The sequence below is a fragment of the Myodes glareolus genome, chromosome 12, assembly GCF_982192425.1.
Source record: "Myodes glareolus chromosome 12, mMyoGla1.1, whole genome shotgun sequence".
In the NCBI taxonomy this organism is placed as follows: domain Eukaryota; kingdom Metazoa; phylum Chordata; class Mammalia; order Rodentia; family Cricetidae; genus Myodes; species Myodes glareolus.
This window is the reverse complement of record NC_142037.1, coordinates 67,057,545-67,129,633: the sequence shown is the minus strand read 5'-3', so window position 1 is coordinate 67,129,633 and position 72,089 is coordinate 67,057,545. Positions and strand designations below refer to the sequence as shown.

Here is a 72,089-nt window from a genome sequence, read left to right as displayed (position 1 = left end):
TTACAATGGTGTTTTCCTTTCAGGCTGTGGTAGCCACTTCTATCCCAATCCCAAAGTACATGTATAGTTTTAAGTGTATTAAAATACATGATGTATTTTAATGGAAAATCCATGTAAGTGCTAAAGTCAAAAATGAGAACTTATGCTGGTAACTGGGGAGATTTTTCTGCTACTTAAATGGTCAAAGAAACTCAATTAAAAACAATGAAGACAGGGCTCCCTCAATAATCATAACTTGTCCTATGCCATAAACTTGTTTAAACATTATATACATGGATATAATACATATTAATATGTGGCACACGTGCGCGCACACACACATACACACACACACACACACATATATATATATATATATATATATATATATATATTTGTAACATTTATGAACCTACTTAAGGCACTGAATTATTAGAAAGGCCTCTTGACTACTCCCCCATTTAAATCTGAAAAACTGTGATACAAAAGGGTAAATAATTTACATTAGGACAAATAATTAAAAAGTAATGGAACCAGGATTTAATCTCTTATTTTCAGGATCCAGAACTTTGCATTGGCTCACTTAGTCACAATGCTTCTCACGAAAGAGTGAGATCTTTCATTTGAAAACAGGTTGCAAGGCCTGGTGGTCCACCCCTCCACTCTCTGCGCCTCTCTCAGCAGAGCAGTTCTGTGTTTTACAGAATCTCCAGCGCTCGCCCTTTAGACACCAATAGTGATTTCCAAGCTAACCAAACTGCCTCACTTAGTTCTCCATCTCCAGTCCTTTAGACATCTTTCAGTTCCAAGTGGTACGAAATCAATAAGATGTATGTGGCCAGAAAGCTTAAAAAACGATTGGTACCATCATCTCAGGAGGACAAGTGGTGATGTGAGGACCCAGAGGAGAAAAGAGAAGGAATGTGTGTGTGTGCGCGCGCGTGTGTGTGTGCGCGTGTGTTCTGAGGTACTCCTAATCCTAGGAGAGATCTGTACTTCTGTAACTTGAAACAGTAGACACACCTGATCTCGGGGAGAGCAGTGTTTTCTGGAGCTGCTGATGAGTAGAGGGACAAAACCTAGAGACCTCCACAGCTGGTTTGGATTGGGTTTTGTGGTCCTGCACAAAAGAATCCTAAGCTATACTTGGAAAACGCAGGTAAATGGCTTGAAATTCCACCCATTTTGGTGTTGAAAGGGATAGACTAAAAGAATCGGAAGTATTGTCACTGAAACCAGAAAACAATAATTCAGAAAAATCTTCCGAAGGTAGTAGGAAACCCATTGAACCAATGAAAGCGTTTCAGTAAAGCAGTATGTCGCTGAATGAAAATGTGGTATACTACCAACTCCACAATTAAATTTACAAACAAAAAGATTACATAAAGAAGGAAGACCCCAGTGCCATAAATGCCATAAAGAGGAGATTCTTGGGAACATGGACAATTTAAAGAAATATATGCACCACAATGGAGGACATAGGACTTTTCTAGATGAGCATGGTGTCACTTTCCCATAATCAGTACTCCACATGCTGAGACAATAGGAGGTTCAAGGTTAGGACCCCTGTGGTACATAGCAACACCTTGTCTCAGAGGAAGAGGAACAGGAGGAGTCTTTTCCTAAATTAAATGAAAATATTAAACATAAAATATAAGACATCTGAGTTCATAAAATATTTTCCTGTAGATGCTGGAAATGGCATGGTCAAAGAGGAACATTTATTCAATGCTAGTGGAAGTGAAAATCAATACAGCCATTATGGATATTAGTTAGGGGTTCCAAAAAAACTAAAAATTGAGCGTGACCCATCTATAACATTTTTGATCATATACCTAAGGAACTTCACATCTCAGCTCAGATATATTTGTAGATCCATCCTTATTGCTGGATATTCCCAATAGCAAGGAAACACAACCAGGGTAAGTGTCCCCCAAGAGACTAATGGATAATAAAAATGTGGTACATATATAAAATGAAATACTATTCAACTGTGAAGAAAAATGAAGCTGTGAAGTTTGTAGGAAAATGGACACACCTGGGAAATAAAATATGAAGTGAGGTGACCCAAACTCAGAAATAAAATAAACCACACACATGTTCTTCCTTCCTAGGGGATCTTCACCTATAATATATGTGTAAGCAGGCTTAAGTGAGAGTGAAATCTAAAGTTTGGAGAAGAGACCAGCAGAGAGTAACATAAGGGATAGCAAGGGTGGAGCACAAGAAAAAGGATGCGAGAAAGAGGGAGGATAGGAAGCCTCTTTTTCTAGTTTCAGCTCTGCCATTTCTTTTTCCCTATAGTAGATACGTGAATTCAACATTCTTTGTACTGAGGCAGCAAGAACCATGTTTTTCATCCAAAATAACCCGAATGTGTTGTTCCCTTGTGGCAGTGATTGTGAAGGTCAGGCTTTCTTCTGAAATCCATTGACCGTCAGAGCAGTCGGAGACAGGCTTGACGAGTCACTAAGCACAACTGTTGCACTTACCCAGTTGGAAAACATAATTTTTTAAGAACATTATTTTGGGGAAAAGTTTTTATAACGTTAGACATGCCCCCTTTACTTCTGTTTTAAACTATACCAAATCATTCTATTAGAGGATAAATATGCAAAATGTATTGCTATACATAAAATAAGTGTGTTTTTAAACTTATTATAGAAGATAAGCATTGTCAACATTCATAGAATACGCAAGAATGAGCCCTAATATAAATACCAATACCAGTTCATAGAGCAAAAACTCCTGTGTGTGTGCTATCAATAAGGGAGAGAGTTATAAAGACAGTGGGGTTATAGGAATCGTCTCTACTTTCCACTCAATTTTCCTCTGCACCTAGGAATGCTCTAAAAATTATGTCAATTTCAAATACGACCGAAATGGGGCCTTTCAGGCTTTCAGGAGGTACAGATGCTGGCCATATGTGAACCTGACCATCTGAACTTGATCTTTGTAGCCCACTGTCGATAACGGACATGGAGCGCTAACTCCCCGAAGTTGTCCTCCGTCCTTCGTATGTACCACACGGCTCACATGAGTCCGAACACCAAAACAGTAAACATTGAAAAGAACCTTACTAGAAACTTGACAAAAACGAACATAAGATGCTATTCAAAAGTCCTTGGACAGCAGAAATTTTAAAATGCCAGCTGGCAGGATGGTCCAGTGGGTGGAGGAGCTTGCACACAGGCCTGATGTCCTGAGTTCAGCCTCTTAATCCCACAAGGTGGCAGGAGAGAACCAGCTTCTAAGAGTTGTCAGCTGACCTTCCTAGCACTCCAGAACATGTGTGTCTGCACACACACACACACACACACACACACACACACACACACACACACACATACACACACACTGAAGAAATGCATTTATTAGAGTATTGATATACTAAGAACCTATAATTTTATTTTTGGTAATGGATGTAAAATAATTTAAGATGTAGTTACAAGGCATGCCTAATGAAACTCACTACTATATTGGTCAATACAAACAACAAACACCCAAAGGAAAGCACAGCTTGTCTATCGACCTTCTAGACTAGAGGAACTGCAACGCTGCATAAAGTCCAGTGTGCCTGTAATATTTAGTAACTTTAAATGCTCATGAAGAAAATCACACAAAAAGATGTATCTTATATATGTGCCTTATTTCCATCTTAACCCTTTATAATGTTTATAATAGCCTTTTGAAAGCTAAATGAATATTCATCTATATATTAACAATATCACTGAGCAATGAGAACTTGGTTATTTTTATTTACATTTTTATCTGCTGAGTGTTCTACAAAAGTCCACTTTTATCACATCTAGAACTGTAAGGCAAAACAGTAATATTTTAATATTTTCAATGAATAATATTACTCAAGGTTAATTCAATGTCTGAAAAGCCAATATATTCCACATTAATGGTATATTTGTATCAATTTATAAAGAAAAATACTTAACAAAATCCAACATTTCATTATGATAAAAATCATTATGGAGTCATCAGTAGATGAAGATATATCTAACTGATAGAAGGAGTTTTCAAAGGCACACTTGGATGACCCATAGTTCAAGAACAAAGCGACTTAAGATCTCTGTTTGCCAAAAGAGAAAGGGTGTTTGTGGCTCAGGAACTGAGGACAACAGCAGACCTGGAAACATTTTGGAAGTGTAGAACTGCAGACTGTACCCTAGAGTCAAGGAATCAGCATCCGTTGTTTAACAAGGTCCCAGGTTCTGTCACACATTCAATTTTTAAAAGGCCATCTGCAAAACAAACAAGACTTGGGACTAGATGATTATGGGTTGGTTACAGGCTCCTCTTCCAACACTGTGTTTTTAGACAGGTCATTCAATCTCTGGAGTTAATCTCTTGATTCTCAGATCCCTCATCTATAAACTTGAGAACGTTCCACCTTCCCTGCCATCAGAATAAAGTACCTGGTAAGACCATGTTCCAAAATGTGCTAATGTTAGTTTTGTTTTTCTAACAATCCTTATACATGTGTGTATGTATGTATGTATGTATATATATATATATATATATATATATATATATATATATGCCATGTTTATAACAGCATCATTCCCTAGTGTATATCAAGGAAACTGCATATGTATAATGAGAAAGCCAACATTCCTTTAACTAGCTTGAGAAAAAAGTGAAAACAAGAGCTTATATCTCCTAAATATTGATTAGACTACCACACTCTGTGTTTGACTTGGGGGATCTTACCACAAAGTTAATAGTCATCTCCAACCCAGAGTTATTTCCTACACTGTTGGGTTAAACACTCCTTGTTATATGTAACAGTCACAGGTAGATGGGCATTAGTCTGTACGTCTATAGATGTAGTATTACTACCGTGTCTGAAGGTCAGATTGAGAGCTAGGTAGGATAACCCCTCCTCCAATACACTACATTTGTCATTTCAAACTTGGAGAGAAGAAAGTTAGCTGTTTCAATCTTGTAGATTGATTTGAAAAAGAAATTCTAAAAAGTAGCTCATCAGAGTGAAAAATGCAAAGTGACCAGAAGAGGGGACCTGACCCAGCACTTGACTTCCGCTCTAAGTAGCCATGAGGGAGGTGGAAAAATGAATTCCATCATTCATATTGGTCAACAGCCAAGAATTAATGAAGGTAAGGAGTCAAAATGGGACTTCTTACTCTTAGATCCAATATTTCAGAAGCCTCATTGTCACTGTGTGCTCTTTCATCTGATTGATCACCTTCCTGCTGCTATTTTAGCCACTGGCCCCTTTTGTCTTTAATGAGGATGGGGAACATTTGGCTACCAGTCATGTTCTCTCCCGTGTCCTTATTCTATCATCCCTCACCTTTCTTTCCCCATTGGTCTTGTTAAATTTTCTTATGAACAAATCATTTTTTTGTGTGTGTTGCCTTTCTCTCAAACAAGAGTGAAAGTAAATTTTTTTCTGTTCATAATTTCCCCAAACTCTTTCCATTCTATCCTTGTTGAGACTGGGTTTTTCTTTGCCATCTGAAAATGATCTCTTTAGAAATAGTAGTATATCTCTCATTTGCATCTCAAACCTCATATCTGACAACACAGAGAAAGAGGCTTCCATAGAGCTTGATATCAGATTCTAACCTAGGTTATTGGGTATCAGGGTCCTTCCTCCATCACTATTCAGTACTGCTGTACTGCCTAGGACCACACCTAAAGCCACTCTTACCAGAGGCCATCTACAGTAAAAGGTAAAACATAATGGCACCGTAATGATTTCATAAAACCGTAGACATTTTCATGGAAACAAGATTTTTTTTTCTAACATATCTTCCTTAGTTTTTCTGGTTTTAAATATCTTTTCTGCTGTTGGGCATATACATACAGTCTTTTCCTGAAATGATCATTCTTTGCAGGACTAACAACCATGAGTCAGTCTCTTTATCTATGCTACATTTATTTTTTTATTTATATTCCTTTGGGAAACCTCATAACAGAAGAGACTGGGTAAGATGAATGTACCCATTCCACACAATAAAGAAACCTCTGGTGCATAAAAGTAGAGTTTTCTTTTTTTCTATCTTACTGACTCCCCTACCAAAACTTAGCCAAAACAAAAGTGTCTTGACATCAGCTAAGAAATCCCTCCCTATGTATAGTGCATGTGCGACATTTGTCTGTCTGTCTCTCTGTGTATAAGTGTGTGTGTCTGTCTCTGTCCCTGTCTCTGTCTCTCCACCCCCGTGGGTCTCTCTGATTCTCTCTCTCTCTCTCTCTCTCTCTCTCTCTCCCTCCCTCCCTCCCTCCCTCCCTCCCTTTGTCTTTCTCCATAGATTCTTATCCCTCAGCTTCCTTCTCCATTGAGAATGATAAATTGGAGCACAGAATTTTTGTGGCCAGAATTCCTCCCTTTCTTGATTCATTCTGGACATTGACCAGAGTAACCTGCTGGGAGACCCCAATAAAAAGACACTGTGACAAACACTTTGCCTTTCCCTTCATTTATAATTGAGGTGGAGCTTGTCAATAAAGCTTTCCAAAGGCCATTCACCACAATACTCTCAGACAAGTATTTACATTCTTTCCCCCTCTATCAAAAGCAAGACCGTTTTGTTACTTTAAAAAAAAAAAAGGAAGAAGAATAGTAGTAGCAGGCAATTGGAAGCAGACCTCAGCCTCCCTATCCTGATAAGATTTAAAAGGTACACCATAACAAAATACATGGAGGACAATGAAAAGTTGTTTCACGCCTTCCTCCTACTTTAGCTCTTGCGATTTAGTTCAAAGCGGTTTCGAAAATGGGGTCCTGAAGTGATTTTTTTTTCTCCTGCTGTGGCTATTCTGTTGTGGATTCTGTGAATTCTTTTTCCATTTCTTTCTTTTTTATTTTCTTCCTTTCTGTTTAGTGTTCGTTTGCTTTAAATAACAAATGACGCAAGAGATTACTTGAATTGAATCCAGTGCTTTTTCTTTTCCTTTTTGTCCTCCGACATTTATTGTTCTTCTTTGGTTATTAGTATTGTGTTCACTCTTATAAAAACGAGCCTTTGTGGACGCCTGCAAAGACATAGAAAGTCTGGTAGCAACGATAATCAGCTTGTTGCTTTCCTTCCTTGTGTCGCTCACAGTCGCCAGGTGCGTGCACACCCGACAAAGGCGGAATGTGGCTCTTCTCCTTCTTTGCAATGTTTACTTCATTTTACTTCAAAGCATATGCAAATAAAGATTAATTTTACCTAGACTACGTAGATCATTTTTTAATTAACAGAGTTCATTGTGCTTAGAGAATATAGTGATTAAATAGGACAGCAAAATAGCTAATCCATCATAAAATTTATAAGTTCCTCACCTCGAAAATTTTCAACTTAAGATGCTTTTATTCATTTGAACAATTGAGACGTGCAATAAAAGACAAGGAGGCAGCAAATGGGAGCTAGAGCCGTCTTTGCATTAGCATCAGTCAGATAAGAGAAAACAATCTAACCTATTTTTAATTACATTCAAGGTACTCCTCCTATTAATCTGGAAATTAACCATGCAAAATGAATTCCACTGGTGAAATACTATGTTCTGTGTGTTAGAAAAAAAGAAATAAAATCTCCACAGATATAATGCACTATATGATGCACCCTTCTTACAAAGCCTTGCATGGTGGCTTCCCAGGAAACCAAACTACAGATGTACAAGCTAAGATACAGATGTGGGTATTTCAGATAACTAAATCCAGTTTTCATTCCTAATGAGGCCATTCATTTTCAGACTTTTATGCAGAATACTGGGTTCCTCTAAATTGAACTGAAAAATCTGGATCTCCCAAGCATAAACACTGGTGCTGTTTGAAGATTAGCTCTTATTTAATCAAATTAGATATTTAAATCTATATAATATGTGATCTCCGTAGACTAGTAAAAAACAAACCACCAGGTAACCTTGTCCTCTGGTATCTCTCCAGGGGTTCTGCTGAATCATCGCCTTGCACACTGTGTGCCAACTCTGGAACAAGCACACGCATATATTTCCTCTCCAAACGCATCGCTTCTGCCAGGAAACTAACAGATGCACCCACAAATGTTGCAAGGCTGCCTATTAAACCTGGAACTCATTGACTCTCTATTGCATTTCTCCAGCACAAGTGCATTTGGAGCAAAGAAAGAAATTAAAACGAAGTCAGGTGTCATTCAAGAAAATTACAGTCCCACAGAGGATGGCGTGGAGTCACAGCTTTGAGCTGTCATGCTGTGCCTTTCACAGCTGCCTACAGCTTCCGTCATTAATAATCAGTAAATAAGATCTGCAGGTGGGCCTGGAAGGCACCCCGAGCCAAGAAGATGGTAGTTAGGGCTTCTGTCCCTAAGATGGGTGGCCAGGCTCATTTGCACAACCCAGCTTATGCTTCCACACAAAAGTGCAACCCTACTTAGCATTGCTTCAGGGAGGCCGCTTCAATACCGGGAATGCTAATTACTGTAACCAACTGGCAACGATGCATCCAAAATTAAATGGCCTGTGACTGAGCAGATGAACAATTTTTATGGCCCAAAGATCAGGGAACGGGGGTAGTTTGTTAAATTAACTGACAGCCTCTTCGGTCTAAGTAGGTGAGGTGAGGTCGTCGGAAAGCTGTGTTCTCGTGCAGTTACATCACAGTGTCTCTCCTGTGTAAGCACAGTTCCCCCTGCAGTTTTATGTGGGAGTATGGCTACATTTAGTACATAAAATTCACCAAGTTCCCTGGCTCCGTTTATAAATGACCAGGAGAAGTCATTCTAAGTCCCCCTGGGATTGATCCTGGATATAAAGGTCTGCTCTTTCAGAAATCCACCTGAAACTAATTCACAGAGTTGCATAGGAGACTTTGGAGTGAATTTGCAGAAGAACTCTGCATGAACAAAAGCTTTTAACTTCTAATTCCCAACATCGATCACACTTAGAAGCTGAACCGTTTCCCCCGCGCATCAAAAGTCACTGTTACTACTAGCTCGTTCTCAACGTTTATGTATATATAAACATTTCTCTGTGAAGCAATATATAGACAGGTTCATGGCTTGTAAAATGTTCAAGGTCAGCAAACTCTTTGTCATATCACAACTTAAACTGAGATTTCTCAGCTTTAACATTAGGCTATTTTGGATAAATAGGGTCCAAAATGGGACTGTCCTGTGTCTCCAACCTCTACTCACCAGAGGCCAGTAGCAACCCCAACCCCTTTGTCTTATAATCCCCCAAAGTGTCTCTAGGCACTGCCAATTCAATGTTGAGAAACAAAACCGCTGCTCAGTTAAGAATCACATTTATTGAATGCCTATGACATAATAGCAAAGTCTGTGTGAGATTCAGAGACTAAAAGGGACAAATGTGAGATGATGCTTGGCATGGTAAGGTGAGGCTGCACCCCCAAACAATGGACAAAAGCAGTTAAGTTCCCAAAGAAAACGTCAGGAAAGTGAAGAGTGGTAGCAGCTAGGCACCGCCTGGTATTTAAGTCCATCTTTGGAAAGGCAATGAGATGATAATGGGAGTTGAGAGAGAATCAGGATAGAGGCACGAAGATGGGGGGACGGCAATGTATGTCTGGCATAGCTGGAAAGTTCTGTTCGGTTTGGATGGTTTTACGTTTAAGTAGTAGGTGAAGATGTCTTCCTTGCCTGCCTTTTACCTCCTGAGTAATGGTAGTCTCTCTTTAAGTTGTGTGCTTACATTCTGGTTACCAGAAACAATTATTGCAATGTTTTCATCTCGTTTAAAAAAAAAAAACAATTTAAAGCCATTCTTTATGACGTTTTGTAGCTGTGCGATCATTTCAAACGTCTAGGAAATGACTTCTGCCCTCTGCTTTCACTCCTAACTTCAATAAAATGACATTCACTTTTCTCAGTCCCACAGAGCAGGCAGTAAATAATGCCTCTGACCACAGATGCCCTGCACCCCTTAGGGACCCCATTGCCTACAGCCCTCAGGCTTAGGTGCATTTCTGCCTAGAGCAGGTAATAATCCAACCCAGCTAGTTAGCATCTTGCAAGTTAACCCCTTCTTTCCCAAAGGTAGGAGTTTGTGTTTCCCTGATATTTTTAATACAAGCATATAAACTTGATAATAAAAGCCATGAGAGGTTGAATACAAACTCTGTCCTCCTGCGACCCCTTAGCTCCAAAGTAGAAGTCAGCAGCCATATTACAAAACTGGAAAAAAGATTCAAGAAAGACATTTCTACCTGTGGTTCTCAAATGTGTGTCTCCATAGGGATAAGATGGAGTTCTGCAGCTAGAAATTCAGTAAGTGTGCCGTGGGAAATATCTATTTTGTGTAGGTGGTTCTGACATAGGAATCAAGTCAGAGCTACAGTTTTCAAAATAGCATAAAATTTCATTCTTAAAGGATATTTCCAGCATATTTCTGATAATTCAGCTAGTCTTGACTTTCTGTTTCAATCAAGGAATGAAATGATGAGTCCACAAGCAAACTGTTGCTTCTGAGGCTTCGCGCGAGGGGTGAACAGACCTGAAGCATTCAACCACGTGAGCACAACCTGAAATGTGACCATAACCATGTGGCGCTGATTCAAATCTCCCCTGGCTTCTCCATTAAGTCACCTTGTTGCAAGGGATATGAGGACTTTATGAAGAGCCTTGTTGGGGCTGGGGAGATGACTCAGTCAGTAAGGCTGAGCAAGCAAGAGGAACTAAGTTCAGATCCCCAGCTGCCATGCGATAAACCACTGAGGACACCACTTCAGAAGTTCATTTAAACTCCAATTTATAAACTAAAGGCTACCACCTGTAGGAGAGCTGCTGGGTGCATTACCGTCAGATTTAAGATCCAAGAAGCTGACAATGGAGCCTATTAGTCTTTTCTTTTAAGATTTACTTTCAGTTTTAATTATATATGTGTAAGCATGTCTGTGTATGTATCCATAATAAGGAAGTGCTGAGGGACACAGGAAGAACTCCGCAGAGCTGGAGCTCTTGGCTATTGAGAGATGCCTGACACTGATGCTGGGAACCGAATTCAGAATCTCTGTAGGAGCAGTAGGGGCTCCTAACCTCTAAGTCCGGGCCTCCTCATCTTTAGGAACTGAGGAGAACTCTGCTTCCATTTTACCCTTGCTGGGAAAGTCATTTACAATTAGTTTGCAAGCAGAGACAAAGCCTGTGTAATTATGTCTCTCTTAGGCCCAACGTGCTAGGGCCAACACCCCTGCGCTTAGCCTGGAACATTGAATATCACTTTCCAGATACTGAGCATGTCTGTGACTACAGCAGCATGCCAGCTGGAGCTACCCGCCGCAGCTGTTGCCCAGCTGTTTACAAGGGCTCTGCATTGCTTCAGGCGGAGCTTATGAGGTCTGTCCAACCACACAGTCTGCTTTCTTTTATTTATCCTCTGCTACTCTAATGATGATTGCTCAAGCCTCAGTGCTGTAGAAAGACGCTAAAAGCCTGGTATTCTCTGTAGAGTTGAGTCATGTTTTTGCAGGTCCCGCAGGGGTGGTATTTTTCAAGGCCAGAACTTGCCCTGAGATTAGGTTACACAGTCCATGAGGTATATTTGCCCAATATCTTGTCATCTTGGGTTGCTCTTAGAGATCCCTGAGGCTTGAAGTTCACATGGGGGGACACTGCTGTTTATACACGTTGCGATTCAAAGAGCATCTCTCTTTTTAGTCGTAAAATGAAAAGGGACCTCATGGGAATGAGTGCCGTGGCCCCACTCACCTTCAACCTTACTCCCCTCTACTAAGAGCTCGCTCTGTCTATTCATCTAAGCTTCGACCAGGTCATCCTTATGCCAGGAGATCTTCTACTGCTCCTGCCTGTGGAGATCTACCTCTCTTACACTCACACATCACCACATTGAGTACTTAGCTATGTTCTGTGAGCTCACTACATACATACATAACAATTGACTTTCTCATCCCATGGCTTTATGTCAGAGTCTCCATAAGGTATGTCTTTGGATACTGATACTTCCTTACTTAGAAACTTTCATTGGCTCCATGAAGCTTGTAAAGCAAAGTGCAGAGTGAAGAACCTTCACAGCTGGCCTTGGCCCATCTCACCAGCTTCTCTATGTCTGACCTTCACCCAGTGTGCGCTCCAATTAAAGTGAACCATAGAGTGCTTCTTAACACTTAATTATTTCCATAATTCAGAATAAGCTATCGATTCCATCTAGAAGAGCATGCCCTCTCCTGTATATGTCTACAGAAGACCAGTTCAAGTGTTTTTTTATGGATTTTATTTTATTCACATTTAAAATAACCTTCCCACTTCCCATTCCACATATTTTAATGTCTCTGAAGACTCTTAGCCAATGCTATTTCTTTTCAGGAGTCAGCTGTGTATACCATTCCTTGCCCCTGCAGTACTTAAAATATCCTAGGAGTAAGATTGGGCCCATATTCAATGTATCTTTCTTCAACTGTCTAGAATACAGGAAAACCTTAATAAAGTTCTTTCAAGGTCAGGGTTTCTTCTAAACAGACATAGCTGGACCAGAATTTGAATGAAGGGAAAATTTTGAGTCTTTGCCCTAATGTTTGTTAGTTCTGCATTCGAGGGCAAGTCACTTAGCCTTACTTTCCTTAAATGCAAAAGAAGGGCACTTTCATCACCTTTCCAACCTGCTTACATGACCATGATGGTGGACTAACCAGATAATGTGTTGAAAGTGTTTTGATAATTACAGTCGTCTACAAAGCAATTAGAACCCTCGCATACCTGCAGATACACTTGTTTCTACACAACTAAACAAGTACAGCTCAAACTTTCAGGTCCATAGAACCATCATAGAGTCAGTTCCGTGTGCTCACACGGTATCTGCACAGCAACAGAAGCTTGTGAACTTGCCCCACATATTATTGTCAGTCACAACATCTGACTCCAGTCTGGTGGCCTGTCCACTAAACCATTTATAGGAGACACCAGACATTATAAACATAATGTTTTCATGTCATAGATCCATATTTGCTGAAACAGATTCTTTTGCATTTGGCCTGAAGGTTCCAGAGAATTTAGATTTGCTTGGCTAACTTAGGAAACACTTCTGAAGCATACTCGTTCTCAGATCACTGTGCCTGCCCATCACAGGTCACACAGTATTAACACCACAACATACCTCTCTGAGCACTCACCAAAATGCCGTCTAAAATGTTGACAATTTTGTGTCTGTTTTGATCATTGTCATGTTACAAACTCGTGTCAGTGGTTGACACAAAACACATTTTAAATACATTTGTTGAACAAATAAGTTCCCCTTTTCAAACATATGCAGTATTAAACTATTAGTTACAGAAAGGTTGCTGTGTAGATAACAATAAGATAAAAGAGCCAAGATAATTAATGTTTTCTTTTTAGTTAAGTTCTCTGTAATGACTGAGGAAGCACAATTAATAAAATCTCAGGGTCAGAAATTGGGGTTCAACCTGATGATCCGAAAGCAAAACAACCAGCCACTGGCTCTTATCTCAAATCTCAGTCTGAAATTATGATCCTGCCTCCTGGAATCACAGAAGGAGACTGCATATCTGAGAGCTGTCCCCCCCCCCCCCCCGCCAACCCCTGTCTTAAATTCTTCTCTAGGGCTGAGATTAAAGGCATGCACCACTGGGATTAAAGGTGTGTGTCATTGTGGCTACTGGGATTAAAGGTGTGTCTTACCATAGTCTGATCTATAAAACTGATTAGTGGGACTGTTTTACTCTCAGATCTTTGGGCAGTCTTTATTTATTAAAATACAAGTGAAATGCCACTACAAACTGACATTCAGAAAATAGAATTCAGTAAAAGTGTCATTGTTACTTCTGAAAACAAATCTGGAATAATTCTTCAAATTAGGAGGAAGAGAAGCCTCTAGGATAGGCTCTCTAACCTGAACACCAATCTTGGTTGCAATGGATTATAGCTTTAGAGAGAATATGAAAGAGCATCCTGGGAAACATCAATTTCCACATACATCCCTACAAAATAAGCATTATTGATGAATTTTCAAACATTGATGATGCATACATCAACACCTTGTGCAGATTTATCTTGTAAACCAAAGAAATATTTTTCTAACAGGATGCCTGAAATTTTTAATACAGAGTCAAACAAACTAATAAAGCAAAATGTGATTTAGATAATATTTAGATAATGTTCCTTTGATTTTGAAGAAGTATTTTACTAAATACAATATTTACATACACAGCAGAAAGACAGGTAAGGAATCAAATGTAGTAGATAAGCACATTTTCAGAGTGTTCACACGTAGCAAATTAAAGCACAGTTAAACGTTTAGGTCAAATAAAAACAGCAAAGAATAGCACACAGGGATAACTGATATTTAAAAATACATATACTATAATAAACAATAGTACTGATCTTGACATAGTTAATACATGCTTAGGCATCCCAGAAAGATTCTGGAAATACTTCAGAGGCACAGAATTGGATCATTCTAACTGTAGCACTGGCAGGCAATCTTGGCAGTCTGAGCTTTCCACTTACTCAGATTCTGGACCACATGTATTTGTTATGTAGACCTATGTGGGCAGGAATTAGGAAGTGCGTATCTACAAGCATAGCATGTGTATGGTGTGAACACAGAAAGTACATGTCACTCTTCCCTTGCTTTGCTTTCCTAAAACATTACTTCCATTATTTCCCTAAAAACATAACATATGCCAAATAAATTCTTTCAACATTTTAAAGAAAGATTGTAAGCAGTTGAAACTTTAATTTTTAATTTTTTTCCATTTAGCACAGTTTTTTAATGTGTAAGCATGTTTTGCCTACAGATATATGTGTTCATATATATATGTATATATATGTGTGTCTATATATATATATGTATACACACACACAATCACATACATGCATACAATGTCCACAGAGGCCAGAAGAGAGTGTCAGATCCCCAGAACTGTAGCTACAGATGACTGTCAGCCACCATGTGGGTGCTGGAAGTTGAACTCGGGTCTTCGGCAAGAGTGTGCTTAACTCCAGAGCCATCTCTCCAGCCCCAGCTCAGGCTTTGAATCTTAGAGACTTCCACTTTTGTACCTTCAAAATTTTATGTTTATCCCAATAAATAGTGTTATCCTTTATGGCTAGCCATTCCACAGTGACACATAGTGCATGGGTTTTGTTTCCCAAAACAACTGAGTAAAGCAGAAGAACACATTAACTTATTCAGTCCTTACAACTGTTGACCTAACAGGCTGGGAAATGTTCATTTGCCAGCAAATAAGGATTCACACTAAAGCCGGAAACCTGAATCTTCATCATTATCATCATCACCATGATTTTTAGCTAAACTGACCAAAATTGATCGTATTTCTGTGCGGAACAATTGGTGTATTTTCATATAAACATTCTAGAATTATTAAACCAAGGTAATTTAATAAGTGTATAATCTACAATATATTTTCCTGTATGAACCTTTTAAATTCAGTCTTAACAATTTTGAAGCACATATGACATTATTATTATTAATAATCATCATGCTATATAAGACTTCATCAGTAAAAAACTCAGAGTTATCCTTCTTAGGTGCTTGAAAATTCGCACCTTTTGGCTGGCATCGTTTCTCATTTCTCCCCACCTCCATTCCTTGTAGATGGAAGCTTCTGTCCCACCAGGACCCTATGTGTCTCTGGGGTTTTATTAATTGTGTTACAGTTACTCACCCACTCAGCATGTTTGACCTATTTAGGTGTCCCATGGTAAGTGAGATCATACGACACAATACCAACTACTCAGTGAACTTATTTAGTAATTGCCTATGTTCTTGCCCCACTCCCATTATTTAAACTGAAATTCCTAGAGTAGTCCCAATTCTCTTTCCCTTTACATGTCACAAGGCCCCCTCTTGGCAAGTCAGTTTCTCTGCCCATGCAGTCCTTCCTGTTGGTTCGGAGAGGCCGTTCCTTGTTTGCTACAGTATATTCTGACAATCCTTCTTAGAGACGGGAAAATTTGCCCAATCCCTAGCCTGAAACGGATATTCTCATGAATATGTAAGCCAAAGTGAGTGTTCCCTAAGGTGCTGGCTGTCATGGCTATATTACCCTATTATCATACTTCCTTTGATGAATTTGTTGTTTATTATTTGTTTTCTGGGGATGGACTCAAAGTTTTGTGAACGCCAGTCAAATATTCTACCATTGAGCTATATATCTCTAGACCTCGATCAACTGATTCAAGATTGTTGAAGACAAATGTTATGCCATCTTGGCAGCTGACTATTGGACAAACACAAATAAGAGAACTCACTAAGAGCACTTAATGTCTTTCTGATATTGGGACTCCTCTGAAGCTTAGTTTTCTGAACATAAGATAGGGTCTTGGGCAGTTAGTCTTCAGAGTAGCTGAAAGAAACACATACTATACACTCTGGAACTCACTGTTACCTTTGCAGCTCTGCAGGAGTTACATTTCTAAGAAAAGAGTTAACATCAAAGTCAAACATTTTTGTTCCCCAAATGTTTATCCAAAGCCATGCTGTTCGCTTTCTTTTGCTTCAAAGTAAATGGTTACTCAAAAATAACAGTTTGGATATAAAGTTTCCCTTCAAGAGCTCATGTGTTAAAGATTCAGTTCCAATGCAATGCTTGTGTGGGGGGTCTTTTAGGTAGTCACTGTATCATGAGGCCTCTGGTTGAATCAAGAGATTAATCTATCCATGGCATTAAACCTAGTGGCTGTGCTCCTAGGTTTTTATCAACATAACACAAATTAGGTATGGTGGTTTGGATGAGAATGGCCCCCAAAGGCTCGTATGGTTGAATGTTTAGTCTGCAGTTAGTGGAACGATTTGGAAGGATTTAGGAATATATCCTTATTGAAGTAGGTGCAACCTTGTTGGAGTAGGTATGCCACTGGCAGTGGACTTTGCGTTTTAAAAAGTCTATGTCATCTGGCTACTCCTCCAGCACAATGCCAGTCTGCCCACTACCATGATCCCAGCCATGATAGTCATGCTGGCCTGTTCAACTTATTTTTGATAGCAGTGTTCCCCATAATATTCTGGAAAATCCTGCAACCTCCTCAACCTTGGCGATTCTTGTTACAATAGCCCCAGATGTGATATTTCCTTCATTTATCTCCTACCGTTCAACAAACACTTGTGAAGCAACATTTAGCCTTAGGTGGAAATAAAATATTCTCTTAAAAATGACATAATTTAAAACAATCACCCAATTTGCAACATTTTAAAATATTTAATATTATAGCCTGCTATGTCACAATGGCCAGGGGCAAACCAACAATATGAGCATCCAGAAGAGAAACTACTGAAGCTGTAGCTACTTTAGGATGGAATCCACATGCTAGACTTGGTTGTCAGATTCATCAAATGCCTCATTTCTAGTACAGTGAATGGCACATTATTGATGACCAATAAATACCTTTTCGGTGACTAAATGAAGCCAGGAATCTTGCTTGTTTGATTCACAGTTTTACACCCAGCCCTCAGACAAGTGCCTAGCAATAACAATATTTAAATATTGGTGGGATGAACAAATGAATAACTACTTTCACTTAGTTATTCTGCAACCACTGTTGCTGTGTCTGCGTCTGAACTTGATGTACACGTTATATTGTCACCCAAGAAGTCAGGCTTTATATTGCTTCAAGCCAATGCAGATAACTTTTGCAACCGAGTGTAAAGTCCATGAATTTTATCTGAATGAGCTTTCCTTCATACTTCTAATAAACATTCACCGAATGAACAAAGGCATGAATGAAGACTTGCAACGAAAGTGGACAACGTATATCAACGTATCCATAAATAAAACGCAAGATACTGTGGAAGAACACCCCAATTCCTCTGTTGCAGTAAGAAACACTTTTCTTTCTGCCTTCAACTTGGGATATTTTAGCTCATAGTACCTACATGAGGATGTTACCTTATAGAATGCCTATGCAACTGGACCAGTACCTCTGATTAATTTTTAATATAATTTTTATGAGCTTTCTTAGTTTTAAGCACAATCCAGGTGGGGTGTGTAAATTTAAAACAGACCAAAAATGGTCTTTCAGAAATGGAAACTAAATTTAATCTGAAATCAATATTTATGAAGTTCTGATTAATTGACTGATAATCCAATGATTACAAACCATCTGAAACATCTACTCAAATTTATTAGGTTTAACCAAAAAAATTAAAAAATAATCTAAACTGGGTCAATGAGAGAATAATGCATTTCTAATCAATTTTTAATAGCACTTAAGATTTTATTTTTTTAAACTTGCTTTTAAATTATTTATCATTAAAATGAGTCTGATTTAAACAAGGGGTAAAAGGTGTTCCAGGGCTATTTGATGGTTTTCATAGCAAAGAAATTCAATTATGACTGACTTTTTATTACTGGACTACTTTATTAATAATAATACATCTTGCACTTGCATAAAGGCATTGAGCCAACAACCTCAGCGAGTCCTCAAGTGTGAGCTAAAAGTTAGCTCTAATTCTTCCATTATCTGTTGTGTTGCCATTTCCAAGCCTCAATTTCTTCATCTGCGAGAGACTAGGCCTTCATAATAACCTCTAAGAGCCTTTCGGCTTCTACAGGCTTGTAATTCTAAGGATTTGGGGGCCTTAATTTATTTCCCAGTACCATTTGTCGCTGGACTGCTCTGGTCACAGGGTCCCTTGGAAGATTCTAAGAATATATTGTGTAGGTCAGCAAGACGTCTCAGCAGCAAAGCCGCTTGGCATCAGGCATGATGACTCCCATTCCATCCACAGAACCCACGTGGAAGAAGGAAAGAGAGAAAAAGCAGAAAAAGGCTGCTCTCTGACCTCACACACACTTGAACATGTACAAATAAATATTTTTATTTATTTTTTTTAGAATTTTTTTAAAGAATATATTGAACCACACAGTTCAGTTAGCTATAACAGAGTCTTTTTCCATTGGCAATTCCTGTAAGATTGTTGGATATATTAAGATTGGTTGTCTGAAAACCTTAGACTGTCCCTCTCTATTCTTATAACGCAACACTGAAATTTTTTCTGCATTAAATTCTTCTGTCTGGAAAAAAAGAATATATTGAACCAAAAAAAAATCTATCTTAATTAAAAATAAAGAAAGAAGGAGAAATTGAAAATAAGTATTCCGTGAGACGTGGAATCTTGTCTTTGGAGACAGCGTCTTTTAGCAATCTGTGCCAACCTATCTAAAATATAATTTGTCAAAAATGGGAAATGCTCTTTGCAGAGTAGAGAGAAGAGAGTGGCCTGGAACCCTATGGACCCAGAGAGTCCTAGTCAACCACTGTCCATAGCGATATGGCGCTATTATGTTGATGTAGATTTGTGCCTACGTGTGTGTGTGTGTGTGTGTGTGTGTGTATATGCATGCTGGGTACAAAGCATTAAGTGAACAAAGCTGCTCCGAGACAACATTAGGCAATTTGTTCTTATTCACACAGCAACATACACATTAAAGTGCTTGTGAGGGCATATCCTAGAGTGTTAAGAGTGTCAGAGAGGTGCATTGAAAATGTCGGTGAACTTTCACTTACTATGGTGTGCATCTTAAATTGTTTAATTTTCTTAAAATGAACCTTAGTATTTTTATAATTCTGAATATATATTCATATATGTGTGTGTGTATAAATATAGGGTTTTTTTTATAAGTGCCCAGAAAAACATTGTTTAAAATGAAATGGCTTGGACTTAGAAAAAGGCTGCTTATTGGTAAAAGATACATTATTATTATAGAATAATCATCTAGTACCATACACTTGAAGAATTAAATGTTGTTCTTAAACTCAAGAAACATTGAGACTAGACTTGGTTGTGCATGCCTTTAGTCTTAGCACTTAGGAAGTTGAGGCAGGGGGATCTCTATGAGTTTCAGGCTAGTCCAGTGTACTGAGTGAAAGTCAGTTAAGGTTACATAGTAAGATGTTCTCTAAACAAAAAAAAAAAAACAAAGGAAAAAATAACAAACAAAACATCATAATTTGTTAAGGTAGTAAACATTTAATCTACTACAATAGAATTAAGCCAGTACAGGCATAGCTATATGGAGATAACTGTGACAATAATAGCAAAATAGGAAGAGATGTTGGAAATAGCTAGATTTTGTTACTCTAATTAAAACAGCCTTTATTTGTACAATTTATCTTTGAGACTAGGTATTGACATGAATCATCAAAATAAGTGGCTTTCAACTTGTTGATCTCCACCCCTTTGAGCTCAAATGACCCTTTCATAGGGGTCACCTAAACCATCAGAAAACACAGATATTTATATTATGATTCATAATATAAATAAGTGTAGCAAACTTACACTTATGAAATAGCAACCAATCTTTATGGATGGAGAACACCACAACATGAGGTATTAAAGGGTCACAGCATTAGGAAGGTGGAGAACCACTGATCAAAATAATCTATAAGGTGTGCACTAGCCAGGTACGAAGTGGAACTCTTTTGGAATGGAAGTGTCTTTTACACTGCTGTCCCTTGCTGTAGTATTCTCAGGGATAGGTGTCACTGGCAGGTCATCCTCACTCCTCTGTCCCACTCAGAAGTTGTAGAAGGAGACCCTGAAACGTGAGACTTTCTCATTCTAATCCCGGGCTTCAGCCAAGAAACATACATTTTTCTAGGCTTGTGAATTCTAGACTTGGAATAAATATGACTTTGCTTTCAAAAAACCATAAGGTTTTAGAAGCAGATTATTCTCATGCTAGGCATTCTGAAGAAGTGCCCACTATGCAGGAAGTCAGTATGGCTCGTTTGCCCAGTTCTCCAGTTCCAAGCTGACCATAGACATTGAGCTGATTGGGACATACTCACTGCCAGGAGCGAGCAAGTTTTGAACTGGACTTGGGCTTCTCCAGTTGCCAACTTTTCCAGTCATATGGCTGCCTGGTTATTTTAGAGCCATGATGATTGGCCTCCACCTTCATTTCACACAACACACACAGAAAAAGGCACAAAGGTGTAAATGTTTAACAGGCTGCCTGAGGCCATGACCTAGGAAGTTGTCCAAGGCAGGGATGTCTTCTTCAGTCTCTTTTGCAAAAAGATCAGCAAAAGGCATTTCACTTGTTTCTAAATTTTCAACGCACACAGAACATTTGTTTCCATCTTTTGCCACATTAGCTCTTTCTCATTTGCGCCACGTTGCAGTTAAATCCCAAATCTCACAAGTAAGATTCACTTGGGAACATTTAGATTTTCTTTTCTTTGTGGATGTTGGGGATGCTAATTTGTAACCTCGCAAATTATCTCGTGGAGTTCTACAGCACAAGCGGTACCCTTCATATCCTACTCGTACCTAAAATGAAGTCGCTAAAATGCCTTGTGCGAAATTACGCCTTGCCTTGCACTGTTTGAAGTTTCCTCACTTAGAGTGAATCAGAGCCCTGGCTAGAATCCATAAGCTTCCTGACTAGGAAAGCACAGAAGGGCTAGTGAAAGTTTGTCTCTTCAAGGAAATCTGAGATTGGATTTACCCAGGTCTTTCTGGATAGTTCTGGATGAAGATAACCATTGCTTTCAAGTCAGTTATCTGTGCCTTCTGGAAGCGTGCTGTAAGAATAAGGACGGAACTGAGAGGGAAGAGTTTTTTTGAAAATATTAAATAAATAGGTTACGTCTTTTCTCGGTATTGAGTGCTCCGTTTTATCAAGACTTGTAGCTTAACTCCCCACCCCTATTCGACTCTTTGAGGAAAGTTGTGGAGATTGAAACACTATAGCTTTCTCTATTTCCTGCACAAATTAATTACACTTTCCTTTAAATTTTCAAGAGCCTCGAAACCTCTAGTAAACCGTCTTCCTTCCCATTCCCGGAAATTTTTTTTTAAGCTCCTGACCCAGGCACCTATTTTAAATCTGTCCTTAATAATAGTTATTATTCAGTAAGGGAAGGAAAAAACAACGGGGCGACTGCGCCTCTCAGAAGCGCGTTTCCGTCCCCTCGCCCGGCTCGCTATGGCCCTGCCAGGCCGCCGTAGCCGGCCTCGCGCGTTCCCAGCGTGGCGAAGAGCTGCTGTCGGCGGGACTTCCGTGTTGGCGGGATTCTGAACGCTGCCATGGCTCAGACCGTGCAGAACGTTACATTGTCCCTCACTCTGCCCATCACGTGCCACATTTGCTTGGGGAAGGTAATGGGTACGGCTAAGGAGACGGGGTTGAGGACCCGATGGCCGCGGGAGGCGAACGAGGCCCGCTGCTGGGCGGGGACGGGGACGGGGCGTGAGGCGCCGGGATGCGAGGGAAGGCTGACCTGCGAGCTGCTCGGCGGCGGGAGGCCGGTCCTAGGGGACGCGGGGGGACGCGGATCGCTGGGCTCCACTGGCGCCTCTCGGAGCCCGGGGCTGGGCGGCCTGGGCGGCCTCAGCCGGCCTGCGAAGAGTGGGTTGGAGTCTCGGCGCCGCAGCCTCCATCCTCCTCTGCAGCCGGTGCAGCGAACAGCGCTCTGAACAGCAGGCTCACCCGAGGGAGTCCCCGATCTCCCGTCCGTCACCCAGTGTGATTGTTCTGGGAGCCACGGTTCATTTTTAAAGGCCTTCCCCTTTTCTATCCTCGTCTGGAGGGTGGCTTTTGCCTGGTGTTCAGATGGCACCTGGCCCCCACTCCTTTCTGTGCTGTTGAGAATGAGAAGCGTGGTCCTAACTGCCGAGATTGGGATCAGTCACAAGACGCAAGGGATGCTCGTGGGTTCGTGAAAGTACGTGGAGAAAGTAGTTTGGTATTAGAAACGGAGTTTTGAATGTTCTCATGCCTTCGTATTTCCTTTCGTTTCCGTTTGTGCTTTCGTTTCGGTTCTTTTTTCTTTCTTTTTTTTTTTTTTAAGCGTACCTTTACCGCGTGGTTCAAGAACGGCAAAGAACTAGAACCCCCATTCTTTTCCATCCTGCACTGCTTTTTTTGTAGGTAGTGTGTGCAGGAGAATGTGGGCTGCAGTTTACAGTCTCAGGCTTAACAGGGAGAAAAGAAATGAGTGCCAGCCAATAAGATGGCTTGTCTTTAGGTGTTGGAGCTTCAGCGTAGATTTGCCGATTCAATAAATAAAAGCAAGTTAGGATTGAAAGCAACTGCTGACCCTAGACAGAGTCAGAGAAAATGGCCAGTAAAAGAGCACATGGACTGTGAGAAAGAATGGCTTGCTTGATCTCTTTGGCAAGCTGAAGGATGAATGGCTTGATCTGGCCAGCTGATAAATCTGAACTTTATTTCTTCATACCCATAGATTCCATCAGTGCCAGCTCTTGCTTCTTTCAAACATACATCTTTTTTTTTCCTTATTCTTTTTTTACTTCTAGATTATCGTTTATTAACCTTGCTCCAGGGTGGAAGAGCTTTTTAATATTTGAATTGAGTACAACTCAGGCTTTGTCAGTTACAATCTATACTGTTGTTTCCTTATGTCTGCTTCCACAGCTGAATATGTATTTAATTTTACCAACCCCATTAACTTGTTGGAAGGATTTGTGTGGTCCTCAGTGGAGTGGAGATAGATTTTTGGTCCCCAGGAACATTTATGAATATGTAATTTCTTTTGATTACTCCCAGGGGTAAGCCAATGGCATCTGATTGGTGGATTCAAGAGCTGCTGCTAGCTAAATTTCCTATGATATACAACACAAAAATTCTTCAGTTTAGAAAAAGGTTGATGGTGCCCCAAATGAGAAGCCCCTACCTGAACCAATACATAATTCCTAGTCAGTAAGCCCCAGATAGTAGGGCTTTAAACATGACTTTAAACATGAGTTTAAAACTTTAAACATGACTCCTCCCTAATACATTTGCTGTTATAAGAAGAGAATTTAGGGGGCAGACAGGGGGAGAAATAAAAATTATGAAAAAAAAAAAGAGGATTTGAGGTCAGGCCGTGGTGGTGCATGCCTTTAATCCCAGCACTCATTAAGCAGAGGCAGGTGAATCTCTGAGTTTGAGGCCAGCCAGGTCTACAAGAGCTAGTTCCAGGACAGGCTCCAAAGCTACACAGAGAAATGTTTTCAAAAAAAAAAAAAAAAAGGATTTGGTCATACAAATACAAGAGATAAAATGATATAATAGAAGCACAAGCTGAGTGTAGTGGCACATGCTTACATGCTTTTAATCTGACTAGGAAGGCAGAGACAGATAGATCCTGAATTGAATACCAGCCTGGTCTACAGTTCGAGGACAGCCAGGGCTACACAGAGAACTCCTGTATTTAAAAAAGAAAGAAAGAAAGAAAAAACACAGAAAGGACGGAGACAGATTATAGAGTTAATCTTTGCACCAAAGCCTGCCCCTTTCTGTTCATTCAGTGTCCAGAGCACACTATTACACTTTACTCTTTCTCTTCCTATTCTACACCAACATTATCTTAAGATGCTTCATCCTGCAGCATGCATGCTCTGAAGAGTTGAGGATTTCATGATCCAGCCTTTTAGTTTTTATTGCCAGAGATCTCATATGAGAGGAAACTGATTGTGAAGACTAATGACCTAGGCGAATTATGAATGGTTTCTGTATCTTAGAACTTTAAACTTTTTCCTGTTTGGGTATTTTGTATAGTGGGATCCGGGTAGAGGAACATGGGTTGACAAAAACTGAAGGAGTATTAAATTCTTTGCATTTTACTACTTGAGCACAGTCAAATAAAAACATTTACTTTTAAGCTAGTATTTATATTAGTTACTTGTTGATGCTGTGATAAAAACACCAGAAACAAAAGTGACAACAGTATATATCTCTCTCTTGGTGAACCACTTCCTGTATGTAGTTCTCCGTGGCAGATGTCTTATGGCTTGGACATCTCCAGTATCTTGGGTTCTTCACCCACAATGGATTCTTGGGGCTTCTAGCCCTCTCAACTTCTCTGCTGTGTGTTCCCTGGCCTCAGTGGCTCTCAGAAACCATAGAGGAAGAATTCACGACTCTCACTCTTACATCATTTGTGCTTCCAAAGGCAGTGCTACTTAGAAGACACCACCAAGTTTAGCTGCCATCTTTGGATGGACCCTTCACCTTGTTAGCAACAACTTTTGTATGTTTTTCTATGAGCAAGCCACCCCTTAGGCTTTCTCCCTTGCTATGTTGGAAGCTTGGCCTCATACAGTCCTGCCCTCAGAGGTTAAGGCCTCCCGTTAGTGGCGATCTCTGCAACAGTTGCAGCCTCACTTTCAGCAAGAGCCTTGACTGGAACTTTTTTCTTATTTTTTAAAAATTTTTATTACTATTATTATTTTTGTAATCCTGCCTGGCCACTTTCCCCTCCCTCCTCTCTTCCCAGTCTCTAGCCCCATCCACTCCTCCATTCCTATTCAGAAAAGGGCAGACCTTCCCTGGGTACCAACAAAGCATGGCATAAAAAGTTGCAGTAAGCCTAGGCACCTCTCCTTGTATTAAGGCTGGACAAGGCAATCCAAGTATGAAAAATGGGATCCTAAAAGCCAGCAAGAGAGTCAGAGACAGCCCCTGCTCCCACTGTTAGGAGTCCCACAAGAAGACAAAGCTTGTTCCTTTTCATTGTAGAATTGTATAAGTTATTAGTAGTAACCATACCACAGACTCATTGTTATGCTATCTTGAAATTTCCTCTGTCAAGGAATGTAGTATGAGGGCCAGCTTGTTGGGGTTTCCGTCCCGCCCGGTACCCCAACAGCCGGCAAATCCCAAAGAGAAATTACACACAGGACTCCATAAGGTTATAAACTGAATGGCGCATTAGGTCAGGCTTCTTGTTAACTCTTATAACTTATATTAACCCATTATTCTCATCTATGTTAGCCATAATGGCTCAGTACCTTTTCCAGTGTGACAGCTTACATGTTGCTTCTTCAGTGATCTGCCCAGGAATGCTGAGGAACTTCTCTGCTTCCCAGAATTCTCCTGTTCTCATTGCATCACTTCTACTTCCTGTCTGGTTTTCCCGCCTATACTGCCTGCCTGGCCAATCAGCGTTTTATTAAAATATGATTGACAGAAACAGACAATTCTCCTGCATCATTTCCCTCCTTTTTTTTTTTAAACAAAGAAAAATACCCATAGTTCATTTGTTGGGAATGTGGCCGTAGTATTTCAGGCTACTTCCTGCTGGTTGGGGGCGCTGATGATCTTATGGGGACCTAAAGAAAACTTAGAGTTATAATTCAAGTCCTGACTGGAGTATCCTGTGAGTCTCGATCATCTCAGGCAACAGTCTTGGATCAGTTCTGGATGTAGACCTCTGTCATCTGGGCCATCTGTTCCTATCGGAGATTTTTCAGGTGGCCTCCCTTGGTCAAAGGTGATTATTCTTAACTCTGAATAAATCCAGAGTCTCTCGTTTTCTGTGGAAACAAAAGCAAAATCTCTTCTCCAAAGTAACATACCTTTTGACTTCAGTTTTGAAGCCAAGGTATTTTCAAAATTCCTATCTTGGGTTAGTTCAGCAGCATTTATAAACAAAAGTCTTTTAGCAGTTGTTGCTCCTTCCTCAGCAATCAAACAATTTAAAGAGAGCATAAAAGCATACAGTATGAAGATTCTCTGTGCATTTTCCATCTTTATGTGGCTTTATTTTAACCTCTATTTCTTTTATTTTTACTTTTACTCTTTGAGACAGGATCTTTGTATATCTTTGTCCTGGAATAACACTGTAGACCAGGCTGTCTTTGAACTCACAGAGATCCTCCTGTCTCTGCCTCCCCAGTGCTGGGATTAAAGGTGTATGCTACCACACCTTGAACTCACAGAGATCTGTCTCTGCCTCCCAGGCATTGGGATTAAAGGCGTGTACTACCACACCTTGAGGTCACAGAGGTCAATCTACCTCTACCCCTTGAAGTCACAGAGGTCAATATGCCTCTGCCTCCCAGGCATTGGGATTAAAGGTGTGTACCACCACACCCAACTACTCTCTTTCTTTCCTTTTAACTTTAAGAACTTTAACTTTTAGCCTGCATATACACACTGTAAACCATTTAGAGGTTTTCTTCCTCTTTGAATCTCTCTTTACTGTATATTTTTCTTTTTCTGACCACATGAGCCATTAATTTACTAAGCAATATGGAGAGCCGTGGCTTTGACAGCTAGATCCAGCTCATTCCTTAGCATTTCAGCCTCAAGGCTGAGGTACCAGCCAGAGCTGTGTTCACTGCCACAACTCTATGGCGTTTCAAAGTCCTTGCCAGCAAGCAAGCTGCAGCATTCTGCTCACAGACCACACTCAGTCGGACTGCCTGCCTGAAAGAGTCAGAGTTTGCTCTGGCAGGACAGTCCAGAAAGCCGGCATTTTAAAACAGCGCAGCTTTTTTCCTGCTACGGCTGAAAACCGAAAAGCATGCGTTCGGCTTTTGATCAACACCGTAAGTGTTTCGTGGCAGGACCTCTTAAAGGAGCTACAAAGTTTTGCAGTTAAAGCTGAGTCAGGAAGCCTCTCTTAGATGAGAGCGCTTGCTTGCCTCTAGCAAACAGAGTAGAACCAAGAAATTGCTGCCACCAAGAAAACATGCTTTACTCTATTCTTTCTCAAACTTTCTCACGCTTTATGTGGATTCAGTTATCCACGTTGGCACCATATGTAGTATGAGGGCCAGCTTGTTGGGGTTTCCGTCCCGCCCGGTACCCCAACAGCCGGCAAATCCCAAAGAGAAATTACACACAGGACTCCATAAGGTTATAAACTGAATGGCGCATTAGGTCAGGCTTCTTGTTAACTCTTATAACTTATATTAACCCATTATTCTCATCTATGTTAGCCATAATGGCTCAGTACCTTTTCCAGTGTGACAGCTTACATGTTGCTTCTTCAGTGATCTGCCCAGGAATGCTGAGGAACTTCTCTGCTTCCCAGAATTCTCCTGTTCTCATTGCATCACTTCTACTTCCTGTCTGGTTTTCCCACCTATACTGCCTGCCTGGCCAATCAGCGTTTTATTAAAATATGATTGACAGAAACAGACAATTCTCCTGCATCAAAGGAAATTCTTTTTTAATTTTCTTGGGCAGGTTCTTAGGGCATGGGAGGAAGACAGCTATAGCTTTGCCAAGATATCACAGAGATGCTCATAGCCCAGCTACTAGTAGTGGCCTTGTTCTCTGAAATCTTTCAGCCAGCCCTCCCCAGCCCTCCCCTCACATTACTGTCATCACTAATATCTTCTAGGCTCATATTAGGGAGGCCCTTGAATCTTTGCTTATAGCATTCTACTATTTTAAAAGCCCAAGTTCCAGTCTTCTATATTTTTTCCAAAAGAGAAAAAAGTCAGGTTCTTCACAGCAATACCCTGTGTCTCCTGGTACCAACTTCGTATCACTTTTTGCTGCTGTGCTAATGCACCATGAACAAAAATGACCTGTGCAAGAAAGAGTTTATTTGGACTTAGAGTTCCAGAAGGAGAGTCCATAGTGGCAGAAGAGGCATGACAGCAGGTGGCCTGATTAGGATGCTAAGAGATCACATACTCAACAACAAACAGGAAGCAAAGAGAGTGAACAGTAAGTGGGGCAAGACTAAACTCTCAGAACCAGCCTCCAGTGATAGATTCCCTCTACCCCTTCAAAGTTCCATAACCTCCCTAAACACAGTGCCAATACCCAGGGATCAGGTGTCAAGTTACATGAACCTTGGGGGGCATTTCTCTGTCAGACCACCACGGCATCCCAAATTTTATATATGCATGCATGTTTGTACATGTGTGTGTATAATTATATTTCTCCATTTTCCTGTTGACTCTTTTCTCCCCAAATAGCCCCTCCTGCTTTTGTGCCACATGTATTATATAATCTCGCTTCCCTATTAAGATCTTTCTCCCTCTTTTCATGGTCCCTTTTCTATTTTCATGACCTAGACAGACATAAATTTAAGTCTGGATATCACACATGAATAAACACATTTGATATTTGATGTTTACTTCTTTCTCCTAGCATAGATGGAACTGGACAGTTCCATCCATTTTCTTACAGGACCTGACTTCATTTTTGTACATGTATCCTATTTATTCGTTCATCTGTTGATGGACATCTGAATTGGTTCCATATTTTAACTCTTATGATTATTATTGCAGCAATAAATGTGGATGTGCAAGTATCTGTGTAGTGTGTTGATTTACAATCCTTCCATATGTACTCAGAAATGATATATCTGTATCACAAGTAGTTCTAATATTAGTTTTTTGAGGAGCCTACACAGGTACTTCTCTAGTGTCTTTTTCAGTTTATGTTTGCACCAGCAGTATATAAGTGTGTAAGGGTTATCCCTAGCATTTGTTGTATTTGTTCTCTTAGTGAATGCCGTTCTGATAATGATGGATTCTTGGGCCCATTTTGATTTTCATTTTCTTGTTGGCTGAGAACATAGAACACTTTCAAATATATATTGGCCATTTTTTTATTTAAGAACTGTCATGTCAGTTCATTAACTCCTTCACTGATCGGATAATTTGGCTTTTGGTGTTTTGTTTTTACAATTCTTTATGTATGTGTGATTAATGTCTATCTGATGTATAGCTGGCAAAGGTATTTTCCCCTTCTGTACTGACCCTTCACTTTGTTGTCGTTGCTGTTCAGAGGCTTCTCTTCTCTATTTGTCAAGATTTTGGATTATTTCCTGTGCTATAGGTTGTAGTAGGAGGCCGCTATTCATTTCCAGCTGCCCAGAATCGAAATGATAACACAGAAACCATGTTGTTTGCAATACTGTTTGACCAATCACTTAAGTGTATTTCTGACTAACTCCTATCTTAACTCCCATCTCCACTAATCTGTGTATTGCCACAAGGCTGTGGCTTACCGGGTAAGGTTCCAGTGTCTGTCTCTGTCGGAGCTACATGACTTCTCCTGACTCCGCCTTCTTTCTCCCAGCATTCATCCTAGCTTTCTCCACCTATTTCTGTTCTGCCCTTCCATAGGCTCAAAGTAATTCTTTATTAACCAACGGTATTCACAGCATACAGAGGGGAATCCCACATCAATAGATCTTTTCAGAAAGTCTTCCTTTGTGCTTATATTTTAAATATATTTCTTATGTTTTCCTCCAGCATTTTCAAATTTTCAGGTCTTTGATCCACTTTCAATTGTTGCTGCATGCAAGAGTAGAGTTATGGATCTAGTATTCATCTACATGTGAATATCCAGTTTCCCCAGCACTAGTGTATGTTTTTGACACCATTGTTGAAATTAGGCGACTGATTAGGAGGTGTGGTCTTGTTACTGTGGGTGGGCTTTCAGAAGCCCCTGTCATGCTTCCTGCCATGTTGTTTCTGAACTGACCCTCTGAAACTGAAGAAGTCTCCATTTAAATACTTGCTTTTTAAAGTTGCCTTGATTGTGGTGTTTCATCTCAGCAGTAGGATAGTAACTAAGTTGGCAAAGATTTAAGAGCATATTTTTCTAAACATTAAAGTTATGTTATCCTAGAGAATAATTATGAATAAGGTATTTCACACATTAAAAAGAAAAAGAAAATTAGGTGGCTATACCTGTCTGGGTCCTCTATTCTGTCCCAGTGGCTTACATGTGTGTTTCTGTGACAATACATATAGTTGGTGTTACTATGGCTCTGTGGTGTAATTGAAGTCAGATATTGTGATACTTCAGCCTTGTTTTTTCTATTTAGGGTTGCTTTAAGTGCTTAATGTCTTTTGTACTTTCATGTGAATTTAGAGATTTAAGAAAATGATGTGGATATATGTGCAGGACTGTGAAAATGTGAATCCCCTGGGGTTGGAGTTACAACTTCGAGCTACTTGATATGGGTGCTGGGAACTGAACTCTGACCTTTTGCAAGAATACTATGTTTGCTTAACTGCTAAACTATCTCTGTAGCCCCAGTAGTTAATTTTAGTTCTTTGAAGAATATTGATAATTTGATAGAGATTGTATTGACTCTTTAAATTTTATTTCGGCAATTACCATTTTCAGTGTTTTGTCTATCCATGAACATAGGAGAACTATCCATCTTCTAGTGTTATGTAAAATTTATTTCATAGGTGTTTTTATTGTAATCTTTCACCTGCATAGTTAGATTTACTCCTAGTATTTTACTTTTGAAGCTACTATGAATACAAGTTTTTTTCCTGATTTCTTTCCTGGTAAAGTTCATTAGTGGTATATAGAAGTGCTACTGATTGGCATATGTTGATTTCATGTCCTTCTACATGGATGAAAGTGTTTATCCTATCTAAGAGTCTTCTAGTGGAGAAGGAAGGTCTTTTCAGTATAGGAGCACATTATCTGCCAATAGGGATGCATTCAGCTTTTCTTTTCCTAGTTGGAACCCCTTTCATATCTTTCTCATCCTGCTGCTCTGGCTGAGACCTTTAAGTAGTATATTAAGAGTGGGAAGATTGGGCACTTCTGTCTCAGTCATGATTTTGGAAGAAATGTTTTTTAGTTTTTTCTTGTGTAATACATGTTGCCTATAAGTTTGTTGTATGTACTTATGATCTTGAAATATGTTCCTTTTATTCCTAGGTAGTTTGTGACATTTATTGTGAAGAGATAGTGAACTTTATCAAATTTTTTTCCAGTCTGTTGATATGTTCATATGATTTATGTCCTTAACTTGATTTTGTAAATTTATTTTATATATTGATCCATTTTTGCCTTGCTGGGCTAAAGTCAACTTGATCATGATGTATGATTTTAATGTGTTCTTTAAATTTTTTCTAAATTTTATGTGTATGAATGTTTTGCTTGTATATTCACTGTGTGTGTACTTTGTGCATACAGAGGTCTGGTTCCCTAGAACTAGAGTTACAGACAGCTATAATGGTCCATCATGTACAGCATTGGTTCTCAACCTTCCTAATGCTAAGGCCCTTTAATAGAGTGCCTCATGTTGTGGTGACCCCATCTAGAAAATTATTTCCTTGCTACTTCATAACAGCAGTTTTGTTACTGGTTGTAAATGAAAACTGCTCATTGGTTTCACAGCTGCCCAGACCCAAATAATCACACAGAAACTGTATTAATTACAATATCGTTTGATCTGCTAGCTTAGGCTTCTTATTAACTAACTCTTACATCTTAACCCATTTCTATTAATCTGTGTATTGGCACGAGGCTGTGGCTTACTGGTAAGGATCCTTCTGTCACCTTCGGCAGCGACACAGCATCTCTCTGACTCCATCTACTCTCTCTCTCTCTCTCTCTCTAGATATCTCTATCTCTGTATCTCTATCTCTTCCAGTGTGGCTATATTCTGCCCTGCCATAGACCAAAGCTGCTTTATTCATTAATCAATAAAAGCAACACATATACAGAAGAACATCTCACATCATCTCCCTTTTCTGCCTAATTAAAAAGGAAGGTTTTAACTTTAGCATTGTAAAATTACATATGCAAAACAGGTTCAAGCAAGAATTGCAGTTACAATATTTAGTCTATTTGTTTCTGGCAAAATTAAAGAAAATATATAATCATCTATTTTATCTTTGTGGGTCTAAAGTTTTTTATCTAATTTATCTTTTATCAGAACTAAGGAAAACTATAACTATTTGTTTTCAACACCAAAGACCCCAGAAGGATATAATGTTACCTAAGTAAACAGGAAGTACATTGTAAGCAAATTCCAAAGTTCTAGAATTGACAGAGACATCTTGCTGCCTGGACAGTCACCCAAAGTTCTTTTATAATATTGGGGCATCCATCTTAAGCCTTCAGGCCCTTAGTATCTACCAGATTTTTCCATGAAGCAGGAAATTTGAAGATCTGTTCTACCTTGTAATGGCAAAGTTCATCAATTGCTTGTGTGTCGTGCATAATGTCTGGCAGACTCTTTCATGAATTAGGAACCCTGAAGGACTGTCTCACCTTCTTTAGGCAAGATTAGCAGTCATTTTTCTGTGGAACCTCCATGTCCAGTTTATATAGCATACCATCAAGCAGTTCAGGTAAGAGCAGTTTCTTGCCCAAATGGCTAGCAAACTCCATAAGGAGCCTCTCCAATGCTCATCTTCCTCTTGAAGTAATTGGTGCTCCCAGAAGCAGATGTGTCTCACTATCAAAAAGTCTAATTCTTAAAATCTTTTAAATGTTATATTCTGTAGGTCTTTAAAAGATTTGAAGACTATCTAGCCATTCGAAATCTAGAAAACCTAACTATCATGACTACAAGTTTGACTATTATAAATGACTACTTATTAATCTGAGATTTTTAACTATACATTATATTTTTAAAGATATTTTTTGTTGCTTTATAAATAACACCATTCAAAATTTCTACCTCCTCCCCTCCTTCCATTTCACTCCCACTCTCCCACTCTCCTATTCCCCTTCCCCTCTCCCCCTCCAGTCCTAAGAGAAGTCAGGGTACCCTGCCCTGTGGGAAGTCCAAGGCCCTCCCCTCTCCATCCAAGCTTAGGAAGGTATGCATCCAAACAGACTAGGATCTCAAAAAGCCAGTACATGCAGTAGAATCAAATCCCAGTGTCATTATCATTGGTTTCTCATTCAGCCCATTGTCAGCCACGTTCAGAGAGTCCGGTTTGATTACATGCTCGTTCAGTCCCAGTCCAGCTGGCCTTGGTGATCTCCCATTAGATCAGTCCCACCGTCTCAGTGGGTGGACGCACCACTCGCAGTTCTGACCTCCTTGCTTATGTTCTCCCTCCTTCTGCTCTTCATTTGGACCTTGGGAGCTCAGTCCAGTGCTCCAATGTGGTTCTCTGTCTCTATCTCCATCCATTGCCGGATGTAGGTTCTATGGCGATATTCAAGATATTCATCAGTGTGGCTATGGGACAAGGCCAGTTCAGGCACCCTCTCCTCTACTGCCCATGGACCTAGCTGGGGACATCCCCTTGGACATCTGGGAATCCCTCTAGAGCCAAATCTTTTACCAACCCAAAAATGGATCCCTTAATTAAGATATCTTCTTCCCTGCTCCCATATCTGCCCTTCCTCCATCTCAATGATCTGTATAAACATAATACTTTAAATAAGAATAGAAATATACATATAACAAAATTGATCTTAAATTTATATCAATAAATTAAAGTCCATACCAATGTATTCTTCATTTCTATATTGTATCTCCCTTTAAATAAAAGCAAACATTTATAAACAATTATTTTGGGAATTTGACCATTGTTTTCTTCAAACTGCTTCCTGCTGTTTGTTGGGTGACGTATTTTTAGGGTTCACAGAGACCATTTTGGAAGAGGGGGAGTTCTTGTTCCATCAAACAACATTAGCCTAGAAAGAATCCACAGGTCCTCATCTTCTGTAGAAACAAAAACAACCTCTTTTCCAAAGTAACATATCCTTAGACCCAAATTTTGAAGTCAGTATACCTTTATGTTGGTTTAGCTTAGCAGTCCCCCAAATCAAATATCTCTCTGCAGTCAAAAGTTCAAAGAAAACACAATAATACACATAATTCAGACTCTCTGTGTGTTTTTTTTTATCTTTGTGGCTTATGTTTCTTTACTCCTCTAATTTGTTACTGACTGTGCTCTTTTATATTACTTTTATTGTCTCCTTAAAGAATTTGTTTTATTTTTAAAACTATTTCTTTTATAACTGCCTATACTCTTTTTCTCTCTCTCTGAAGCCTATGTACATTTTTTAAACACACTGTGTCTCATTTAGAGGTCTTTTGTGTCTGAATCTGTCCTATTGCATATCTGAAATCTTTTTCTGATTAGGAGTGTTTTGTTTTTAATTGCTAAGCAGATGTGACTAGGACCAACTCCGTGGCCCTGCCTGTTTGCTCTGACCAGTCCAACATGGCAGAAGTATGTTCACTGCCTCTGTGAGTCGTGCACACCCCCCAGCTCCAGGGAAGCAGTGGGTCTATGTTACCATTATGCAATTTGTAACATGCTGTTACAGATCCCATTTAAGTGCAGGACCTCCCAAAAGAGCCAGAGTTCATTCTATCAGCACCAGCATGCACTAGGAAGTTTTTTTTTTAATGAAGTAATGCAGTTTTTTGCTGCTAACACTGAGTCAGGAAGCCCTCTCTTAAAGAAGCCATGCCTTTGCTTGCCACCAGCAAACAGAACAAATCTGAAAAATAGTACAGCTACCAAGAAGTCATGCTTAACTCTGTTCTTGTGTCTGGAATTCCTTCCCAAGCTCCCTCAGGTTTTTTGGCTCACTTTGGCTTCACTTTGTAAACTGAGACTGCTCGTTCGTTTCCCAACTTCTCAGACCTGAATAATCACACAGAAACTATATTATTATAATACTGTTTGGCCTATTAGCTCAGAGTTCTTATTAACTAACTCTTAAATCTTAAATTAACCCCTTTTTAGTAATCTGTGTATCAGCACGGGGTTGTGTCTTACTGTTAAGGATCTGGTGTCTGTCTCCTTCAGTAGCCACATGGTGTCTCTCTGACTCTGCCTACTCTTTCTATATAATCTCTTCCAGCCTGACTATATTCTGCCCTGCCATAGGTCAAAGCAGCTTTATTTGTTAACCAATAAAAGCAATACATATACAGAAGGACATCCCACGTCAACTGTTATGAATTGTAATGTAAATATCTGATATGCAGGATATCTATATGTGACCCCTTTTACCCACAGGTTGAGAAACACTGATGTAGATGTTGTGACCTGGGTCTTCTGCAAGAGTTACTGTGGTCCTGAGTAAGATTTACAACAATTTTTGGTGAAAAGTTTTCTGTTTGTGTTTGTCGGTGACATTGTCCTACAGCCTGTCTTTCTTTTCTTTTTCTTTTTTTCCTGTGTATTTTATCTGGTTTGCGTATCATGGTAATGCTAGCGTTGTAGAATTAGTTTGGTGAGTATCCTTCCCTTCCTATCTTGTGTAATTTGAAGAGTTGCTGTATTTCAGTTTAAGGAGTATTGTTGATTTACAGTTTGCAGAATATTGCCATTGCAGAGTTTGAGGAGTATTATTTGTTATCTCTTTCTCAAACATTTGGCAGAAATGTCAGTGAATCCATCACTTTTGAGTCTTTCATAAAGTGAAAAGCTTTTGATTACTGCTTCAGTGTCATTACTTGATATGGATCTGCTTACGTTGTTTATGTCATCTTGATTTAATAAAATTAGTACCGTTATACATTTCTTACATAATACAGATTATGCAGGTTTGGGAGATATAAGTTTCAAAGTACTTCTCAATGAACCCCTGGATTTCATTGGAATCTGTTATAATGTTTTCTATTCAGCTCTGATTTCATTAAGTTGGGTCATTCTCAATTGGATATTTTGGCTAGGAGTTTGTCAATTGCATTTATCTTCTCAAAAACCACCTCTTTGTTTGATTCCATGTATTGTTCTTTAGTCTCCATTTCATCAATTATTTTTTGCTCTAATCTTTATTATTTCTAGCTACTTTGTCTTGTTCTTATTTTACAACCTCAGTGTGTATCAGTATGTTATTTATGTAAGATATCTTTTTCTAATATATAGTATATTTTTCGACTATGTACGATATAATATTTCCACAGATGTAAACTATGGTCCTAGGAGTGACTTAATTGTATCACAAAGTTCTAGGAAGTTATTTTTTTTAACTTTCTTCTACGATTTTTTAATAGTTTCTTTGATTTTTCAATGACCCACTGGTCATCAAGAATGTATTGTTCAATCTTCAAGTGTTTGTGTAGTTTCTGTCGCTTCTCTTGTCTTCATTTTAGCTTATAGTTGCCTGACGATATCCACAAGATTATTTCTGTTCTTTCATGTTTAAGGTTTGTCCTGCGACTTAGAATGTCATCTATTTTAGGGATGGTTACACAAACTGTAGAGAAGATGTGTATACCGTTTCTATTAGATAGAATATTCTTTATATATTTGTTGATTCTATTTGATTGATGATATAGTTTAACTCTGAAGTATCTTTACTTTAGTGCACATATATTTAAAATGGTTACTTCTTCTTGATCAGTTATTCCCTTTTGTTGTATAGCAGTTTCTTCCAACTGAGAATAATTTTGGAGTTTAATACCTCCGAACTTGGATCCACCTGTTGGCCTTTCACTTCTGTAGATTCAAAAAGCTTTGTGTTCCAGCCAAAAACTCCAGACATCCACATCCATCCAGTAGGAAGTTCAGTACTTAGGGGATTTGGAAAGAACAAATCCTTTGCCTATAGAGTGTTATGACTGCTCCCTTACTTCCCCCAGATTGCATTTGGGAGACACCCTCAGATTGAACATTGCCCACCTCAGAGAAGGGCATATAATCCGAGGAAATGGGAGGACCTGCCCAGCTGATGGACTGTGAAACTCAGTGGATCTGCCAACCACCCTTAGCTTTAACTCTTTCTTCCAGGGGCTCTAGCTTACCTTTTAGATATGATTTCTGCTTCCTCTCCCCTTGCTGGGGATTCCTATGGGGGAAGCTGTATTGCGTTGGCCTTGCTTCTTTTCTGTGCATTGCTCATTCGTTTCTTACAGTCTGCTGTTACATCATCACTTTTGTGCACATCTCAAGCCCTTTCTTTCTTTTTGGAATAGAATCTATTCTGGCACTGATTTTCCTTCTTAGTGTCACAAGTGGGCTGTTCTAGTCCACCACCTTAGCTGGAGAACGTTAAGGTAAAGTTATATTGCCACCTAGAAATACCTTTAGTGTATGACCAAATACATAGAAAATTCTGATTGCTTTTAAATTCTTTTTCACTGGTTGCTTTTACATAGTTTCTTACAAGGTGGAGTGTCTTGATGCTCCTTATATAATGTGTATGGTTCTGTCTTCAATATTTTCTTCCATAAGTTTTAGAGGTATGCAGGCAGGGTGCTGGAGAAGTAATTGAGAGCTACGTCCTGATCTGTGTGTGTGTGTGTGTGTGTGTGTGTGTGTGTGTGTGTGTGTGTGTGTGTGGTGGTGGGGGGTGACTGGGCCTCTCTTGGGCTTTTGCAACCTTAAAGTCCAACAAGGCCACACCTCCTAATCCTTTCAAACAGTTCCACTTCCTGGTAACTAAGCATTAAAATATATGAACCTATGGGAGCCATTTTTATTCGAACCACCATAATGACCATTCTAAACTAGCTACTGGTCTAAGGAAATAACTTCCTTCATAACTGGACTTGCTGATCTTGGGTATAAGGCACTTTTAGAACAACGGCAGGTATTTTTAAGGGAAGGAGTGACTCTAGGGTGAATATGGCGTTGTCTTCTAGTATTTGGAAGTCTAGAGCGCTTAAGAGTTTTTACAAACAGAAGGATAAAATTGAAACGTTCATGAACATACTATGACCTGAATTTCCAATCATGTGAAGAGAGGAGAGAAGAAAGAGAAAAGAGAAAGAAAGGGAGTTATGTGGTGAGATAGGAAACAGGAGACTAGGGAGAGGGCCAGAGTTGGTCTTTTTATTGACCAGCTCCTGTGGGAACTAATCTGTTACCAAAACAACTTACCTGCTCCCGAACTCATAATCACCTCTCTTAAAGGCAATTATATTGGGGAATGAAGTCATGACAAACCACATCAATAACAAAGCAGATCTTTTTGTAATATTTAGTAGGTAGTTGTTGATACTTAATATTGTAGTGGAATGCACTCAAGAATTCAAGCATCAGATTGATGGTCCTGCTATTCTGTGATTCTAATAGAAAATAGGCTGAGGAATAAGGTCCCAGAGTTAGCGAATTGAAAGCTTTTTCTCTTTTGACCATGAATGTTCGATGCATAATAAACGTCTTAGAGTGAAGTTGCATGATCTCTCTGAGGGGCGCTGTCAGCTGGCATCTTTGTCATATGAGAAACAGTGTGGTCAAAAGAAGCATGTTTTACCATCCTGTGTTCTCTCCATCCCCCCTGCTCGGCTGTACTTGAAAGGAACAATTTGTTTACTCTAAACATATCACATTAGGAATCCAGTTATAAAAGTTTCTCTGTACTAAACGTAATGTTTCTTTTTTTCAAAGGTTCGTCAACCTGTTGTATGTACCAACAACCATGTGTTTTGTTCCATTTGCATTGACTTGTGGTTGAAGAATAACAGCCAGTGTCCGGCTTGCAGAGTTCCTATCACTCCAGAAAATCCTTGCAAGGAGATTATTGGTGAGGGTTTATTTTTTTGTGTGCGTAAGATAGATTTAAGACAATTTATAAACAGTTTTTAGGGAATAGTGATATGAAGCCTTCATTGTTACAGATCAACATCATATTGGGTTTATTGGTAATTTTATATAGTATGTGTAGTACAAAGAACCCTCAAGCCAAATGCAGCTTACATTAGAGACTGCATGTGGACAGAAATATTAATGGTTTAAAGGCACAGGTGCTAAGAAGGAAAAATAAAAGGGCTAGAGAGTGTTGGGAAGAAGGTGAGTAACTCTGAGAAAGGCGTGATGGGGTGGGTGATGTTTAGGTTTTGAGCAAGGGTATGCCTCAAAGTATGCTTTACGAATATTGGCTGAGTGGTGGTATGTAGCCTGTATAGAGGTGAGACAAAATTTAGTCAGATTGGAGACCCTGGTCCTCTTGAGGACAATGTGAAGCTCATTTCAGTGTTTACTAAAGAAAAGGAAAGATTTACCCCTAAAGTAAAAATAAAACAGCAGTAGTCTCTTCGAATCTCCTAGCTCCTGTTTGACACTCCCCTGGCCCCTCCTAATGTGGCACTAATTTTCTTTTTTTAACCTTAATTAGTTTCACATTATCTTTGCCTAAACCAGAGTCTCCAATCTGCATATCCAAATTTTGTTTCTGGGAAGTTATATTGAAGCTCGCTTAATAAAAACTCAGAGACAGATATTGGGGTTCAATCTGAAGACCAGAAAGGCAAAGCAGCTAGCCACTGTCTCTTTCCTCGACCTCAGTCTGAAAATGGTGATCCTGCCTCCAGGAATCCTCAGAATGAGACTGAGACTCAGAACTGTCTCCTTCAGTCCTATACTCCTCTCTAGTTCTGAGATTAAGGGCATGCATCATTACCGCCTGGTTTCTGTGGCTACTGGGATTAAAAGTGTGTCATTGCTGCCTGGCTTGTAAGGCTGGCCAGTGTGGCTGTTTTATTTTGCTGATCATCAAGCAAGCTTTATTTATTAAAATACAAATGAAATACCACTACATTATATAATGCAATATGAAAAAAATGGTTCGTTTTCATTTTGCCCAAACTCAACAAAAATAAGGATGTTTTTCCCTCCAGGAGGAACAGGTGAAGGTGAACCTATGCTGAGCCCTATGGTCAGGAAGCACCTTCGGAGAACGAGACTCGAGCTCCTCCACAAAGAGTATGAGGTATCTAACACTGCTTTAACACAACTCCTGCAGTGGACTTAAGGGAAACTGATCTGAGCCCCACATGTCTGAGATGTGCATCCTATGAAGCTTTGTTCTTTGTATTTTCCCTTGGGCCTTTTTTGCTGGGGCGGGGGTGGGGGGCGCTGTTTGTCTTTGGAGACTCTTGTAACCCTCGAGATGACACACATTCACCTTTGTGCCTAGTCTGAAACCTTGAGTACCAATCTAAACATGTGTGATAAGTTTTAAATTATCTTTTCTGTTTTAAATAGAGGAATACTTTTATTTAAGTAAAGGACAAATGACTAAGATTTCATAGAATAGGAAGAAATGGAAACATTTTCCTTTTTTCTTTTCCTTCTTTAAAATTATTTTTTTTTAATTTGAGATTTTTATTTTATGTATATAAATGTTTTGTTTGCATGTATTCCTATGCACCACTTGAGTGCTAGGTGTCTGAGGCCAGAAGAAGGGGTTGGATCACCTAGGACTGCCAGGTGTGTGCTGGGAATCAAGCCCAGGTCCTGGAGAAGAGCTTCTGAGTCAGCTCTCTCTCTAGCCTCTTCGTTTTTAAGTGTGTGTGTTTGTGTGTGTGCGTGTGTGTGTATGTGTTTACTAATTTTTACCTCTTCGGTTTATTTTATATTTGCTCCTTTAGAAGAAAACATCAGTGATTAGATTAAAGAAGCTCGCTTAGAGAACTCAATTTGTTACTGTCTGTAGAATCACTGACGATTATAAACATGCAGAATTCTAGTCCACAAGTAAATTTTATGTTTAAGTAAACTGATATGTTAGCATCAGTGTGAAGTGTTATTTCTAATCTTCATCTAAAGGTGAATGAGCAGACTGGTTTACCATGTAGTTGGAATTTTTACAAACGAATTCAATATACTTTTGATAGTAGACATTTTATCTTCATTAAAAGAGGAATGGAAATTTTATAATATATACATATATATGTATGCATGTATATATTATATTTGATCTAGTTTTATATCTCCCCCGTTTCCTTATAAAACTGTTCTGATATTTAAAGGGTCCATGTATGTATGAAAGTTTGAGTGTAATATTCAAGAACACATTGATTGGCTCTGGCTTAGCATATACAAGCAGTAGTTCATACCTGATCGTTGAATTCCGTACTCTTTCAGGATGAAATAGATTGTTTGCAGAAAGAAGTAGAAGAACTTAAAAGTAAAAATCTGAGCTTGGAGTCACAGATCAAGACTATTCTGGACCCTTTGACATTGGTGCAGGGCAGCCAGAACGAAGACAAACACCCAGCAACAGATAGTCAAAGTAAAACTGACCCAGAAACGGTAGTGGAATGGAAGAAAAAACTCAGAACAGCTAATGAAATCTATGAAAAAGTAAAAGATGATGTGGATAAGTTAAAAGAGGTAAGTTGTAGTTGTGTGAAAGTCTGTGGTGGTTGTTTCTGAAGTTCTACAATATTTTACGTATTTTCACAAGTATAAATAGCTATATCCTTGACTCTCCATAGCTAATGTGTGAGAGCAGGACTAAAGCCTGAATGAGGTTTCCATGCAGTAGGAAAATGTCGTCTCATTAGCTGTTTTTAGCTGCCAAGAAGTATCAGGTGGTTCCATTTGTGACTATAACTGGAGACGCTGTAGTGCTTGTCTATGGGTGTGCTTCTGGAAGAGTTGCATCCGTTGAAAGGATGCGCTTCTGTACCCCTTTGTGGTTTGCCTTAAGTTTTTAAGCTTACAGCTGTGACTGCTTTGTGGACATTGAAACAAGCATATCCCATCTCCCAGCTTAGCAAAGAAACAGTTATTGGCTTCTTTTTGAGGCAAGATCTCACTATATAGTCAAAGATTGCCAGAATTTGCTATGTAGCCCAGGCTGGCCTCACGTTAACCTCCCTCCTGCTTCAGACTCCTAGTGTTAGGATTGCTGGTGTGTCTCACTGTACCCAGCTGAACAAAGGATTTTAACCAAGTCTCTCTTAGCACTGCCTTTCTCTGATGTTGATAGCTGAATGTAAGTACATTCTGGAATTAGTTTATTGACTTAAGTCCAGAGAAAGCCGTGAGCTCCTGCTTTAGACCACTTAGGCCGGAGAGTAATGTGACACGTGGGCTGTCTGTCCATCCAACAAGATACAGAGAACATTAGTTGAGAGTGGGGAAGCAAACGGGATTTTTTAGTCTAGAAAGGAGATAAAGATGCATGCCATTCACACTAGCACAGTGACAGGTATTGTATTGCTTTCAGGAACAGAGACCAGCCTTTCGCTTGACTTCAGGATTATCTGCCCTGCCATACAACAGTGCTAAATGGTGTGATTTTATAGCACTCGTTTCTACAGCTGCCCTTTTAACCTATCAGCATTCCCTTAAAATGCTGTTCTTGTTCTGAATTATTGTGTCCTGAGCCACGAAATGGTTAATGGACTCCGTATGGTATTTTCTAGAAGAACCACTGCATGTTAGCTCTCATATCTTCAGCGAGGTTAAGTAGGAGAAAAACATTTTCAACTCAGTGTAAACCATTCTCCATATACAAAACAAATGCTGTGTGATTCATAAAAGGCCAGTGTGAAAGGCATATAGAGACTGCTTTCAGAAAGAAGAACTTCATCCATACCTCCCTGCGTCTTTATGAGGGAAGCGTGCAGTTCCCTAGTGTGCTGCAGCCAGCCTTAGTGTATGAACATGTTACCTTAGCAACACTAACATGTTACCAGAATTAGTAAATGAACATATTGTCACAATTACTGTGTTATCAGAATTATTTGGGATATTTACTAAGCCTGTTTGGGGTACCCAGTGGTAATATTAGGTAATAAATTACAAATGAGTAAGAAACATGGACTACAGAGACAAAGAGCAAATGTGAAGTACAAATAATGATCTCAGTCAGATGCTGAAAAAGAAACGATTCGGTAGAGTATGACTTGGTGTGAGCAAATGTACGTCTGATACTGCCTGGATTCCATGAGTTTGGAAATGAGACGTTGTCACTCCCAGTCAGAGTTGAGAATGCATAATAATCAGAACCTTTGATAGCCCCTGGTACTATAAGTAGGCAGAACTCTACTGTTTATAACCTTTAGGTTCTTTTAATAGTTAAGAGCATCCAACCTGTAACAAGAAGTATTAGAAAGCCATGGGACTGGTGAGGGATCTTGAAACATACTCTGATCCCAGTATTAGTGGGTGGGGTAGGGAAGGAAGTCAGGTGAGTTCTAATTTAAGCTTCCTGTCATCATCAAAAAATATTCACTAAGTGCCTCCCTTTATGGTTCTGTGCTTGAAAGCTTAATTCATTGTTGGTGTATGAGGAAGTAAATGGCTTTCCTGTATCTTCAGGAGGTAATGATGGTTGTGTCTATCAGTCACTTAAAGAATTAACCCTCCACCATCCTGGTTTGTGTGCATCCCTGAAGAAGGTGAGCAAGTGCTCAGAGCCTAAAATGAACTTGGTAATGTTTGAGTAAGGGGATAGGCTCAAGTGAGTATTCTCCACCTCCCTTGCTTGTTATCGTTGAGGTATAATTGTATTAAGGTACGTAGGTAAGTAATATACTCTGGAAGTTAGTCAGAAACTCTGGCCAGTGTTTTTATTATATGTTTTCAAATTTCTTAGGTTTCCCTTTCTTTTTCCCTGACAGTAATTCTATGATTTGTTAAATATGAGCATCCACAGCATTTTCTTGATTGGGTTAATAAGTTTGGTGACTAACCTATAGAATTTAATCTTCTCAGTGGTACACAAATACAGTAACAAAAATTTAAATAAAATGGTTTTTAAGAAAATTCTGAAGTCTAAGAGTGTAGTTGTTTGTTTGTTTGTTTGTTTTATTCATTTGACTCTTTTGGTCTTTGGTCTTTTCTGGGAGTCCGCCACCCAGCTCCCAAATAAATCACACATGGAGGCTTATTCTTAGTTATGAATGCAGGGCCTTACCTTGGCGTGTTTCTATCCAGCTTTTCTTATCTTAAATTAGCCCACCTAGCTTTTGCCTTTGGGCCTTTTCTTTTCTTTCTTTCACTTTTATTCTGTGGCTGGCTGCCTGGCCCCAGGTGTCCTCCTCTCCTATTCCTTCTTCTCCTTCTATTTATTCTCTCTGTCTGCATACCCACCTATTCTTGCTCCTGCCTCGCTATTGGCCTTTCAGCTCTTTTATTAGGCCGTCAGGTGTTTTAGACAGGCAAAGAATCACAGCTTCACAGAGTTAAACAAATGCAGCATGAAAGAGTGCAACGTATCTTTGCATCATTAAACAAATGTTCCACAGCATAACACATCTTATGTATTAAATGTAACACATCTTAGATTAATATTCTACAACATAAGAGCATGAACTTTTATTTTATTTTATTTTTCTTAAGCTGTTGTGATACTGAGCTTCTTGCTTCCCTCTTTTCTTTTGTGTCAGTCTGTGCATTCCAGATGAGCTACTACATGATTTTAGTAATTTTTAGGTATTAAACAAACCAAGAAAAAAAAGTCATTCTTAAAGAACTTTTTTCTTCCATGTGTATGTCAAGGTACGGTGGAATTTACTAGGAAATATTGCCCAAATTTTAAGGATATCAGAAGTTGAATGACATAATAAGAAAGACCTGCTAAAGAAAGAAAGTTAGTAGCTTACCTGGGTTAGATTTATCACTAGAGAAGTGTTAAATAGTAACAAAGAAACTAGTCTCATGTTATAAGAATTAACTCTTTAGCATTAGCTTATAAATACTTGGGTATGATGTAATCTTGTCTTGTATAGAGCATTCAGTTATGGTAAAATGAAAAAAATAAACATGTTTACCATTAGCATGGTCCCTTAGTAGCTTTGAGCTAGCTAACACAACTTCATTTCCCTGAGTATAGGATTTAGAAAGTGCTCAGGGAATGTATATTTTTAAATACCTAGTTGTATTTGCAGTTTCATGTTATTCCCACTGGTGATTTTACGTTTCTGAGGACTGTGTCTAGTATTCAGGTTGCTAAGAATACAGATGGCTCATATCATCATTTTTACAAGGTACTTTTGTGTTGGCTTATGTTTAATTTTTTTTAACTCTCCTTTCAGGCAAATAAAAAATTGAAGTTGGAAAATGGTGGCCTGCTGAGGGAGAATTTACGACTGAAGGCTGAAGTTGACAACAGATCTCCCCAGAAGTAGGTATCTCACAGAGCAAAGTCTCTGCTTGTCAGTGCTTTTAGCTGACTCTGTAATGACTTGCGGTTTTCGTTTGACTCATCATGTAGAAAAGTTGATTCTGAGTGTCAAGTTCAAGTCTTAGCTTTAGTTGAGGCTAACTAAGAGGAAAGGATTCCATTCTGAACTCCTTTCCTTCTTTGATGTATAAGAATATTGTTTTATGTTCCCTAAGACAAATGAAGCTTTACTTGGTTTTACATCTAACTATTTAATACTACTAATGAGTATTAATCTTAAAACAGCCACCTTTAGGTATTTTCTGAATATATAATCTTGATAACGGTTAATTGTCCATGTAAGGCACTCTCTACCTGAATCAATAAGATGTGGCATAGATGATAAATGAGAGGTGGAGGCACAGAAGGATTAGCTCCCTTGTTATCTAAATCTGCTCAGTAGTAAGAGGTAGCAGTAGCATTTGAACTCAAGGTGTACCACCTCAGATTCTGAGCACTTCGCAGTTGCAGGAAATAAAGTAGGGTGTTCTCTACTAAATCTTGAACTACAAATTTGAAACTGTAATGAAGTGAATTGATTCTTCCTTTATGATGGTGGAGATTTCACCCTGTTAAAAGTTCTAAGTTTTGACTTGCTTAGCATTTTGATTTGTCTACCTAAAGTGGTAAGGAAGAACTAGGAGTTAAGGGGGGAAGATGGAAAGGAGATGAGAGAAGTTTTGGAGTCCTCACTCCCCAACCCACCCATCCACAGGAGGAAACAGGCAGATGAAAAGGCAGTATGGATGCCAAAGTATGCAGTCTTTTTGCAGGATGGATGTCAGAATGCCACCATTTCTTTGCTTCTGACCACTAGACTTTATTTTCTTATTGTAAGAAGACAAAAGTAAATGATGGACGCATATCCTACCAGAGAAGAAATAGCTCTTGTTGAATGCAATATGGTTTAGGAAATGGTGGAAGTAAATCCTGATTACACAAAGGGGAGATTACCAACCAGTGCTAACAAAGGTAGAACTTTTACTCTTAGATGTTCCCTTCTCCCGTGCTCTCTAGCCCTGCTTTTCCTTCTTGTCAGATAATGTCCTACTGACAAATTAGTGAAATAACCTGAGAAAGTGTTGCTTTTATGTGGGCTAGAATCCCTGTTATTGGCAGCTCGCCCTGCCAGTCACAGTAATGCTTGTCCATTAGTCGCTTCCCACAGCGTGCTGAATGGAATGAAAGCTATTTTGTTTGTAGCTTTTATTTCTTGAAAAGTTGCCCACCAGATTTCAAGTTTAATGCCAGCCACAAAGATGTATGCTTTTAAATATCTATAACTTCTACCAAGTAAATAACTGGAGAATCTCACCTGAGGAAATCTGGCCTCTGTCCGCTTGCAAACAAGCAGCCCCACATCTGAATCTAGCCTCCCTGTAACATTTGCCATCTCTAACGTACATGCTTTTTTCTCTCCAAGGGAAGGGAATAGTTTCATTTGGACAGTGATTTGAGCTGACCCCTATTTCAGATCAATTTGCAAAGCCTTGAGATACTAAATACATTGTATGTGATTTGTAGCCTTGTTTACTCTATATCAGTAAACCCTGGTGGGATTCAGAGACAAGCTGATTACAACTGAAAATACCCAGATAAAATACCCAGATATGGTTCATGGCAGAGTTCTTACGTTTATGTAGAAAAGAATATGAAATTCTAAGAATTTAAAAGTAAATACAAACATACGAAAGTCACCCATGCATTCCTTTCTCTGCATTGACTAATTATTTTCCTTCTTTCTAGTTGTCAAGTGTAAAGGAATACTTCTTAAACAGTAACATGGTAATATTCTCTGATACAGCCCTCAGTTTGAGCAGACTATTCTCTAAGTCACTCAGAAGAGTGCACTTTAGACACCCAAGTAGAAAAGAATTAGGAAGGTGTATTAGTCACCTCAGGTTTCCAGAACAAAATACATACACAGTTTGACTTAAATAATACATTTATTTTTTTCACAGGGCCTGAAGGCTGAGAACAAGGTTTGGCAGGTTCGTTTCTCATATGGTTCTTTGACTTACTGACAGCAATCTTCTTATTATGGCTTCAAATAGTAAAGAGAGGAGGGTGCAAGGTTTTGATTTTGTTTTGTTTAATCTCTATTCTTGTTCTAAGAACACTATTCTATAGGCTTAGGCTTCACCCTTGTGTCCTAATTTAATGTTAATTACCTCTTGAAGACCTTGTTTCCAAATATATGTGTACTGAGACAAAGGTCTTCACATAGTCTGTGACTGACTTTCCGTATGGAACGCAAGGGGAACTTGAGGATTTATATTGGTTTCAAATGAAATTAAAGTCTGAGTTATCATTTGCTTTTCTTGTTTATTTTTCTGTTCTGTCCTTGATCCTCTGTGATATCTGATCTTGAAGTGCACTGGACATTTCCATCCTTGACTTGAACATCACAGTCCTCTTGAGCATGTGGATGCTCTCACAAGCACATTCTCCCAGGGCTCAATCACCCACACTGGCGTGTAAGAAAACCTTTGTTTCTAAGTAGGTGTTCAGAAAACGGAGTCTTTTTTCCTCCTTAGCAGTTCCCTTCTGAGTGCATTGTGCTGGGAGAGCAGCTGTTTGCTATGTAATGGGTGGTGGGCACCTTTGACCCGTCAGTCGCGTATCCCAGGAAGCTTAACTCTATAGCCGAACAAGCAATAGTTAATGTTTTCTTTTTATTTAACATTAGAGGAGTGGCTTTGAACTATGGAGAATATATATTCTGCCACACCCTGCCATTGACTAGGCTCTTCTGCTGACACATCTATTAACAGTCCTGACTTTGCCTTCTTGGCTCATAGCACAGCTAAATTTATGTGTTGTATAATTGTTTCATGACTTTCTTCTGTTTGAACAAAAGCTACAGTTTTATATTTTTATTTATCACATTTATAGAATTTTAACTGGTGTCCTGGTTTTAATACATGTTGGTTGAGTAAATGGAAAGAAACACATAGCCCTGAGACTACTAAGTATCATGGTTATTTAAGAAAATGTTTATCTTATACTTTTGGGGAAGTTATAACAAAATGCCCATATACTGTATGGTTTACAAATCTTCCCCTTTGACCTGTTCATTCCAGCATCTTTTTTCCCTCCAGATTCTGCTCTGACAATCACAGTGATTCCTGGTATTTGACCCCAGCCTGATCTGGTGACTGATTCTGTTCTGCCCTTTGGTTTTCCCAGAAGGAGAACTTGTAGACTGTCAGGGGAAGCGTGATGACACCCTGGGGCCAGACTGTGACAGCAGCTCGTGCTCAAGCCCTTGGGCTGGGCGCCTGAGGGGCCCTTCTCTGGATAGACAGCTAATTGGTGGTAGACACTTACTGCAGTTTTCTCTAGCCTTGTCTTTATTGTGTTGATAGTATATTTTAGGTGCTGGCAATGCTGATAACGCTGTCAGAGAGATTATAAATGAGCTTTTGAGAACAGGAAGGATGGCTTCTACTTACCTTGTAGTCCTTCTTATAGCCCTCTGAGCACACACTAGTCCTCAATGACTCATCTGAATAATAGTTAGAGTAGCTAGATCACAGTTCTTTGTTTTATTTCTTACTGTTTCTTATGCATAGAGAAAAGGGACAGAAAAAGAATGAGCAGATTTAGCTAAAGTGAAAAGATGCATAAATCAATACTTGTCTGGGAAGTTTTCAATGACTTAGCACTCCTCAGCAGTGTTTTCTACTACTGAGATTTTGTTATGATTACTATGCTTTGGAGATATGCCTGTTTTTACTCCGTAAATGTAAGAAGATATAAAAACGGTATTTTTCCCATGGAAGATTATTATCATTATCATGCGAACTTCAAGGGCAATCCTTTACTAATTTTTTCCCAAAAATGAGATTATCTCGCATTAAAATGATAGCATAGAGAGAATAGTGCTTGTTGGGTGCTCGGGTGTGGGAAAGGTGACTGACTAGTTAGAGTTTCTAAGCAAAAACTAGAGACCAAGTCTCTCACCAGTGGTACAAGGAAGGAAAAAAGCTAGTAAAAAATAGTCTGTAGTTGCCATTGTGACCCTAAGTGACTTGTGTGGGCCCATGCTTTACTAGAGACTTTCCTTCAAAGGAATTAGTGTGTCCCTCTTCACAGATGTGACCCAACGTATAGGTTCATGAGAATGTCAGCAGGTTAACCCTTTAAGTCTAAGTGCATGGTTCATTTAAAATGATGTTGCTGTTGTTTTCAACCCTGTTCTCATTTGAAAGCTTGCCAAATAGATTCTACCTTGCTATTGTTTTGAGACAGGGTCTCTCTGTGCCTCCCAGATGGCCTCAAACCTGGAATCCTTCTGTGTTAGCTTCTGCCTAGTTGGTGTTACAGGCAATGCCACCATGCCCAGCTTCTACCTGGTGTTTGAAACATTGCTTTGGGAAAGTGGAAGGAAGAGGACTTTACAGTGATGTCTATCTCGTTCCCCTCCTGCAGATAACCAGTAAACCATGATGCTGCGCTCAGTGTCACCATCAGTGTTGACAGTAGTCATTGTGTTCGCCGAGTGTGTGTTCCAGTTACTCTTGGAACGTTAGAGATAAAAGTGTGCTTTTCTTTTGATATTTTATTCTTCCAGTGGTGGGCCAAGGCACAGAAATCGTTTGCCTCGAGTTTTTAGAAGATGTGTTTTCTTTGTCCTTCGATATACCTCCCTAGATGACATTTTTGCAGAAGTATGCTGTGACTAAGATTGTCATAGACAGTACTTTTTTGATTGGAAATTCTCTGGGAGTTTATGTAACTAAGTGCTTAATTTTAAAATGAGAAAATTTTGAGGAAGCATTTTCAGGAACATAGCTCAGTAATGTGGCCAGCGGGGAACATGGCTCAGTGGTATAGAATTTGCCTATCATGTTTGAGATGCTCAGTTTCTAAATCTAAGATTTGAGTGGGGCTTAGAATCAATTTTCTTTGTTGTTGTGTAGAGAGAATATTTCTACTGCATCCTTCCAAAACACATACAGTGATAAAATAGACATGGAAGATGTATAGCCAAGCCATAGAAGGCAAGAGAAGAGTCATGCTAAAGATTTGAGTCTTCTTTCCCACCAAATGTAATTTGGAGTTGCTTCAGCACAGCTCTCTCCTTTCCTCTTTACCTGAAACCCCCCTTTCCGGCCTTGTTCTGGACCCTCTGTGCCTGCAAACAAGGCAGGACCCCTAGCTAGTCTTTGCTGTGCAGCCCACTCCATCAGACTTGGACTCTATAGGTTCATTATGCAGGCTACTCAGTCACATTATGCCTAATCAAAGTTTTTTTCCATGTCAGGGAATTTCCTAATTGGTAGATTGTGTATATTGAAGTAGAGTATAATGAAGAAGAGGAAAGAAAAATACAACAACAAAGAAAATAATTCTGCCAGCATGCCTATAATGCCAGCATTTGAAAGATTGAATGAGGTGGAGGGACCTTGAGTTTAAGGCCAGCCTCACCAATATAAGGAGCCCCTGTCTTAAAAGAAAACAAAACAAACCCTGTACTTCTAGTTATATACAAAGACAACTCTGTGATAGATTTTTCTTTTTTTATTTCTTTTTTGTTTTTGTTTTGTTTGTTTGTTTTTTGAGATAGGGTTTCTGTGTTCTCTTTGTAGTACTGGCTGTTCTGGAACTCACTCTGTAGACCAGACTAGCCTGGAACTCACAGAGATCTGCCTACTTCTGCCTCCCAAGTGCTGGTATTAAATAATAAATAATACAGTATGAGTATGGATGTTTTGCTTGCATGTATGTCTGTGCACCACATTGCATGCAATGCCCTCAGGAGCCAGAAGAGAGAGTAGGATCTTCTGGGACTAGAGTGAGCCACCAAGTGTGAGTGTTGGAAACCAGGCTCTAGTCCTCTTGAAGAGCAAGCAAGTGCTCATAGCTTCTGAGTTGTCTCTTCAGTGCCTAGTTTTTCTTTATTACAGTAATTGTGGTTGTTCTTAAACACAAAATCTTAAGAGTCGTGGGTCAACTATTTTTATTTAGGTAGTCTTTATTCTGCGTAGCAGTTCATATAATAAGTAGGCAAACTGTCTTAATCACTGGGAAAAATTCACTGTTGTCTTATGGGCTTTAATTTTTTTATGCTTATAGTAAGATGTAAGGTTTTGACAAAAAATTAAAATCCCTAGGAGCAATTGTGAATTTTCTCCAGTGATGACTAAGACAACTTGCTTCCTCCTTTTATGAATGACTGTGCAGTATAAACCAAATAAATCCTTGCCATGTTGCTTTGGTCATGTAGTTTATTACAGCAATGGGAAGAAAACTAGCACAGGGAGCTGACCTCTTTTTGATACAAGGATAAGTTATCACACTCCCATGTCTGCATAAACTTCACCATTTTATTCTCTCTGCCCTCAGTGTCGTGACAGCCACGTGCTCTAATGTGAAAGCTTTTCCTCCCCACTTTGATTTAAGTATCCTCACCCTTCTCACCTCAGTAAGCATCCTCAGCTCTGTGATGAGTTTCCTGCCTTAAGCTCCCCCGGTGTGTCTAGCGTCCCCTGGACAGATGAGTAGGATGGCGTTCTCACAGTATGCTCTTTCTTTCACTGGGTCTGAGCTTACTTCTTGCGTTAATTCTGCTCAGTGCTGTGCTGTGTCTTCATTTTTGTTGAGCGATTCTGTCTTCAGTTTGTCTGCTTCTCTGAAGTGCCATGTGAGTTGTTTCTCTGAGAAGGAGGAAGAGAGGGAAGGGGGAAGGGAGGGAGGGGGGCAGCATAACTAGTTTGCTGCCTGTGTGCTCACTGCATAGCAGGTGCACACTATCTGATCATCCGGGGGCTCTGAAAGAGGTGGCCTGACTGGGCGTTGATTATGTATTATTTGTGTGTGTGAACTGGAGAGCTAGAAGTTGGAGGCCTTATGTTATGAAATTATAGTTAATAAAATGTGATAACTACAATTTGAGCCATGTTAGGAGACTAGTGTTATTTAACTGAGCTAAGGGTAATGTGTGCATATTGGAATCATGTTAAGCAAAAATATCAGTACTGAAAACTTTTAAATGTATTTATTGGTTTATTGGTTTTTCAAAACAGAGTTTCTCTGTGAACCAGTCCTGGCTGTCCTAGAACTTACTCTGTAGAACAGGCTGGCCTCAAACTCACAGAGATCCTCCTGCCTCTGCCTCCCAGGTGCTGGGATAAAAGGTGTGCACCACCACCACCCAGTTAAAAAATTTTTTTAATACCTGGTTTTATTTAGGATACATTTTACCAGTAGGAAGACAATGATTTGTGTAATATTTAGTGTCATCTTTCTGTGACTCATTCATTGTTTGGATAGGTTCGTTCCCCATAGACTGATATGTTTGATGCATAGTCCATAGGGAGTGGCACAGTTAGGTGTGCCCTTGTTGGAGGAAGTGTGGCCTTGTTGGAGGAAGTGTGGCCTTGTTGGAGGAAGTGTGTCACTGTGGAAAGTCTGTGAGGTCTCATATGCTCAAGCTGCGCCCTGTAAGGAACACAGTTGCTTCTGCTGTAGAACTCAACTCTTCCAGCACAATGTCTGCCTACACACCACCGTGAAGATAGTGGATTAAACCTCTGAAACTGTAAGCCAGCCCCCAAATAGATGTTTCCCTTCATAAAATTTGCCATGGTCATGGTATCTCTTCATAGCAGTAGAAACCCTAAGATATTTGTGGATTTCAAAACATTAAAAAGTAAAAATAATATATATTTGTCTTATTTGTATGGAGTAAGATAGCACTTAGCAATATAGAAATCTTAGAATAACAATTTACATGTTTCTTAAGAATAGGGTTCAATATTAACATAATGATCTCTAGTGATAAACAGACATGACACACTGCTAGCAAAGCAATATATACTGGAATGGTAAAGGAAATATTAAAATTGGAAAAACAATAGCAAAAGAAAAGAAAAAAAGATTAAAGATTTCATTAAACACATGGTCACAACCCTAGAGAGAGAGCTAACTGGCTACAGAGGCATATATGGTGCTGCTTAGCTTCCCTTCTGGCTCAGGATAGTTTGGTATCTTTTTTTTCTTTTCTTTTTGTCATATTTACTTGTTTATTTTGTGTGAGTGTGCATGTATGGTGTGAGGGCTTGATGCTCGCTCCCCATGTTAGAGCAGCTTGCTGGGATGACCTGTCTTTGACCGTGTGCATTTCTAAGATTGCAGTCAGGTCACCATCAGGCATTGCACAAGCACTTTACCCGCTGAATCCTCCTGCCAGCCCAGGAAACACTTATCTCTAACCAGATAACCAGAAAATGACGGTGCAAAGCACTTAACACACCAGGTCTTTAAAGTCTTTGCCTAGCAAGTGGCTGTAAGGAGCCATACTAGGGAACAGGTTATCAGCAATCATGTAGCTTTAACCTGAAGACACCATTCCCTAAACATAGCCACGTGTTACTTTTGCGGTTTGGCCTCCTCAGTGCTTCAGCATAAGCCTGGTGGATTTTTCAACTCCAAAGACAAGGGTTCCTTGTTATGCCAAGATTCTGGATCATAGAAATTTAGGACTCCTCTTACGCTTGTTATTAACTAGATGGCGAAACAACAGTTTTGCCAGAGTTGAAAAGGTATCCCAGAGCTCTACAAAGACATTTAACAGGACAATAGATCCATCTGCAGAAAACCAGGCATGCCATAGTCAGTTATAAAGAGTGTTTGAAAGGAAGCATCATCAGATTCTGCCTTGTACTGTCAGGACAACCTGCACGCCCTTCTCGAGGTGTTTGCAGTTAGCTGAGCCCGGAGTCTGGGCCTGCTATTATTTGGCCCTTATTCCAGTGTCATGTAGATTTTAAAATAAGCATCTTGAAATAGACTTTGATATGTAACTTAATACTTAATAGCACTGAAATTTGTCAGAGAGAATAGGACACAAAAAACCAGTCCAGACTCCAAGTGCTTTCACTTTGTTTCGGCTACCTCAGTTAGTACCTAAGGAAAAACAGGAGTCAAAGATTCTGCTCCCTCCGCAAGCAAGATGATGCCTGGTGTGTACCTAGCCTGATGACGGATTTCATACGCTAGGAGAGGACAAGTGTTTCTTCTCCAGTGCCATGCTCAGGGGTGGCTCAGCAGGTAAAGACTGGATATCTGCTGCCACGCCTTTCAGCCTGAGTGGAGGAGAGAACTGCCTCTCTGCCTTTTGTCCTCTGACCCCACATTCATGCTGTGGGGGAAGCACATGTGCACGCTTGCACTCATGCGGGTGCACACACACGAAATAAGAATATGATCAAATCTTTGAGGAAGAACCTTTCTGGAGTTGGTAGTCTTTCCAATCCCCTGTGCTTATTGTATTTAGTCCTTTAATTGGGGTTATGAATGAGAAAGGCAAAAGTTTCCCAACTAGGTAATTGCATACATCCTGAAACTTCGTTGGTTCTTCAGACGTTAGGTTCTAATGATTGTTTTTGCCTCGTTTGTTTTCTTCTGGCCCCTTTGAAACACATTTTGTTCCTTCTTTATGAGACGCTGTGGAGAAAAAGTGGTCCTATGAACTCTGTTGTTATAGATGTTCTTACTGTAGTCATATCTGCTGTGAGATAGTGTCTTCTATGTAGAACACGGAAGATACACCCCCAAAATCTCAGCAGTATGGTTGTCTGAACAAGACTTAATAAATGGACACTACCAAATGAATTGCCAACACGAAAGGAGGAGTTCTCACAGGACTTTTTTCTAGAAGAATAAAAATTACAAGCAATTGAAGACTATGCGGAGAAGAAGAATTGGTTCTTTCCGGGAACCAGCCTGTAGATTAGCTGATCCAGAGAGGTAGCCCTAAACACTTGAGAATGCTGAGTGACTTCAGAAGATTTCTTTATACATCTACACACACATAACTGAAAGATAAAAGGCCATGGATTTGAGGAATTGGGGTGCATGTGAGGGGGAAGAGGAGAAGAGGAAGAATGACATAAATACTTGTATATGAAATTCTCAATAAATAATTTTAAAAGGAAAGATAAATGTTCAAAAGAAAAAGGTCAAATTAATACTACTTTTATTCCTCAGTATTCTAGTAGGGTCAGGAACAGTCCTTTGCCTCTGGATCCTTTTTCTCTCACCCAGAACTTATACTTCAATTAACATTGGCAGGCTGAAAAATCCTGTAAGCATCTCTAAAGTCTGGCAAAGATGTGTCTCCAGCGTCAGTTCCCAAACTGTTCGCAGTGTTTCTCTGGCATAATGAAGCCTTTGGCCATCACTGCTACTTTGAAAATCAAAGCTTTTTGGTCTCTAATGGAATGTTTATAAAAATGCACCAATTTGAAATTTGCTCAGGAAAAGGAAGTAATGTTAAATGATACTTAGAAATCCCTCTTGCCTTGGCATTGCTTCATTTAATGTTATGTACTCTGGAAATATCGGGAATTAGTAGGAATAAAAGAGTATTAAAACCAAAAGATAAATAAACCCTTGTGTCTGTTGTCTTATTTTGTGGAAGTATGCCATTGTATGTGCTGCTTCATTGTTCTTTCTATGTGATAGCTTACCTTTTGCCAAATTCAGTAAAAGTGTGCTGGAATCACTAAACTTTCCTGACCCCTGTGTCACACACTCATCTCGCCTGTGTGTTTTACTCATGTGGAAAGGAACACTCTCTGGATGCGGCTGTAAGAATGTTGAGCCTATAATTAAAAAGCTGTGCTGCATAAAGTCCGAAATAAAAGGCAACATGCCACTCCATTGCTTTCCGTCTTGCAATAAAAAAGAAAGTCACACGTGAAATATATTTAGTGTGATAATATGGTGACTATTTTAATGTTTACACATAAAAGGACTGAGGATTTAGCCTAATTCATCCTTTGGTGTTAGCTCTACCTTAATGAACTAATGTAGCTTAAAGTAGGAGGCTGTTATTTTTTGAGATGTTAACAGAGGACTGCTGTTTACCAGGGATTCTTCCAAGAGTCTAGCAGTAAATGTAGACCAAGAGGTTCCCTTGTCCCCCTGGCACATCGGAGCCAAAAGACAAATCGGTTCCCGTGGTTTTGACTATACATTTCTGTTTGTTAGCCCATTAGCATGGTTAGAAAATTCCCATCACTCAGTATTAAGTTTGTGAATTGTTAAAATGGAACTTTGGGGTTCTGAAATCTTTGACCTTTTAGAAAACAGCCTAATTTTTTCAGTGAGTTGTGCTTTGCCTGCCCTCTTTTCTTTTTGTTTCCTTTTCTTTTTCTTTTTTTTTTCTTTCTTTTTTTTTTTTTTGGAGAGTGGGAGGGCTTCTTGTGAGTCTTTTCAAGCTTTTTATTTACTTTTGTCTTTCACGTCACGTATCCCAGCCCCACCATCTCCTGTCCCCTTGCATCCACCCTCTGCCCCTTCAAACCCCTCCCCAATAAAATAAAATTTAAGAGAAAAATGGAGGTGGAGAGAAAGGGAAAATCTCATGGAAGCTGCAGTAAGTCACACAGTAAACCCCTTTATCCACACATCTTTACATGCAGGCCTTCATGGCAAAGAGTCATTGGTCTGGTTTGAAGCCCCTCATCTATGCCATAGACTCTGGTTCCTCCCTGGCACTCTTCCTGGACATCAACTCATAGCCCTGTAGTGGGCCTGGGCAGTTGTAGGGTTGGTCAGCCGCCAGCTCTCCCCTGTCCTCACCACCATGGTGAGCTCTCCAGCATTGCCCTGGCTAGTTCATCCCTTGCAGCAGTGAGCGAGTTCTCCCACTGTCACATGCCTGTCCTTAATACACGTTCAGATGGGCACTTCGGCTTTTCCTCTCCAAAATACAATACAAAAAATATGAGTAAGAATATCACTGACTTCATCTCAGAACCTTTGTACTTCTTTTAGAAATGTAACTAAGTGGGGGTGGGGAGATGACTCAGTGAGTGAGAACTCTGAGTGTGGATTCCCGGCACACATCACAAGCTGTGCATGCGCACATACACAGCTGTTGGAAGCGGTACAAGAGGACCACTGGAGCTTGTTGACCAGTCTAGCAAGAATATGGCATGTTCTAGGTTTAGTGAGAGGCCCTGTCAGCCAGTATGGCAGAAAGGGAAAGGGAACGCTCAGCACATGCACATATACCTGCCTGTACCGCACACGCATCCATTTGGGAGCATTCCTTACTTGTCACTAGTTCCCAGTGGCATCCTTTGGTAGCATCGGATGTGCTTTCTAGTGGCATTATTTGATTTTAAATCATTTGGTCATTTTTATGTGAGATATCTGTGTTACAAAGTCTACTTAAAAGTCAATCTCTATGAGTAAATGTAAGGCTGTCACTTTTGCTCTTTGCATTAAATAAACATGCTACACAGTTTTTCCATTTAAAAACATGCAGGTTGATTATGCCAGAATAGTTTTAATCAGGAACTCACAACATGTCTGCAGAATGTACTCCAAAGTCTCTCTAAAGCTCTCTTGCAGATCTACAGCTCTGCCCTGGACTGTATTTAGAAGCCAAAATATTATTTTAACAAAGAAAATCTTCTGTTGTTGCTTAACCAAATGCTCATAGTAGCAAACTTTGTCTTAAGACAGAGAGGTCTGCTCCTTTAGTTTTTGTTTTTATTACGTCTCTTGCTTTTGTCTTGCATTTTAGAAGTTGAAGGCAGTGTGCCCTGGGAGTTGAGTTAATTGCAGTGAGCAGATCAATATTCAGCAATCGCATCTTTTAAAGCCCTTTCTATCCTGAGATGTGATGATTCTATATTTACCTTTGCTCTTGCTCTTTTCTGTCAGTAGCGAGAGAACAGAGATGTCAGGGCTGTGCTGGAGAGAAGCTGAGCCAGGGGTTAGGAGATAGGTGGCAGGCTGTGTAGAATGGGTGGCTGGCTACCAGGTACAATTGCTCTTGCTCCTTGTGCTTTTTCATACGTTTTAGTGCAGATCCATTTCCTTTGTTGTAATTAGTTTTAAACTAGGAAGAAGCGGGTGGGGGGGGGGAAGACAGCCATTTTTAGAAGATACCTTCTCAAATACCTTCTAACAGACAGCTCCCAGATTCTTGCAGGTGGGTTAAACGGAAGTTAATCAGCTAAAGCTCTGAAGAAGCTGAAAGAACTTACGGGACTTTTAATGGTCTCGTGTGCAGGTAGTTCCATGTAAGTTCTTCCCATCATGAGATAGAATTAATCTCTGCATTTCGTGTGTTTTTTAACTGGAGTAGTCTGTACCTCCAGCCCCAGATGTACCCCAACCTGTACTAGCTGCCAAAATTGTTTTCTCAACTGAACCCAGTACCCATTCTTGACGGAATAATGGAAAATAGATAAAACTGGGTAAAGAGTGAATTTTTGATGTTCTTTATAGTCATTCTCAAATATTCCCTTTCAGAAAGTATAAAAATGTTTTTATGCGTAGTATATTGGAACCACAAGTACTGACTTTGTATTTCAAAGTTGGAAGAAATGAGATTGATGTCCTGTACAGTTGTAAAATGCCGAAAATAAGGAGAGCTGAAATGAATTAAAGCCTAGTGTTGAGAAAGGGCAGGAAAAAGCTTCATATCAACAGTGACTGTAATTGAAAGGGTCCAAATAAGTATTTAAAACCTCCCCTCCTGAGACATCTAGGATTTCTGAATTTCAAATTGACATTTTATGTTTGACAAGGTGACATTGTATAAGAAATGTATTGTAAAACACTGCTGTACGATAGGAAAATGATTGAATGTAAATATTTCAAGATGTGGACCACTGTTCAAATGTTATCATAAATCTTTGCCATTGTTTTAGGGGATAGCTCTTCATGCATATGTGAGCTGGATTGATAGCTAGCTCTTGGAAAGGAAATCATCAGCGGGTTTCTGCCTTTGTCTCAAATACTAGTCTGACTTCACCACTAAAATATCATATTAGACTTCTGTTCTGTGCTTGATACTGCGCATTATGTAAGGGCAATCACTTTTTGGAGGTGTTCCACTGGCATTGCTTTTGTCCTGTTCAGTTCTGAATACATGATGGCTACCCTGTTACATGATTGGAACTCTCACTGTTATGTGGGCTGGGACAGTTTGTATTTAAATTTTGCATTGAAAACAACCCGAGCTATGTCATTAACCATCCTTCTATTCTTTTCAGGTTTGGAAGGTTTACAGTTGCTGCTCTTCAGTCCAAAGTAGAACAGTATGAACGAGAAACCAATCGCCTCAAGAAAGCTCTAGAACGAAGTGATAAATATATAGAGGAACTAGAGTCTCAAGTAGCACAATTAAAACATTCAGGTGAAGTCAAGGAAGATATGGATGCCCTTTGTCAGAGGGCACCCTCTGCAGATGGCAAGGGGCCCAAAGGTAGCGAGGAGGTTGTGGCAGCAAAGAATCAGGGTGACAGTGCCAGAAAGCAGGCTGGCACAGCCACCTCCACCTCAGCTTCTCACCTAACAACATCTAGCTGCAGACTTGCTGACACCAGTTCTGCCAGGCAGGAAAGCACCAGCAAGACTGAACCAAACTGTCCCAAGAACAAAGACAGATACCCCAAGCCCACAGAGATGCTGCTGGCTATGCGAGAGACACCGATGGATGCTTATTTGGAAGGAGAGTGGGGCAGTAAGCCAAGTGACTGTGCACCCTACAAAGAGGAAGAGCTTTATGATCTCCAGGCTCCTTGCACTCCTTTGTCCCTTAGCTGCCTTCAGCTAAATACTCCAGAAAACAGAGAGAACTCTGTAATCAAGGCAGGGAGTTCCAAAAAGCATACAAACCATCTGAGAAAACTGGTATTTGATGATTTTTGTGACTCTCCAAATGCCTGTAATAACAACTCTTCCGAGGATGATGTAAGTAAAAGTGAAAATGAAAAGAAGTCAGACCGTTTTGTTTCCCCAAAGACAGGATTTTGGGATTGTTGCTCTACAAGCTATGCCCAGAGCTTGGAGTTTGACAGCTCGGAGCGGAACACAATAGCAAATTCTGTTGGGGAAATCCCTTCAAAATTGAGTGAGAGGTCAGGATCATGCATGTCCAAGAGACTAAATTGTATTCGCTCTCTCGAAATGAACCGGACAAGAACATCCAGTGAAGCTTCCATGGATGCTGCTTATCTGGACAAAATCTCCGAGCTGGATTCCATGATGTCAGAGTCTGACAACAGCAAGAGCCCTTGTAGTAACGGTTTCAAATCAGTGGAGCTGGAGGGCTCCTCAAAGTCACCTCGAGGCAGTGAGTTTCTTGAGGAACCTGACAAGTTGGAAGAAGGACCTAAACTGAATCTTTCCAAAAATGCTCTCAGTACTGATCAGTTAGAAAATGGCGGTGAGTGGAAACCCTCTTCTTTCTTTCTCCTCTCTCCATCTGACCAGGAGATGAGTGAAGATTTTTCTCTGCACCCCTCTTCTAATTCGGGAGCTGGTGAAATTAAACCCCAGAGCTGCTTGTTTCAGACAGAGTTCTCCCAGGGTGTCCTGTTAAGTGGCTCCCATGGACTGTTTGAAGAACAGAGGTTTGGCTCCTCTTTATTCAAGATGTCTTCGGAGATGCAGAGCCTTCACAGCCACCTTCAGTCTCCGTGGTCTACTTCCTTTGTGCCTGAAAAGAGGAGCAAGAATGCGAATCAGTCAACAAAGCGCAAGATACAGAGCAGCCTTTCCAACGCCAGCCCATCCAAGGCAACGAAAAGCTGACTCCCCAGAGAGATGCCCTGTGGCTTTGTCCTGAAAGGGGTGTGGTCGCTTTCAAGGTTACTGTAGTCACTTCATGGAGGTTCTATAAATCATGAACTGATAATCTTCAGTAAAGTGTCAAGTCAGAGAGGTGGGTTTACCTCTTTACGGGGTGCTTCATCTTGAAGAAACTTTGGTCTTTTAGTCGGTTATCTGTCTTAGCAGAGAGGTTGGGGGCAAGGGTTTCATTTGTCTCTGTATTGTTCATTATTTTGTTTTAAATGAATGTTTATCTGGATGGTTATATGTTTTCTCATATCTTATTTAACCGTTAGATACGGTGGCCTGTTAACTGTCTTCAGAACTTGTGTTTCTTAGAAGTTTTAGTGTTTTCTGTACTACTCTTTAAAGCTATTCCTAGAGTGAAATGGTTTTGTATGTCCTTTTTTATTTATGTTTAGTGATGGCCTAATTATTCTGCAAGACCATGCCGGAGACATGGCTCTCCACCTGTAAAGTATTTGCTGACCTTTTCAGATTTTACATAGCGGTTTGCCACCTGTTTCATTGTGTTCCGTCCATGTTGTCTGTGTCTGTGCGCATGTGTGCGTGCATTGTGTGCGTATGTGCGCAAAAATGCTCTGGAGTATGAAAGAACATTTTTTGTATTCTTTTCAGGTTGTTTATATTTACTCATCTTTGAGCGTGTCTATGTGTGTGTGTAAAGTTAGGAATCGTTATGTTTGGAAAGAAGGCACTGATCAGTTAGGTTGGGAGGAATTTGAACATCCTAGCTTCATTTTCCAGATGTGTAGGTAGACAAACAGTTTGTTAGGTTTTTGATCTGTTGTGTCACAGGGGAGCCTTTTATGTGATAAAGTTCTTGTTTGCATGTTACTCTCACTGTGGGAACTGTAAGCATGGGAGCCTTTGTGCTTGCTCCGTTCTCCATCCAGAGGAAAAAAGTTCCTATTGGTTAATAGACTATCCACTATGTAGGACAATTGTTCTTCTTTGTGGAAAGTAACTAGTGGGAGCGGGAATATCTGAGAGCTGAGCACAACCTTTAGTTTAGGCTTTAAAAGTACGTTATTTTAAACATGTTTGTTATGCCCATATAGGCTGTAAAACTAAGTCTGTATGCTAATAACTTATCTAATGTGCACTGAACATTTTACATGTATTGTCTTACCTTAACACTGCATGATTTTTTATGTGAATTGAATAAAGGATGCCATATGCACTGTATGTCTTTGATGTCATCTCTGATAGTAGATTAGTCTCTAAAGACCTAGAATACTATTTTCAATTCATTTTAAAACATAGCAGTTGACCCAACTATGGACCTAAGATGGATGTGCTTGATTGTGTTTATAGTGCAGAGGCTGCAGCCTAGGACATTGTGGGTACCAGACCAGTGCAGCTCTGAGCTGCAGCCTAGGACATTGTGGATACCAGACCAGCACTGCAGCCTTACCTGCACCTGGTTTTGAAAGGTCTGTGAGCAAAAAGAGAAACAGAAAAAAAGCAACAAAACAAAACAAGAGTTTTGTAATGTTCCCACATTTTTAATTTAAAAAAAAAGTGCCTGCATCACAAGAAAGTAATCTGAAATTCCAAATGTGTTTTTAAATAAAGGCTTATTAGAACGCAGCTGCACTGTCTGTGCAACTCCTGATAGGAGAGTGGAGTACTTGCAGCAGTGACTGTGCCTCGAGAAGCCTAAAATATGGACTGTCTGCCCTTTTCCTCAAGAATTTGCTGACCCTTGTTATAATAGACTCTGAGGATTCAATGAAACCATAAGGAACACAACAAATCACTTTTATGATGTAGAGAATCATGGTCTCCACTCTCAGAAGGAACAATAACCAAGGGGGAGAAAAGCTAACAGGGTAGTATTTGTTTTATCATACATATTTTCCAATAATTCACTTCTTTGCCATGGTAAAACTAATGGGTATTTTCAGAGCTAGTGACAGTTTAAATATCTTTGATGATACAGTTAGCTCTACGTTTAGAGTTCCTGTAGAAATTACGGGTTCTTTTTTTTGTCATGGTTAAATGTAAGAGTGCTGTAGCCTGAATGTCCCCCAAATTATATATATTGAAATCTAACCCCCAGGGTAATGATATTAAGAACTAGGACTATTGGAAAGTGAATATGCCATAAAGGAGTGGTGTTAATGGCTTTGCAAACAAAATGGAAGATACTTGCTTGTCTGTTCTAGACATAGCTACTAGCCACCATTTTTGCAATAAAGAACAGGCCCATATCAAACACTCTGATGCCTTGATTCTAAACTTCCTAGCCTACAAAACTGCAAGAAATTTCTAATGTTTTCTATAATCAGCCCAAATGGGCCAAGACAAAAAAAAAGTAACCTCACACATTCCATAATCAAGAATGTCTCTATTTTTAATCAATTTGCATACCATCATTATTCCTGACATGGAAGTTGAAATTTGTAGCCTTAGTTTGCCAATGACTAGCCTGGGTTAGTGCATCCTTCTTGGACAAGAATGTTTGTTAGCTGCTTACCTTCAAAAGCATCCTTCCATCCTCCATAAAACAATATTTATTATATTTATTGCATTAATGTATAATAAAACCACTCTTCCTCAGCTAAAGAAGATAGATAATTATATAAAATTGGACTTCAATCACATTTTTATCTCTCTTATTCTCTATCTGATTTCATAACAGGCAGCTTCACAAATTTTCAAGTGTGCGTACTATGTCCCCTCTGAAGGAAACACCATTGAAAGGTTGTTGTGACTTAATGAAGTTCTTTTCTGGCGTGCCCTGTAGCCTGGCCTGTGTTCCATTCCTAGCACTGCATACAATCCTATGTGCGGATCACACCGTTGATCCCAGCAGCTGGAACGTAAAACTAGGCCACAGTTCACTAGCAGGCAGGAGAGATGGCTTGAGATGAAGAACGCTACAGAAGATCTCAGTTCCCTTCCCAGCACCCAGGCAACTCAGGGGACCACATAGCCTCTTCTGGCCTCGGAGGACACCAGGTTTGCATGTGGTGCACAAACGCTGGCAAAACAACCACACACATAAAAGTATTCTTTTTTATTTTTAGTTCAAAGTCATCCTCAATTTACATATCAAGTTAAAGGCAAGCCTATGATACAGGAGACTCAAAAAAAAAAAACCTAAAATACTTGAAGCCAAATATTAATATTTTTCTAGCCTCCATTTCATATACCACTTCCAAAGCTTCAAAAATTCCAATTTGTGGAAGACCAAACAGAGTTAGTGATCACACCGATAGAATGGTATGGAACCTTAATTTGGAGCTGGATGTCCAGCTGTAGAGGAGATTATCTTCCTTGTCCACATTTGCATAAAAATGGGGGGAGTGTGTTTGAAATTTCACAAAGATTCTTTTTAAAGTGCCTCGGGAGTATTTGTGAGTTTCTAAGTAACATTCAATTCTGCCTGTATTCCTGAAAGCAGCATGTGTCCACCACTGTTCAATTTGAAGGTGGAAGTTAGGGTGTCTGGGCACAGTTGTTTTAGCACACAGTGCTTTCAAGGGTTCACATTAACTGACATCTGTATGAACTGAACCTTCCTTCCCTATGGGCTTGCTTAAGCATTCTGTGATGGAAAAAGATAACCCTTGTCCAGATACACTTGACACGAACAGTTCATGTTTTTTATAGGAACTGCTTTTTATTGTTAATCTCTCCAAAAAGCTGTGTCTATCTACAGAACTCTCCAAACAAGATGTTAGAGGCTTCTTGTTAAGACATTCTAGTCCTTGTATTTAAAAATCTACATCCATTTAAAAGCTAAAAGTTTTACTGAATTAGCACACACACACACACCACACTGAAAGTAGACTAGGCTTCACAGCCCCTTGGTTTCTAATCTGCTTTGCTTTCTGTTGGTTGACCTGAAGCAAAGGCACCATCGAATAAGGGAAAACCTTGGTCTTGGGCTGTGTGATGTTTCAGGGCAGTATTGTTTCTGAAGACATGATGATTTCTAGTTATTAAAAATGTAACACATACAGCAGATTTTTCTCCCTCATTCTGTACCTGTGGATGGTGTGTGTGGAGAGTATCCATTTGAAATGAACGGTTCATAGTGTGCAGACTGTTAGACTAGAAGCTTCCCAAAGCCTCATAGAGGTCTTCCATTCCTGTCTGTGGGAGTCCTACAAAGCAGCCCTGGCCTATCACTGTGTAATCCGATCCCCTTAATAATTCTTGGCAGAGAGAAAACCTTTTAAGCAATGATCTCAGAGTGCAGAGTGAACATTTATTGCCTAATTCTCGGAACCCTGCTCACAGCAAGGAAGCATCTATTAAGGTGCAGATTTAAGAATCCATCTGGAGCATAGCTAGGGTGAGCCCAGTTTGGCGTGGCTGTTGGCAGTCTAGAACACCTTGAGTCGCAGTACCTCTTTTTCAGATAAGGTTTTTTTGTGTGATGTAATAGAGGAGCAGGCTCTCTATTAAAGTCTCTACTGAAGGTTGGTTTGGCTTAAACTTTTGTGTAGACCTGAGGGTTTTTTGTGTTAGTTAGGGTACAAAGACCCATTCTCCAAAGGGCAAAGATTTGCCTCAGGCATTTATCAAAACTTGTGTGAAGAGGGAAGATGGAATTTTGGTTCCATTTGATTCTTAGGGCACAGGTGAATCCTGAGGACGTCTGAAAACTTCACAGAGGTGTTTTCCCCTTAGAATCTTGAAGGGTAAATAGAGTTCGTTGCAGAAGAGGGCCTCTCTTCTGCTTGTCGGAAGGGGAAATTTTTTTAGCAGCTTTATTGGAAGAGGTACTGGAGGCAAGGCTCCGAATGGCAAAGAGCTTCCGGTATTGCTCCAGCCACAGCTTTGCTCCTCCTCCTTTCAGAATCCCCCAGAGACTCTGGGTCTCGCTCCAGCCGCCTGAAGCGGCGGCCTGGTGACGAGACAGTGGCTCCCTAGGCGCTGGAGCGCTTTGGAGATGGCGGGGCGGGCCATGTGCTGTCCATTAAGCCGAGGCTTGGCCCTCTGAGGGTTTAGAGAAGGTCATCGTCGTGTTTAAGGTGTAGAGGTGGGGTCTGGCCCACCCGCAGCAGCTCAGTCCCTTTTCCCACCACTCTTCCCCGGGAACTCAGCCATTTGGGATTCCTGCCAGCTTCCCCTCTGCCCAGGCCCTCCCCTTCCCAGTCACTAGGGAGGACCCACCCCGCCTCAGGTTCTCCAGCCCAAGTTTCCCGCGCTCTTGAGGGCGCTCTTACTTAGCTGGTCCTTCCCAGGCCGCATTCCACTAGCCGGTTCTGTGGTTTCCTTTCATTTTATTATCACTTTCGAAACCTGGCGATTAAGACGCGAAACCAACAAAGAGTTTTCTTTCCACCTTAACCTTGCACACAATCCTTTAACAAATTAATTAATCCTAATGAATTAACACTTCATTTATTTAAACGCGCTACAGTCCATGAATTAAATTTTCATGCAGTGATTAAAGGCTGTTAAAATATGCATGATTTCGTTAAAATTTTATAATAAATCAGGGCAATGTGTTACATGACAAGGCAACTATTTCCCAGTCCCTCGCAAGGGGCTTTGATTTGTGCGGGCGGCGGGAAGGAGGGGCGGCTGGCGGCAGTGCGGCGAGAGGCGAGCGGTAGAGCCGGGCGGCAGGACCCAGCTCTGCACTCCCGGGCTTGGACTGGCGGCCTCGCGCTTCTCTCCGTGGCTTCTAGAACCTCGAGGGATCCAGCTCCTGGAGGCCGAGGGGAGCCTGCGGAGGTCGGCGAGAGCGCCCTTCTCCATCCTCAGAAGGTCTCTTGGGTGGAACTGCTGGTCCTCGCCGGTAGCGCGCCCCGAAAGCAGGGGGAGTGTGTGTCCGGGACCTAGCGACTGATCAGCGGGTATCTGACACAGGAAGGCGACAGCACTTGCATCTTGTCGCGTGGGGTCAGGGACCAGCGTACCTGTGGACGAGTTTGTTTGTGGTTATTTTAAACCAGGGACCTGGACGCTCCTTTTCTGATCAGCGCGGTTCTCTCTAGTCTTGAGCCCGCAGGGCGCAGACGGAACTCGGAGCCTCTGTTCTTCAGGGCCCTAAAGCACCGGGGCCGGCGACCTTGTTAACAGGATAACAGTGATTATTTGGTTTGCAAAAGTAATAGTGTTGACTGACAGGCAGGGAGACCAAGCACCCGTGAGGGTTGTTCTCTTGGGTCGGTCTCTCCGGGAGGGTTTCCTAAGGTAGGTTGGTAGGGTGAGAGATTAGGGCGGAAATGGACGCAAGTCCGTACAGAACATAACCAACGCTAAGCGCAGAGAGACCTGTAATGAACTTACTTGGGAAGCCCAATCCTGCTCGCAAGGTCATCTTTGGGTGGGGTGGTCATCTTCAGTAAGATGCCCCCAAAAGAAGTTGCATTTAAGCTAAGGGGTGGGGGAGTATAGAGAAAAAGAAGTCATGACTTTTTCCACAGTTTTGCTTTACTTGAGAACTCACCCCTCCTCCCCGCAGGGCTGTTCCTAGCAACTGTCCTTTCTGAATGCAGATTGAGGAGTCTTGGAAAAGGGCTAGGGAAGATCCAATTGCCTCTCAGGCCTGGAACTCTCAGACCAAGGGAGGAAAGGCAAGCAGCTGCCAGTCCGAGGGGTGGGGTGGATAGCAAGGACAGGGGCTTCCCAGAAAGGCTCCTGGAGTCCTAGCGCGAGCTTGCCGGGATCCGGCTCAAGTGTGCACTCGACTTGCTGGACCAGGCATAACGGGGTTAACCCCCAGCACTAGTCGGTGTGTGTGTGTGGGGGGGAGGAGATGGTGCTCTGGTGGGTGTCCAGATTCCCAGAATACCAGAGAAGGCCCTGGGCCCTGGGAAGGCCTGGCAAGGAGTGAACACCTTGGAAAGGGTGTACAAGGCTGAAACGCTCAGGGAGAAAACTATGCTATAAGAGGTCAGGTAGCTCCCTGGAGACAGGGTCCTGAGACCTTTAGTGGTGGAATGAGGAGGTGTGGGACTGTCAAAGGGCATCCTCCCCTAGGACGCTAAAGCCCTTATCTCCTCTGTCTGTACTATCACACTGTGCTGAGTGGACTTTGAAGCTAGTGCTCTGGGCCTTTGAGTTGCCCATGAACGCTGGTCCCTCTCTGAGCCTGGACAGTGCCTGTAGATACGTGACTCCCAGAGTCTGGGTAGTACTGCCTGCAAGACCTGGACTTCCCTGTGTCGTTCCCACCACACCTGCAACACTTGTTACCCTCTTCCTGTGGCTTCCCCCTGCTCACAGACTGTCAACTCCTGGAGAGCAGCCATCGACTTAGAGGCTATACCAGAAACTTACTTTCCAGCGTCCTACTTCTTGGAAGGAAAAAGCTAATATCCAGATGGACAACAGGGGCCCGTGCACATCCTCCTGGGTGAAGGGTGGGGCCAATGGAAGAGAGTTCTCCCCAAGACTGAGCAGGCCCTAGCTCTGGTTCCCCCTTGTGTCCTCACTCCAGCTAACCAGCGTGCTCTCTAGTTCTGTAAAGTGGTATTGCCAATGGAAATATAAAGCCAGGGCTGCCAAGAGAGGAGGAGAAAATTAATTAATGAGGGAAAGAAATGTGTCTCTGCCTGAGACGATAGATCACCCCCCTCCCCATCCCATGGGGCAGAAATTCCTTGGAAATCAATAGCTGGGCATTCATTACCCCTCTCCTGATAAAATGCAAAGCTATGAGCTGGGGATGGAGAGAATAGCTTGTGTTGGTCATTGAATAAGAAGGTGAGGGGAATTGTCCCAGAATCCATGCCAAGGTGCACACCCCATGTAGGCACCATTAGCACAGGCAGAAGCCAACTATTTAGAGCAGCCGCCAAGTCAAGCCAAGAACACAAGGCGGTGACATATGGGAGGGCAAAGCCCTCAGAAGAAAGTGTTTCAGGGTAGTGTGGAACTGAGGCTGTACAGCCTTGGGCAGGATGGCTCTCCAAGCATTATTGTGCGCTTCCCTGTGTCAATCTCTCATCACAAATCCCACACCTATAGCACACACACCCTCTTCCTGTGGCTTCCCAATGCTCACAGACTGTAAACATCTCACAAATTACAGGTCCTTTTTTATCTCCGGGATCTTGTACTGTCCCAGATCAGGGATGAGCAAATGGCTAAGGAAGGAAGATGAAGATAGGAGCTACTCAGGGGACTATGAAAAGAACATTCAGGGTGCATCTGCCTGGGGCAAGCACACCCTGGTCCAGTCTCTGCCTTCTTAAGGAGAGCCCTTCACCGATCTTGCAATCCCCCATCAGCCTTGGCTTGTTGAACACTTCCTGACTTTTTTTCTTGTCCCTGGCCCCTTCTCTTTTTTAAACACAAGTCTTATTTGTTATATCTCTGTTTGCTACAAGTGTCATGGTGGAAAACAAATGAGCCACGGATGACCTTTGGATTGGACCCATAGTCCCTGTATTTCCAGTCCCAGCAAAAAGGACAGGGCAGAAGTCTGGCCTTACTCAGAGAAAGAAAAGTACCCCGATTTCAAAAGAGAGGTGCCTTAGGAAGGTCGTCTTGGGATGGTTAGCCCCTGACTTCAAAACATTGCACCTCCCAGCTGGGTCAGAAGGGTGAACTGAGGTTTGCTTGGGGTAGGTAAGGACACTGTGCCCTCCAGCCCCCTCCTGATGGATCCATCTGGCCACAAACCTACCCTGTTTGCCTTTCAGTCTGTCCTGCACCATTTAAGGTCCCTAGAGGCAAGCATTTCCCCAGGACCTGGGAGTTCAGACTGCTGGAGCTTGCAACTAAGAAGGCAGGGCATTCTGTCCTACACCCCACAAGCCAAGCAAGGACCCACTGTAGTGGGTGTCAGGAAGGATTAGGTTAAGCCCGGACACCCAGTGGGACAGGCACCATAGAACTCACTCTTTCCCTGTGCGTCGTTCCGCTCTTGGTCCACTCCCGCTGAGATAAAGTTGCATTTAGCGCTCCCTGGGGAATCACATAATGGATGAAGAAGTGGCTCCTTCTTGCACCAGCAAATGAACATCCTTCTCACTTCCCTCTCAGGCTAGAAGAAAGGGAGGGGGTGGGAGGACAGAAAGGAAAGAAAAGAAAGAAAACGCTAGTGACGCCTGTGGGCTTGTCTTGCAATCTGAATAACCCGAGTAGGTATCCTGAAGACGTACACGTTTTAAAGCAAAGGAAAATAAAATCTACTGGACTGCAGATTTAGGTTTTCAGAGGCGAGATCTGCCCTTTGGTGAAAATGCAGACCTCCTTGGTGTGTGAGTGATCAGAAAGATAATTTATCTGATCTCTGCTTCCCATAGGCAGTTTCTTGCCTCTCTCAGGCTCTCTCGCTAGCAGATGTGATAACATCTGGACCGTTATTATCACCCTAGGCAAGAACTGTGTCCTTAGGGACTTAGGCACCCGAGCTGAGGCTCCCCTGAGAGGTCCTTGATCTCCCTGCTACATGAGAGTAATATAACAGGTTGGTTAATTGATTTCTTCTTAGGTCTGATTTCGCAGGCTTATTATCACTATTATTAAAAACTGGACCAGACAGGTACCAGTTTGTTCAATCTGATTTGAATTAATATTTTGAGTCACAATTTCCTACAGGTTAGCGTCATCCTGTTTCAAGGGAAAAAAAAAAACAATATAAGCAGGCACAGATAAGACGCCAGGGGCCAAAACGATGCTAAAGAAAGTTCTCTTTTCAACATCTTATTCTCTTTTCTCTGAAGTGATTTTCTTTTGCTGGAGTTTCCAGTAAAAAGCGGTGTGTGTGTGTGTGTGTGTGTGTGTGTGTGTGTGTGTGTGTGTGTGTGTCACAGGAGAGAAAAAGATCCCTGGCTACACCCTGTTAACTGTTTTTCCCTTTTGATGACTAGAAGCCTCAGATCACCTATCGCTCCTTTGAAAAGTGAGTTTGTACACGGTTAAAGGAGACACACAATAAGAGAAACGCACAATTCCATTTCAACAGCCTTTCCTGAGTAGAAAGCACATGCTCCTAGTGGCTCCTAAGTGACTGTCACTGGTGGTGCCTGACACAGTTATATTCACAACAACAAAGTATGCAGAGAAATTAAATTACGTGGAAATCAATAGCGTCTGACTGCTTCAAACAACTGTCTGTCACGGCTATTCTCCAAGAGCCTATTTATAAACCATGAAAGAACCAGATTCCTGCAGCATAAAAACAGCATCTTCCACATCGCCTTTCTGTGTTGTTATTTTTCTCCATATACAGAGGAACGCGCGGGCATAATTTAACATACAAATGTCTCTCTGTATACATTATATAACAGCTTGTTAGGCACCCAGTCGTGGAGGTGTGCCTAATAATACACATATATTCTGGACAGGCGACTGAGTGGGAGGAAAACACACAGAAGAGTGCCTGCATCCCCTGTCTTCCTCCAAAAGATGCCTACCCTTAGACAATAGCTGGCCTTTCTGATCTTTGCAGACCCGCGGTGGAAAGGTGAGGCGCGCAGTGCGCATGCCTGGCCAGCTACAGGTGCATCACCTGCCTCGTCCTGGCTGGTGGTCACTATAAGAGCGGCTCCCACGCGCCGCCGGTCGCTCGCGGGCGGCTCGACGAGCGAGCGAGCGAGCGAGCGAGCGAGAGCGCGCGCGCTCGCCCAAAGCACGGCGCCGCGGCCGGGGGGGAGAACGCGCGCCAGACAGACTGAGACAGCTGATGCCTGTCAGCCGCCGCGCAGCGGGGCCGCGAGCTCTCGCGAGAGCTCCCCGGGCCGGCCGCGAGAAGTGGGGCTCAGGTGTAAGAGGAGTGCAGCCCGTCGGCGCGCTGGGCTAGAGCTCTTGGAGGAGCGGGATCGCGAGACCTGCGCGCGGGCGCTCTGCGCGGTCGGCTCGGAGGCTGCGAGCCGGCGGGGGCAGTAGCAGCAGCAGCAGCAGCGGCGGCCTCAGCAGCTTCAGCAGCATCAGCAGCCCCGCGGCGAGGCCAGTGCGAGCCGCCCCGGGCCGCTGCGGCCGCAGCCTCGGAAGGGAGGCCGGGCGAGCCGGCGTGCGCACTTTGCTGCGGACTTTGCGAGTGTTTGTGGATATTTCCATGCCAAGGCGTCAAGATGATGTCCATGAACAGCAAGCAGCCTCACTTTGCCATGCATCCCACCCTCCCTGAGCACAAGTACCCGTCGCTGCACTCCAGCTCCGAGGCCATCCGGCGGGCCTGCCTGCCCACGCCGCCGGTAAGCGCCCCCCACGCCCGCGGCCCCGGCCCGCGCGCACGCCCCCTCCTCCGCTCCGAGGTGCTGCATGTCGGGGGGCTGCCGTGGGCCGCCCCGGGTCCCGCTTCGGCGGGCGGGAGTTTTTGTAGAGGGACCCCGCT

At 40.9% G+C, this 72,089-nt stretch overlaps 2 protein-coding genes across 3 annotated transcripts in view; both read left to right on the top strand.

The window, feature by feature from the left end:
* The first annotated feature begins 21,887 nt into the window (after positions 1–21,887).
* Obi1 (ORC ubiquitin ligase 1) lies at positions 21,888–62,020 on the top strand. 2 transcript variants are annotated; one of them, XM_048421920.2, is made up of 6 exons: positions 21,888–22,041; positions 38,713–38,848; positions 39,942–40,033; positions 41,191–41,439; positions 45,096–45,184; positions 59,251–62,020. In XM_048421920.2, the coding sequence occupies exons 1-6, from the start codon at positions 21,970–21,972 to the stop codon at positions 60,791–60,793; spliced, it is 2,181 nt and encodes a 726-aa protein (XP_048277877.2). In that variant the 5' UTR covers positions 21,888–21,969; the 3' UTR covers positions 60,794–62,020. The 2 variants fall into 2 exon arrangements, with proteins under 2 accessions (XP_048277877.2, XP_085554346.1); XM_085698220.2 differs by having other exon boundaries at positions 21,914–22,048.
* A 9,693-nt stretch (positions 62,021–71,713) lies between these two features.
* Pou4f1 (POU class 4 homeobox 1) overlaps positions 71,714–72,089 on the top strand; it is a 2,283-nt gene continuing 1,907 nt past the window's right edge. Inside the window, exon 1 of the mRNA XM_085698221.2 lies at positions 71,714–71,949. Coding sequence (XP_085554347.1) covers positions 71,827–71,949 — 123 coding nt within the window. The 5' untranslated portion in view covers positions 71,714–71,826. The remainder of the gene's footprint in view (positions 71,950–72,089) is intronic.

Bases quoted from the DNA above. Each gene is read 5' to 3' on its own strand.
- Obi1 (XM_048421920.2), top strand. From the start codon at position 21,970: ATGGCTCAGACCGTGCAGAACGTTACATTGTCCCTCACTCTGCCCATC. The intron at 22,042-38,712 runs GTAATGGGTACG...TTTTTTTCAAAG, and splicing joins GCCACATTTGCTTGGGGAAG to GTTCGTCAACCTGTTGTATG. The intron at 40,034-41,190 runs GTATCTAACACT...GTACTCTTTCAG, and splicing joins TCCTCCACAAAGAGTATGAG to GATGAAATAGATTGTTTGCA.